At 39.5% G+C, this 72089-nt stretch overlaps 5 protein-coding genes across 6 annotated transcripts; 1 reads left to right on the forward strand and 4 right to left on the reverse strand.

Annotated features, from left to right (window-relative positions):
- Window positions 1-33580: 33580 nt before the first annotated feature.
- On the reverse strand, window positions 33581-39054 carry snap47 (synaptosome associated protein 47). Of its 2 annotated transcripts, XM_083890296.1 has the most exons (6): window positions 38917-39054; window positions 38273-38794; window positions 37024-37532; window positions 36612-36736; window positions 34792-34814; window positions 33888-33989 (listed from the first exon to the last, which is right to left on the reverse strand). In XM_083890296.1, the coding sequence occupies exons 2-5, from the start codon at window positions 38767-38769 to the stop codon at window positions 34806-34808; spliced, it is 1140 nt and encodes a 379-aa protein (XP_083746422.1). In that variant the 5' UTR covers window positions 38770-38794; window positions 38917-39054; the 3' UTR covers window positions 33888-33989; window positions 34792-34805. The 2 variants fall into 2 exon arrangements, with proteins under 2 accessions (XP_083746421.1, XP_083746422.1); XM_083890295.1 differs by lacking the exon at window positions 34792-34814 and having other exon boundaries at window positions 33581-33989.
- Window positions 39055-39389: 335 nt separating this feature from the next.
- On the forward strand, window positions 39390-41393 carry jmjd4 (jumonji domain containing 4). Its single transcript, XM_083889498.1, has 6 exons — window positions 39390-39832; window positions 39925-40090; window positions 40171-40296; window positions 40380-40647; window positions 40778-40924; window positions 41021-41393. The coding sequence occupies exons 1-6, from the start codon at window positions 39580-39582 to the stop codon at window positions 41351-41353; spliced, it is 1293 nt and encodes a 430-aa protein (XP_083745624.1). The 5' UTR covers window positions 39390-39579; the 3' UTR covers window positions 41354-41393.
- A 274-nt stretch (window positions 41394-41667) lies between these two features.
- On the reverse strand, window positions 41668-44797 carry iba57 (iron-sulfur cluster assembly factor IBA57). Its single transcript, XM_083890544.1, has 3 exons — window positions 44335-44797; window positions 43134-43483; window positions 41668-42169 (listed from the first exon to the last, which is right to left on the reverse strand). Exons 1-3 carry the CDS (start codon window positions 44754-44756, stop codon window positions 41781-41783), a joined length of 1161 nt encoding a protein of 386 aa, XP_083746670.1. The 5' UTR covers window positions 44757-44797; the 3' UTR covers window positions 41668-41780.
- A 5067-nt stretch (window positions 44798-49864) lies between these two features.
- On the reverse strand, window positions 49865-51121 carry gjc2 (gap junction protein gamma 2; the record flags this gene model as incomplete). The annotated part of the gene is made up of 1 exon (XM_083889250.1): window positions 49865-51121. One exon carries the CDS (start codon window positions 51119-51121, stop codon window positions 49865-49867), a length of 1257 nt encoding a protein of 418 aa, XP_083745376.1.
- A 12242-nt stretch (window positions 51122-63363) lies between these two features.
- On the reverse strand, window positions 63364-64899 carry LOC310927793 (5-beta-cholestane-3-alpha,7-alpha-diol 12-alpha-hydroxylase-like; the record flags this gene model as incomplete). Its single annotated transcript, XM_083890186.1, has 1 exon — window positions 63364-64899. The coding sequence occupies one exon, from the start codon at window positions 64897-64899 to the stop codon at window positions 63364-63366; it is 1536 nt and encodes a 511-aa protein (XP_083746312.1).
- Window positions 64900-72089: the final 7190 nt, after the last annotated feature.

Below are 72089 nucleotides of genomic sequence, written 5' to 3' on the forward strand. Positions count from 1 at the left end.
ATTTCAAACATCACTGCCTGATGTTTTACTACAGTGATTCACATTTAGTGATGGAAGGATTATTTTTTCTGTCAGTCATTCCACAACTTTGGTCACGACTAATTATCAACAACGACTAAATTGGGTTTTAGAATAAGTAAATCCAAACGACTGTACTCTTTTGCAAAGGTGGGTTGTATTTTATTTCTCACTCACCCCTTTCACTCCTAATGTATACACACTCAGTTCCCTGAGATGTCAGTTGAGCTCTCAGCTGTTCAACAGCTGGTCTTATCCAGTTACCCAGCAACCTTCATTGTTAGCTCATCATCTTTGTTGCTTGCTGAGTTTTTTTTTGGGTTTTTTTTTAACATACATATCACTGATGCTACCGTAACTCACGCCCTCCACTCCTCACATATTCACAATTCTTCACCCTGCATCCATTTCAGCAAGTCATCAACCACCATGTCGTCTCAGCAGGGGATTTACCGTTAGCTGCTGCTGAGGGCACATGAATTCAGTTACAATATCGGTCTGGCTGAGTCCAAGCACCAAAATGTCCATCAAACTTTATCACCACAAATCATCTGTTCAATCTGTAATACATAATCACCTTTCATTCATTTGTCTCTTCTGATTTGAAGTGCAATTCTCTTGCATTTCCCATTCAAACAAAGTCAAAGTAGGCACTGCACACACAGTTTCTCCTTGTAAGTATTGTCATTAATTTGTGTATTTAGAAGCATAGCCATAATGTTACGCGCTACTTTACCAGGAGTGTGTTCACACAATATGAATTAGGGGTTTGTGCATTTTAATTGCTGTAAAATGTCATAAACTATAGAAATATTACACTGATCGACATCAACAGGAAAACAATTCCAGAAACACTAACCCAGTAATAAAAAGTTATTTTAAAGAAACTATAGGCACATGAGGAAGAAACTGACTCTTAATTCTGATCATTTTGATCCTGTTGACAAAATGAACTTGAAAGGATGGATAGGACATTTATTGAAGTATAAGTACGTTACAGTACGTTAGTGAAGAGTGGCTTCATCACACTTTTCTCAGTCAGAACATTTGCATGATGTAAAACCGCAGCTTGGAAACATAGTGACTGACTGAAGTGAGGACACAGTGCCAGTGATCACGCAGCATTGCTGTTGTTCCCTCTCCAGCCCCTCAGAGAGGGCCCCTGTGTCAACACACAGTGCAAATCGGGCATGCTTGGATGGATACAAGTCAGGTATATTTATTTAAGGACATCATTAGAAAGCCCAGCGCAAAGTAAAGGTAATACATCCTAAGGCCTATAGTCTTTGAGAGCATACACACAATGTGGATAACCCATGCCAGATCAGTTGATAGCTGAACTCCAAAGCAGCTGATGTGATGTCCAGAAATTCCTGGAGATTGTGGAGTAGAGTTATCCCCTCGCTCAGCACTAATTCCCAAATTCATGGAATTAGCTCCAATCATTGTCAGTGAAAACTTGTGTAGCCATTCCGCCAGGGAGTCCAGGGCCTTGTGAGTAAGCCCACTAGAGACCATATCAGAGACGTGATTATAAGGTCATCCAAATATTTCCCTGGGTTAAGAGAGTGAAGCAGACAAGGATCCGAGGCTGTTATTGCAAATGACAGAAGAACAATGGGGTTGAAAGCCCCTCCCAGGGGACAGCGGCTGGTATTGCACAGGGATCAAACTCATAGGATCCCCACTACACCCAAGTATTCTAAGCATAGTCACCTCTATGGACATTTAAATGAAGGCAGGTATTGTCAACTGTCGTGAGCTATATGTGAAAAGAGGGAAACATATGATTTCAAGGTCCCCCAATTTCTCTCTCCAGCAGTTTGTCTTAATCGAAGCCTGAGGACGCCCTGACTGCTTCACAGTGACAGATGCAGTCATCTGGCAGTGAAACCAGGGACTAGCCTCCTGTCCAAAAAAAAGAGGGATTTAGGTAAACTACTAAAAAAAACACACACCTGTCACAATTGAGAATGAATCAAGTCTACCTCGATTTTTCCCCTCTCTCTCCAACCAGCATTTGACCTGTACTGGCCACAAGAAGACGCGGGCGGTTTGGACTTACTGCAACCTGAACTGCCACATAAAATGACTCACCTGACGCTGACTGGGCGTGACCAGTCCTCAGCTCACATTTTCCCCCACCAATTTTTATGAGCGCAAAGCCAAGGTCGAAACCGAAGCACAAACCCACCCAGTGTTTTCTTTAGCCTATATGTTGCTGATGCAGAATGGATAGAGGAGTGAAAAATGAGAATCCCTGACTCATTTTATTTGCCTTATTCCAACTAATGGCAGACATGATGTTTATCATGTTACTATGGCGGTGGGTCTGACAGTATCCCAAGCTCTGTGACGTGTTGTTTTCCACCGTGCTACCATATTGGGGGGTCATTGAAAAGCCTAAATATTACTAAGAAGTATCTCTGTTTTGTTTTGACTGTGCAGGTACCATAAAAACATGGAGTCCCACTGGGGAACTCCCTTCTCTGTGTGTCAAGCACTCTTATTCTATGTGGGCCAAACGCTGTGCAGGGGAAACCATCACTCACTGTCTGTAACTCTGTTGGGTCTGCAATGATGCTATCTGTTGGTGTTAGCCTGAAGGGTGCCACACATGGAGGCTGTGAGAGCAGGGGAGCTATGTAAGGCTGAGTCAGTTACAGGGAGAAAAGTAACAGATGAGCGAAAACGAAAACATTCGAGACAGACTTGAATGAGGAGTGTGTGAGGCCTGTCCCTCAACTTGTTTGCATGTTTGTTTTTAATTAATAGTTTGTTTATTTATCTGTGTACTGTCTGGCTTACAAGCTCCAAGAGAAGGGAAACATTTACAACATTTCCATGACAGGAAAAGGTGCAACACAGGCAATAATCTTACACAAGTCTTACATTTGAGAGTTTAAGGCTCTTCATACACTCAAAGGTCAGAAAACGTCAAGCTTTAAAAATTCAGCAAGGATTAACTCTGACAATTCCAGCCGCATGAATTCATGTCAGATTTGAGCTCTTATACATTACCACTGTGTATCTCAAAGACAAACACCCAAGTGCGGGAAAAAACAAATATTGGTACTGAAAATGACAGTAAATGTAGCATGACAAATATTTGAATTGCCACAGTGAGTTTGAAAAGAGTTAAGACAACGACATCATTCAATGTAGCAAAACTCAACAAATACCTTTATCTGTGTTTATATATCTTAAATATATCTTATCAAGAGGGACTTCTGCTTTCTAAACACAGTCGAATCTCTCTTTCCTCTCAGGTCCGAAGAGACATGCAAAGCAGCCCTCTGGTCTCAGGATGTCTGTCCCCTGTTTGAAGTTTATCTAACTACCATATGTATTTGTTTTCCCAAGCAGAGTAAATGATGATTCTCTCTGTCCACTTATCATCCTCCCTCCCCCCCGACCAGTGCACATGTTATTTATTATGAAATGACACCTTGCTGTCCGGAGAGCCTACTGTAGTGGGCATGATTTATGGACAAAGACTATGAGACACAGGAAGGACATTAAAAATCCTATCAACATCATGTCACAGTTGGTGGACCATGAGGAGGAAATTGGATAGCCAGCGAAATGTTTTATGTTCATGTCTGTTTTACTAATGGGGAGTTCATTTCAAAACAGTATGATCCAACCTTTCATCCAAAACGTAACATGATCATATTTTATGACAATTATGAGAATATTGAATTTATATAGAACAAATGGTTTAACATTTTACTGGATGAAAGAATGAATGCCACTCTTATGTGTATGCGACACTACAGCCAGGAGTCAGTTAGTTTAGCATCACATACATGCTCAAAATAGAGAAAAACAACAAGCCTAGCCTAGCAAAACCTGTGTATATTCACACCTCACAAGCTGGGTCATATTTTCCATGTCCATGTGTCAGCAGAGGCCTGCTGTGATCTGTGTGACATAAATGTCATCATCTGCCCACAGAGTATTCAGACCCTCTGCAGATGAACATGACCACCTCCACATGTTATGGCCACATGGATCAAACCATGAATATTGCACATGCTCCTTGTTGCACAACATTTTCCAGTTCAGAAGGTGGTGCGCTTTTGTTTTGGTCAAGAGATAATGGAGAAGACATAACCATGGACATTTGCTTGGTTGTGTGAGGAGCTCCACTATTACCCATAACTGATACTGGAAAGGAAACGCATAGCAGCTCACTATGGACACAGAACACAAAAATGATGACCCGAACATTAGCTAAATGATTGACATGGTTTAGTACATGGCTTGGTGAGTTCTCAATGGTCAATTCCAACATTCTAAGGCAACAGTTTAACAGCATTCTATCACTCTAACAGACCAGTGCAAGGGATGCTGTTCTGATCATACAGCAGACCATGTATCAATCCTCCATAAGAGGCCCTGTGAATCTGTCAACATAAACTCACCGGTGGACACTGCGTGAAATCCATCTGGATCAGAAACCTAACAGGGCATGGAATATTACTTTCAATATATTAGGAGAGAGTAAAACCTTGAAATTCATGGATAATGGCTCACATTTCCCTTTTCAAGTAAAAGAAAAGGAGGACAAGTAGCCAGAGTTTAAGAGGCACAGAGCACAGTGAGTTCTGGGAAATAGTTTGCAATGCATGTACCTTTTACTCAGTTTAACCCAATGGGCTATTTAATAAAGTGGAAGTTATACAATTATAAAAATCATTTTTGAAATCAATAGTTTGTGTGCAAGTTCTATCTGTTTCATTAAGTGGCCATCAACACTTTTAATGTTAATTTCTCAAGAGAAAGGTTTCACTCGTGGAAACAATGAGCCATTAAGAAAGGGAAAAACAATCATATCTTACATATCTCACTTGTTAAATTATTATAAAGAAAATAGTGTAAGATCTCAATGCTTAACTATTTACATGTATACTTGTCTAACCTTAAAAGTAAGGCAACAAAAAAATGTCAACTTGTGAGTCAAAAGACAAGGGCATTGAAAGGACGCTGATCTGGTTGATGGCATTTAAAATCATGGATGGCAAATACAGCGTAAATATCCTGATAGCTGCAGTCGCAGCTTGAGCTCAAATGAAAAAAAAAATCTGACATGCAATGTTTATGAAACTAAATCCTTAAGAGCCCAGACATTTCAGCTTGGTGATAAATTTCCTTTTTGGATTGTTTCAATCTTTAAATGCACTCAGATACACATTCTAGCTGCTTTGAAGACTGGAGGTGGACATATGGCTCTCCCTTTCCTCCCCTCAATTTACTGATACATACCAGGTGTTATACTTTTCATGTTGCTTTCTCAAGATAAAGCTTTTATTCCTGAAAAAAACAAAAAAAACAACAACACACACGTTGCTGTGCTACAGTCAAAGAGTTCGCCTTTTTCCAAAATATATTGTGCTATCTCATAGCAGAAATGAATTCTAATTTATTTGTCTAAGAAGCAAAGGGGCCTGTTGCATCCCATATGGCCCTCAGATGTTTCTGGTATTACCACTACGCTAAGACAATTTATTATAGCAAAGTTCGAGGACACAGAGAGACAGAAAGAGGCATGAATTTTCCTCTGAGACACGCAGCAAAGGCCAACAGTGCAGTGGACCAAATGAACAAAATATGGCCACAAGAAAGAATGTGTTTGATAGATAATGAAAAGATAAGAGGGAAGGAATGACAGCGCTTTCATTGCCTGTCTAGTTGTTCTGATGGGTGTCTCCTTTAAAAGTCTGTGGGTGGTCAATATCACACACTTCACAGAAAAATGCATGGAAAATGTGGAGTGTGGAGTTCTGGTGGTGGCTGTTTTGAATTTATCACAGTGATACAGTCCATAACTGTCACAGTAGACCATTTTTGTTTTGGAGAGAAATTTCTCATCTAATTTTAAGTTTGTGTAGATCACAGACTGTTTGACAAGGATCTGCATGGCTCCTTCTAGTGAGGTAACGCTCAAGTCTACGGCGAGACAAAGTTGCCAGGAGGACAGGCTCTTGTCACATTCATTTGGGGAGGTAACACTAAACACCAGCCCAGAATGATTCATGAATCAGCAATAACAATGGACCATCCTTATCAGACACAGATGAATCTTAAAGGTGGACAACCTCACCCATTACAAGTCCCATTATTATTTTTTTACTGAACCCAAATGATCCAGTACCAGATATTCAAATCTATCCGAGCGGCTCACTAACTTTCTGTCAGCCCATATTGAAGTGTAAATCCTTTGAAAAATGTCAATTAAAGCTGCAGCACTGTAGTAACATTAATAGCCCTGCCGTTTCAGAGGGAGCTGTATGAACAAATCTGGTGGATGTCAACATTCCTGTGAAGTCGGTGTCACTCTTTTACATAATCACATTTAAAGATTTAATCAGATTAAGCATGTACAATACAGGCTTACCCCATGTGTGGTCTCCTGCCCCTAACCCCACCACTCAAATCCTATTATTACCCATTTTAATTACAGGATAATACCTGTGGGATATTGTATCATTATTGTTGTTAATATTATTAATATACGACAGTTTGACACTTGGATCACATGCTTTGCTTTTGAGATGCCAAGTAAACAGAGACTGCTAATGATAACACAGTAGTTGTGTTTTTAAATGGGAAATAGTCACTAAATCCTACAGATTGTTCACAAGCTCCTGGAAGTCAAGTGTCAGTGTGGACATTACACTGTATAATTGATAACAACTGTTCCTTCTATTTTTAGTCATGGGAATAACAAATTAGTTTCTAAATATAGAGGATTAGTTTGCATGCATTACAATGATTTGCAAAACAGGCTGCTGTAAATGTGTCCCTCTTAAGTCTTAATAGGCTTGACTCCTGTTATTTTATCTACTGTGGTCAGAGTGCTACATCAAACTGTTTCTAATTAGAGGGAAGTGAGTTCAGGGAGAGGCAGGGAGGTCTGAGGAAACCCAGCCACTGAAGGTGTGAAAGATGAGGACAGATGTTGTGTTGTCTCTGATGGTGAGGTCACTTTGATGGCTTTGACCTCATTTGCGCGAGTCAGCAGGACTCTCACAGCCAACAAGTCATAAATATATGCCTGAAATCAGGAGGCAGACATTACCAACATAGTGCTGCATGACCTAACGATCTGGCAAGCTATAGATGGTGCAGTGTGTTGTTTTGGTGTGCCCGTACTACCATCCATTCACAGTGCAAAATAAATTGCTTGGTGTTGCTTAATTACACAATATGATGTGATAGTGATCAAATAGGGAAGAGAATATTTTTGGGGAAAATATAAAATATTGAATGGAAAATAATGGAGTGAGAATATTTTGTATAGTTTTTTGTTTGATTGTATGTTTTTGTTTGTTTGCTATTCCAGGTGTCATGCCATTAAGATGACCTTGACCTAATACTTGCATGATAGCAAATCAATTATACATTGGCTAATTGAGCACTTTATACTCATTATAAAAAAATAGTGTTGGTTCAACCATGACCCCGAAGTTTGTGTGTGATGAATCACCAAAAGTCACGAAGCAGGAAACAGATACACTGCCCACCACTGGCAGGAATGCACACACCACACATCCATTAGCTAGCACTGTGGGGTTTTGGTGAGGTTTGCTTAGTGTGAGCTTTGTTCTCTTCAAAGCTCCGTACAAAGCTTTGCTTCGCACCACAAGTCTGAAATCTTAAAGGATTGCTCTCAAGCTCTTCCCTGTTGTTTTGCAAAAATGACTGTATCAATGATCACGTCCCCAAACAGGTCAGGCAATTCCAGTTGCGAAGCCACATGGAGGATTTATTAGAACCAGATGGGCTGTGCTCCCTTACAAGCTCGACCGAGTCGAAAAACACTGGGCTGGCTTCTCCCAGGCCTGCTCTGGGGAAAGAGAGCGGCTGGTCCACCCATTTCCTTTCCTTGCCCTTCCCAGGCATGTCAGAGAGGAGCCAAGCCAAAAAAATCAGACCTGCAGTGGCTTTTGGACAGGCTGGGACTCGAACAGTGTGGTAATTACGGATGGCAAGAGGGAAGGTGTGTGGTAGAGAGGAGGGGGGCTGTCGGGCGGAATCATCCATTGCCAAAGGCTTTAAAAGAGCCACTAAGGAACTAGAAGAAAAATAAACAAACAGATTGCTAAAAAGCCATGGCATTTTTTTTCTCTTTGACATTCTCTTAACACCGACTGTCACAGAAGTAAGTTAGGTTTTGTTGATTTTTGATGATAAATGGTGACTCGTTAGGCCACTGAGAGGCAGTCATTAAGATGCTTAACAGTCAACATTGGTGTGACCTGAAGTGAAGCCATAGTTCAATACTGCTTATATCGCCTGAGCCATCTCCCAGTCACCCTTACAAGGCCCATTGCCAGAAGCAATTTACACTTGTCCTTACAACTAATGTACTTCTGTCCAACCACCTGTTTTTCATCGGTCAGAAACATTGCTAGTATCCCTGTCCATCTCTTAGCTGAAGCAGCCGCACCGTTGCCATTGCTTGAACCTGGCTGGCAGGAGTGCTTTAAAGGAGCCCTATTTTTGTTTTTGTGTAAGATTTTGTGAAGCCACAGAGCATGTGTACTATGGGCAACGATGTAATGGGTCAATGTAAGCATAGCTATATGATGTTATCAACAAGTTGAACTTAAATGACTGCAGCAGGATTTGACATTCTGGAAAGTTGAAAGAAAAAAAAAAAATCTGTTATTGACCTGAAAGAGTTGAAACTGAATTGCGTGAGAAACCATGACTCATTTGGACTTTCCCTCAATGTCTCTTCAGACTAGACTTCAGACTTTCATCAGACTTGCAGTTAAACTCAATTTACATTTGTGTTAATTAACATGAGACATAACTAGAGGTTAGACTTTTTTTTATGTTCAAAATAGTTATTTTACTGTACTCACCAACAGACTCGAATATTCTGAATTATATTGTCCTGTGGCAGATATTAACTTTTTAATTGTATTTTCTGCCAATATACACATTTACTCTTAGAATTGTTCCAGTCATGAGTGAGTTTTTGTGTCAATTAATATCAGAATCAAACTCTTCACTGTACAAGTACAACCACATTTAGACAGCAGCTGTCAGAGTCAGTGCAATCAGAAGTGTAAAGCTATGCAATATATTTGTCTTTGTTGGTTTGTATATATATATATACATAAACCAACTATAATATGGACTCAATTATACACACATAGTGAAATGCTTAGCCAGATTTAAGGGAGCAGGACTTGGTTGTTTAGTTAGCTTAAATAGCAGGACACAGCTATGGGACATCAAGGTTCAGTTTTCCCATTCTGCCACTGGTTCTTTTTGAAATGTCCACATGAATCTCAAACAATATTAGGTGTTGCAGAAGATGAATCTCCAGTGTGATTCATTCTCTCCCATTTTTGGGTGCAACGTATTGCCAAACCTTATTTTCTCATTAAGTTCTTGCGTATGATCCTTCACAGGGACCTGAAACGATTCAAAGATATTTCCAAACAGGTGGAGAAACTTATGAGCATGGGTGGATTTCCTGAGGAGAAAAATAAAATAGAGCAGAAAGTGGAAAAGCAGAACGACCGTATTAAAGCGAATCTGGCTTTTTCTCCTGTTTGTAGTAAAGCAGTGGATTAATATAACATTACACAATTTTGTTTTGGGTGGCCTTGCATATCCCCCCCAAGAAAATATAAACAGCTGCTGTTCAGGGAATGCCCTAACATACTTCATTGCTTGAAGAGAGGTTTTTCCTTACAGCTGCCATATTTTGCCATGACAAGTGCATGTCTCAGAAGGATCATGTTAGAGAAACGTTGGCCAGAGGTGCAGCTGATTTACTCCATGAGGTACTCAAAACGAGAGGGGCTTTTGTTGCTAGACACAGATTGAAAAAACAGGTAAGCATCAAGGCTTAAATCCAAGAAAAACATGTTTCTGAGCTACTGTTTCTTTCCGTCAAGGACAGAGGCATGTCTACAAGTGTGTTGGTTTGCGACAGAGAATATGAGAAAGTAAGGACAAGACCGATAATAAAAGGACTTATGACATTGAAAGAGGAGCTTGTTCCAACACCATTTCCAACATTTGTAGTGAGGCTCACGTTCTATAAAGCTCAGATTCACATGCTAAAGGCACGTTGGTGTTTTACAGTGTAAAGGCCTGGACAGCACAAAGTAAAAATGAGTTAATATGGTATTAGCTTGTGTATAAATCAACAATAATACCACACTGACAAAATCCAACAAGTTAATCATTTTAAGTGTCTAGAATTGAAAAAAAATGAACAAATCACATTTGGGAAAATGCTATTTTTTTGCTGATTATTACACAAATGGCTAAATAGTACTCTCATTGTGTATGCTAAAAATGGAGGATCATACATTTTGAACAGAACAGAAAGTATTACATAGCACAATGGGGTAGGTATACAGATGTTTGTGAGCATAGCATAAAACGTTTCCAGGTCACAGAGGGCATGCTGTGCCTGTTCATTTTAAGTTTGATATACCAAGCCTGAAAATTATTGCTTCATCATATAACTGTATTTTATAGCCAGGGATAAATTCAGTGGAGCCTATTGTCACCCATTGGAACCTGATGGGTTTGGCCAGGTTTCAGTTAAATATCTTTCTTTTGGTCTGGGTTTGGGTTAAGTCATACTGGCTGGGCCTGGCCGAGAACATGTAAAGCACTATATATACATTTCTCTTTCACGTCTGTGTGTATTCACTGTCAATAACACTGTACATGTCTGTAAACAAAAAAGCAGTAACCATGGTAACTGAGTGGACCTCCCTTTACCCGTTATGGAGCCGCCACGTTCCAGAAAAAAAAAAAAAAAAAAAAAACTGAAATTAAGTGATGAGGAAATCCTTGTCATGAAAATCCTCTCAGTTTGTCTCTTTGGTATGTGATGACTCAAATGCGCTACCTGGATTACAGTGGATTACTTTCTTAAAAGAGGCAGATCATTTTCACTGCAAAACAGATGTGCACTTTCACCTGCAGTTTTCATACATGCAACGTTATACATAATAAATGCCTCCTCATTCAACTCCCCCATGTTTTTAGATTTTGCCCTCCCATGTTTGCACAAATGTAAAAGCAGGAAAAGCACAGGTCGTCTGTCTGCAGCAGGTGGACTGTGGTTTTGACCATGTGCAGTCGGTCTCATTGTACAATTCCATGTTTTCAGGCGCACAATATGAAGGATTAACTTCTGAAATGAGCTCAAACATGTTAGTACACAGTGAGCTTCAGAATGAGATGTGGTGCATGTGAACTTTTAGCATAGTCAAAAAACAGCTGTTTACAAGCTCTGTTAGCTTTTTGGAGCATTTATTGTATTAAGTTCTTGAAATGAGCTTCAATGATGTGAAGACCTAGGTTATAAGAAAGTGGCTCAGTCCGTAGATTGTGCATAAACAGATTTGTTACTGAAATGAGTAGCAGTTTTTAATTTCTGATTATGGCAATATATTATTGACAAGGTCGGCCTGAGTTTAATAGCATTTCCTAATGGCAATATGATGGTACAAAATGAACATGAAACCATTTTTTTGGGATGTGCCATTCTGCTCCTGCCAAAATTTCCAAAAGACACACACAACATTGCAATCCCTTGTTGAATACTAAAGCGACTCACTCTCTCCTGAAGCTTGGCACAAGCGTTCCTGCTGAAGCAACAGCGAGCCTCTTGATGTGGTCTGTCGTTTCCTCTTAGCTGGCTTTGCTATAGCACGGGGGTTCGAGGAGTGTGGGAAAAACCAATGTGAAAGGGAAGAGAGGAAGTGTGTATTTATCTCTGTTGGTGGGGCATGATTACCACTTTGATCTGTCTGCAAACCAGCTCCTGGACTGCCTCACGGGCAGCAAAGGCCACAAGGTCACTGTGTCAGCCACAACAGGTCTTGCACAATGTTTGGGCTGCACCTGTCTGGACAATAATATATTATTATTATGGCAAAAGTCTTTGTGCATTTAACTAAATGCAACAGGTGGAATTAAAGTTAACTAAAAGAAGCTCGCTTTAAGGTTTGTTGGCCTTTGTAACACTGCAAATGACTGACAGGTTGACCCAGAAAACATCTACACATGACATCATCTTGTTTAGTGTCATGACAACTTCTCATTATATCCAGATCAAGTATTAAATGTTGATCACTCAACAGCAAAGGATTTAAACTGTCTTGATGACAGAACACAAGTGTGTTCAGCACAAATTAATTGTGAAGTAAGTTGTATCAAGATTATTTACAGTAAAGGATATGATATCATGGGGTTTGGTCTCTTCCATAGCTATCCATCTTCAATCCAACTCCCAATCTTAGTCACTAAGCAAACAAATCTTTTGTTTGATCTTCTTGTACAGGCAGGAGTGGCTGATTAAATGATACATTTTCCATTGTCTGGAAAATGATATATTTAATTAAAACACAAGCCACATGTCAACACCTCCCCCAGTGTACAGAATGAAATAATACAGTTAAGATGTGTCTTCAATCTGTTGGCAACCCACACTTAATTTTGCATTCAGGGTGATTTTCCCAAAAGGGGCCTCGAGCCAGGAGGTTTTAATTGGTAAGTGTCTGCTCATGCATGTACTCTATATCTATACTCAGGATTTCCAGCTGTGGGTACACCCAGACTTTCTACTCTCCTTCTGTGTGCATATGGAGGAAGTTGGTCAGCAAGAGTGCAAGTGGCACATGGCAGCGAATAGTGGCCTGAGAGCAGATTAGCTGCTCCTGTGTCTATCTGTTGCTGACAGTTCACACAGGCCTTTTTTTCCACTGCCCCTGGGCGTATCAACACACAGTTTCCCTTCTCAGAGGGCTCTATCTCCTGGCTTCAGGGCTAAAATTGTGAAGGTATACTGTATGCATGCCTTGAAATGTAGGCAACTATAAGAGTAAAAAAGGCAGATTTCCTGATGAAAAAAACCTGAATGATTTGGTTATAATTCTTTTAATCTAACTTTGTGTATACTGATTATACAGTATATGGCCAAGTAGGGCTTAGCACAACGCAAGTATGTCTGCTGATTTTAGATCAACACAGGTGGTTTCTTTTTCTTTTTGAGGGGGGATTTATATATCAAATTCACTTGAAACTAGTCCATACAGGGCTATAAATAAGTTGTGGTCAGGTGCATTATTAGCTCTCTGGAGGCAATGGAACACAATCGTGAAACGGACTGACAAAATGCTGCAATTAAATCAGCGGTTCACTCTTCCACTGTTATTTTAATGTCCTCCTAGGATAGCAATATCTGGCCTCAAGGGCAGGTGGGTAATGCACGTACACCTTGCTTAGGGGCAAGTGCAGCAGCAATGACATGATGCAATTGGTCACCTATTTGACCCGTTATTGTATTTAAACAAACCAACAAAGAAGATTAATTTCTTACTACGTGAGAAAGGATGTCTTTTGCATGTTGTCCAAAGTTCCCCCATGAAAAATCTATGAAAAAACATGTAGAACCGATGTGAATCATGTGCCTGGTGCTACAGCCTTTTTGTACAGTTAAACAGGAAGGAGGATTCTATTAATGCCCGCTAAATAAACACACACTGTGTGGTGAATAAATCTTAGTTAAATAAACAGAAAGGTGCATCCATTAAATGTTCAGTCAGAATGGACTATTTTCACACGCACAGTGTTGTCTAATTCTATGCAAGTAGAAGCAGAAGAAAAAGCTTCGCTTCTGCGGTAAACAAATGCTGCATGTGTCTGCTCATCCCCTCGCTGTCCGCTATCCTTCTTTCCTACTCTTCCTCATCTGTGACTTTTGTGTCCGCTCATTATTCTTTTGGGAATGAAAATACATAATGTTCTTCAAACAGATCATCAGTTCAATACAGCACAAAATGTGGATCAGACACATGATACAACCATACCAGGAAGTCATAATCGGATCGACTGTTTATATGAACACCGATCTGAATCATGAACATGCCATATTTTTATTCCGGTCACACTTTTATTCTGATTATTTGTGTCCATGTAAACATAGTTACTGAGAGCAAACTGTGTGTGCATGCACCTGTGCTGCCACCATTGACTGGATTCATTCTATGGGAAACACTATTGCACACCGACCTGCATGCCTGTGGGTATGTCCATACAAACTCTGAGGTTCTTATGCCTGCAGTCCACACTACCCGGTGTTTTAGAGCTCCAACAATGGAGAAGTGTAAAAACACTGCTGACACCGTTTTTGTTTCAAAACCCTGGGACTGCCTTTAAGCGTGGACAGGCAAAAAAAAAGAGACCTTAGGAAACTAAAACGCTGTTACCCACATTCACTTCCTGACTGGGTCTTATCAGCCCTGACTTGACTATCAGCTGAGAACAAAAAGCTCCATTAAAACTCAAACTTTCAGTTTCAATTTCCTCTCATTTTCAGTCTATTAAAATAGTAATGTTTCTACTTCTCAATGTTCCTTATTAGTAATACTCTCTGAAACTAAGCAAACAACTGCAGAGGAGAAAACTTACTGTATACAGCGACACACACACACAGACACACACGACCAGTACACCTGAATAGTTTTTAGGTGTGTTAGTATGGACACAGACTGTCTGAAAAACCTATTTTTAAAAGAAAATGTCTAAACCACATGTATCTGATCTTTTAAAGTAAGCAGGGCTTTGTCTTGGGGACTCTTCGTCACTGTTCCCATTTGGGGGTTTGTTAATCCATTTTTATATGGACACTTGGTTTCCTGGATGGAAGAAACTATCATCTTATTTCCCCCCTGAGCCTACAGTCATTATTGAACTTGCTAAAAAATTCCCTCTGTCATATGAGATTCTGTGTCCAACCAGACAATTAAAATAAAATTAATTGACTCATCTCAACAGTTGCGCACTGTTTTCTTTATGTTATTCAAGGTAAAAAAAACTAAAACAAAACAGCAACATGTCAACCTCTTCTTCACAGTTGCCCCTGGTACCGAGGGCAGCGTCACGCGCAGCGACTTAAGTCATAAAACCATATCTATCTTTAACAAACACAAACATGCTGCATACCCACAGAAAGGTCAGAAACTCAGCTAAACACTTATATAATCCATTCTTTTGTTCACGAAACACAATTTTAAAACACAGATGGATCAAACCAGCAGGAGCGGAAAAAAAACGTTACAGCGCACACATTGAAAAGCGGCACCGGAGCTTGATTGTCACACTTGACAGCGTGATTATGTAAACAAAAAAACACGTGTCAACTGGACAACGGAGAATCCACATATTCTAGCTGTAGCATTTTTATCACTCTACGACCAAGATTCACGGATCCTGCCCAAAAATAAGAGCAAAACAACAACTGACTTTAAAAAAATACAAGCAGAAATGTTGTCTTACCTTTGCTGTTTATCAAAACAAGTTATTTCCACCGGTACAAAATCACTTCTAATAAATAACTACACTTTCCAGCATGCTTTGGGGACTATTCCCGGTCTGGTTGGTCATTACAGAGCGACATTAGATCGTTCTGATTAGAGAAGGGCAAATGTCTGCACAAATGCCTTATATGCATGTATGTTCTTTTGACTCGCTAATGAAGTGATTCACACGCAGACCGGGGTCTGGTTCTACCAGTTTAGAGGTTTAAAACGAGCTGTCAATCACCCAAATTGGCCAAGGTAAGCCAGAGCTATGGTGCTGCGTAACTGAAGACGCTGCAGTCACAGAATTGTTATTACGCACCGCACAGGGAGCATCTATTAACAACGAGTTATCATACTTTTTTTTAAGTTCTTTTTAGACCAATAGTGTCATGTAAATAAAATTAAATGGGTTTTAATAATTTGGTACCTAAGAAATCTCAAATGGCACAGATGGTGCCAAACTGTGCCATAAGAGAGAACGCCTAGACATCTCTTTACTAAAACCTCTGTCATTTTACTCCGCTTCACTTCAGCAGCATCAGACTTTGCACAGCTCATGTCCACATATTGTTACATGACCTCCATGTGTTTTTAGGTTATTACTGCATATTTTAAAGGTGATATTTACTTTAAAATGCAAAGTTTTTTTAGGCGAGAGAAAAAAATCATTTATGCTGTGTTCCATGTGCATTTACTCAGACACACTTACACCTCTGGTGGAATCTCACAAGTGTTATATTTATTTTGTACCAAGATAATCCACATAGAGCTTGTAACTGCAGAGATTTACTCTATTTAGTTGTCATTTTCGAGCAGGGACTCCAAAAAGAGGGTCAGTGAAGAAGAGGCTACGCATCCGCTTTCTGTATTAAGCATCTCCCAACGTGCCCACCATGTGTCTTCACCTCTGACTGACTTCTCAGTTTTACTCCAGCCACCCATCAGCTTCATTATCTTTATTTTTTTAATTTAACCTTTATTTAACCAGAAAAAAGACCCATTGAGATCAAGTTTTCTTTCACAAGGGTGACCTGGCCAAGCAAGGCAGCAGCAAACATCATAGCTAAATAAGAAACAAGAGGGCAACATTTGCATAACAAACATTGAAATATAAGAGTGCAACTAGATACACATATAAAGTGCAATAGTTGTGATCGCAGTAACAATTTAAGAACATAGGCACTGTTCAATCGATTTCTGTAGTCTGTCTTATAAGATGGAGCGGAAAGCTCCCAGTGATGAACCTCAGAGCACAATGATAGACTGGAGTCAAAGACTGTAGGCAGCTGTTAGAGGCACACATGTACACAACATAGTGGTAAGATTGTAGGTGATATCAGGAGTTTTCTAGCTCTGAGGGAGAAACAAGACTTGTTTCTATAAAAGAAACCAAGTTTCAGCCTTAACCAAATTTCTAACATGCACTTTGAAAGATAGCTCCCCATCAATAAAAATTCCCAGATACTTATAACTGGTAACCAGCTCTAGAGCTCTGCCATGGGAAGTTCTAATTGAGGAGATTTTTTCCATAGGAACAGATGAGTTTGAAAAAAAACATTTTTTTTTTCAGCATTTAAAACCAGTTTAAATTTCTCCAGATTAGTCTGCACTGTATCAAAGGCGGATTTCAAAAAATGTGAATGCTTGTGCAATCAAATGTGAAGAGCAGTATTAATGATGTTCCGTTCCTCTCTGTCACATCAGAGGCTTTCACTTGTGGCTCTGGTGATACTGCTGGTCATTAGGACAGCTCAAAGTGTGGGATCCCATCTGGAGTGTCTCACACAGAGCACTGTTAGGGCCAGAGAGGCTGCCGAGGCTCCAGCAAACTTTCAACAGTTTTCTCAACCAGGTCCCTGTGTTGTGGAATACGGAATTTAGAGAGACAGAAAGTCTGCGGGCTCTAATTCTCCATACGTATGGCTCAGAGAGTGAACAGGAAAAAGTAGTCATATTATTTGGAAAAGCCTTGAAGGGGAAAATTAATCAATATTCATAGTGGATGTAGGGGACACAAGCAGGCGTAGAGAATTCATTACAATGGAATGAGGTTCATGTCTCTACAGAGAAAGTGTTCCCAAAGCATGATAAAATGTAATGCATCTTTCCAGCTTTTAATCATTTAGACATATCAACTTGCAAAGCATAATTAAAAAAAAATAAAAAATAAAAATCCAGTTGTTACTGATTAGCATAAATAAACGAGAAGTAAATGTTAGCATAAGGAGCCTTGACAGTGATGGAGGGCTGCAAAATTTCCATTTGCAGTCACGCACAGTAATGTCATCGCTTACATGGAATTCAACCCTCCTCTAGATTAACAGGCCCAGAAAGCTGTGCAGCGCAGGTTCAATCACCTGACGTCACGTGCTCGGTGGGAGTAGGGTCTTTTATATAGAGTGGCGAGGGTGTGGTGCGCGGAGCTTGGAGACTATTAAACTGTCACCACTCTATTTCTGTGGCGGGACTACAGTGGGTTTCGCTCACCCCCCCATGGAACTGGTAATGATGAGATTTGAGGTCAGTCAGCCACTTTGCTGTGTGCGCAATCAAAACTCAAGGCTGCATTAGCAGCTACTGTGGAGCTGCAGTGAGTGTGTACATGTGAAAGGGCACATGTTGTTGATTGATGGTAAATCTACAGCTCCTTTAATAAAGCAAAATTATAGTCCTTCACAAGAAACAATTAAACAGATTAAAGATAATTGGCAGGTATGAGTGCACCATAACACAGGCATCTGCTACACAGTGTGCGTATTGGTTACTATAGCAGCAGATGTTTTTCTGTTAATCACTGTCAACTTACAGTTTACAGCTCACTCAAATCAAGGGTTTAGCAGCAAAGTGTAGTTTTTGCCCTTATAACCATCTTATTTTTAAACCAGGGTGTTTTTAACAAACCTTTAATTTTGTCATACGGCAGGAAATATCGGCGCAATTATGAACATAAACATATTTCCTGGCATGCTTTTATGAGAGAAGCCTTCCAGGTGGATAAGAATAGATGGCGATTTCATGTACAAAATGATATAGCTGTAACTGCTGGGAATGCATGATTCACCAAGAAAAACAGTCTGGGTACAAGATGAAATTTTTTTAATTATTCCCCACTTATAGCAACTCAATTTGGTTGCTCAGATTATGAAACCAGTCTGACCCTAAACTCATGGCCTTTACCATGGTTTCCTGTTTAGCATTTTTGCAGACTTCCTTCTGCATAGCGACAGAACAGGGAGATACAGTAGCACCACCTTGTGTTGTGGCCAAGACAAAGGTTAAAAGGTTGGGAGTCAGTTAGGAATCTACATGATGCAAATGACAGACTGTAAACGCATCACAAAATCACACTGATAATATATTTATGATAAGACAGCTTTGGCACACGAGAATGGAGCTTTGTGATGAATGTGGGCTGTATGAGGGCTTCCCCTTGGCCTTTATGTTTTATGCACAGAGAAAAGCAGAATGGCTTGTTTTGGCTTTTCCTAGTCTAGCCAAACTCAGCCAGACACTGAGTTGTTCTGGCATAATGAGAACCTGCTGCAGATGTCTGAAGTATTACCTCACAGCAAAGAATACGGCTTCCCCAGCTAACAGCCCCAGCTGCCTGGATCTGGATTTTGTTCCACTACTGATCAATGGGGAGCTCCCTACACTTACAGCCGCCATTGGTGCTGTATATTGTCTGAGTCAAATGGGAGGAGTGCTGGGGGGATACGATTTGCTCCTCCATTAAGCTTTGTGCTGAGTCGATGCAAGGTTTTCCTGTATGACCGTAGCTGCCAGGGTCTCAGGCTGAGGGTCATCCAGAAGAAACTGTTTCCTCAACACAGATATGAACTTTATTCAGTGGGAGGACTGGGCTCTCCTCCTGCTTGATGGATGTTTCTCTACTATCCTGGTGTTGAAAATGTGCTCATTCAGACACTAGGGAAAGCCAGTAAAGAATATCCTGTGCTGTATCAGGGGGAAAAAATTATTTTTCCACTGTCATTCAGTAAGTACTCAGAATTCATTAATAAAGAAATTAATAGAGCACTTACAGTATATCACATAAGGCCTTGCGCTGTCATTGCGCAGGCACTATAATGTCTATGTACACTTCCCTAGTGGCAAAGAATAAGCAGAGACTAGGAATAAAATCATGTGAGGGTCAGCCTGGGGACCAAGGCTGTCTCCAAGGTCTCCTAACTGCCTGAATCTAAACTTAAGGTCATTCCTCTGCTGCTCGACCAATTACCCACGCACACAGCTCTGCAGAGTCTCAGCCAGACGCTTTGGCTGAATGGTTCCAGGACATCCTCCTGTGGGTTTACATTGGAAATATGGCCTGCCATCGACTGACATTTTTTCATCAACCACCAATACACAGAGGGATAGATTTTGAGCATGCCAGTTGCAATACGTGGTTGATGGACATACATTTGCACTGAGGAGAAAACTATTTATTTCTTATTCTTCTTTATAATTACTACAGGGGCATTCAATGACACATCCTTGCTCGCCTGTCTAAAACACACTATAATAATTTCCATATCTCAACGGAAATGTGCAATTACTGCCTGATATTTTCTCAGGGATGTGTGTACTTTCGATGTCCGAGACATGGTGTCATTGACATCAGGCACATACTTGTAGACACAGTTTGGTGGGGTGAGTCATGTCATGACTTGTCTGTATGTGTGTTCCATAACCCCTGGTCCCTGCAGAGAATCTCATTACAAGGAAAATTGTGAGTATTGTTTTTGTTGGTGATGGGAGGGGGAATCTTGATATGTCAAACACAGATGCAAACTATGTTGGAGAGTTTAATAATGAAGACAAAACTAAAATAATTTCTGTTCATCATGGTGTCAAGTCCGCTTAGTCATATATGGCCTTTTTCATCTGTATTGTCATCAACATTGTCTTGTTGACGAGTGAAAAAATCAAAGAGACAATCATACAATAGCATATTGGTTTTGAACCAGTATTTAAACATCTTAAAGTCTCCATAATCATTTTTACTAGCAACAGGTCACATGACAAGCTGTCATGTAAGTTTCAATCTGTTTTCGCATTTTATTTGTTTCTTTTATTCGTTGATAACAACCATAGAGATAGATATAATCATTTAAAACATTTGACAATTACATTGTAACGACTACTACTACTATAACGCCTGCTGCATGAGTGTGCAACCCCAAATCCACTGTGGCACTAAAAAGTTAACTTCAGCATATTTGCATTTTAAAGATGAACACACACTCCTCATACTAAAAAAGCCCCCAGACGGAGTCAGTCCATCTTGATTTATGGAGAGGAAATGGTTTCATTCTCCTTGCGGGTGGGCCTGTGAAACCCACGTCCCCCCTCACTCTGACGTGGCGGCCTTGTGTAAGTTGCAGCAATAACCCAAATCAGACAAGGTCACCATCTCCAATAGTCAGTTGCTGGTCTTAAATTACGGCTTGGTCACTGTGGAGAAATATTCCCAGATGTAGCTTAATTTTGAGAGGGTAAAATATACTTGATCACTCCCAACACTCAGAGGAAGAAGGGCTGTCCTTTGCTGCGCTCCTTAAGAGCACATAACGGAGTGAATCCCTCGATCATTGAGAAGGAAAGACAAGCTGGAGCTGATTCGAACCGGAAAATCTAACACAATAAGTGCAGAGTATTCACTTGTTATGATAGAGTAATGTGTGAACTGACATACGAGGGCAATAATAAAAGTAGACATGGTGTCAGAGTTGAGCGCTCATTTATCGCTTCTTTGGTTCTCAATACTTTCGTGATGGACTGTAAAAATGCAGGATGTGTGCCGTGAATGCACATAAATGTGGTGGTTATTGCCTCCCCAAACGTACCAGCAAGCAGGTGTGCTCACTTTGCAAAAAAACAGGACCAAATCCGTATATGACTTTGCAAGAAGAAGCGAATAAATAACTTTATTTCACACCTGGAAGAAATATTAATCATATGGCTCAGTGGACATATAAAACTAAAACAGTCATCTAAAGAGATTAGTTTTATCATAAAACAGTCCAAAAGAGTTAAGATAACCAATTTTTTTGAAGATGTCAGGTCCAGTTTCTAGTTTAGATAAGTGGACACACCTATGTTGGCCTGCTCATTGGGGAGACATGATGTAATTGTGATTAGGTGGTTGGTGTTGTATCACTTCATCGTGATGCTCTCTGTCACGTGATGCTCTCTATCGTCATTGACTGACGTGGATTGTAGACCCCGATGGCCCGAGCTGTTTCATAGCTTCATAACACAAAAATAATTTACACACTCTCTCTCTCTCTCTCTCTCTCAGACGTCTGACATACCGTATCTATAACTAGGGAATACATTCTACCTCTAATACAGAGTGAAATCTTAGTCCTTAATAAATCAAGTTATGTGACCCATCAAAACTCTGGCCTTTCACTCACTGGAGTTTCGTGGACAAGGCTACAGAGCAGTGCATCATATACCATTTGATATAACATAACTTCTGAAATAAACATGTTCAACTGCTACGTTTTGTACGTCCAGTTCAGAAAATTTAGAAACTTAACTCGTGGCAGATCAATGAAACATTTTGAAATGAATTTTGATATGAATGTTATATTTCAACAGAAATATTAAGCCATTAAATACACCACTATTTAAAATGTACTTGGACACAGGAACTGATTTAACACCTTCTTTGACATAGTTGATTATATTCCAAAAAAATAATCTATATTGTGTGTTCTGACTGTACACTCAGGAGTCAGGGAACCTCATAAATGACATGTCAGCCAGCTGTTCTAATAAACGAGAAACACTCATCATATACTGTATGTTGATGCAAGCAATATCTAATGATTTACCCTTTACTTTGGAGACTACAGCTCACCACTAATGACAGAACACGACAGGAATATATAGATGTCCTCATGAGGAGTGATGTTTACACTATACAGTACACACACACACATATATATATATATACATATATGTACATATACACATATATATACATACATACACACACATTTAACCGCAGTCCGTATAAAGGGAAACTGTGTCAAACAAACTGTTTGTATAGTTCAGTTCTTTGAGTGTTGAGTGAACAATTTATCATTTTGAAATGGAAATCGCAATATAAGACAAAGCGATTAGCAAATCTTAAAGGCTGCAAAGTATTATGCTGCATATCTGGTCCTTGATTTTTACTTTACTGTTAACGGTTTCAATAATGGTAATTCATGCATCCTTTAGTATACAAGTATAGGTTTTTTAAAAATAGTACCTCATGGGTCCTCCACATGATCAGTGACATAGGGTGGAAGACGGGGAGAACACACATGGGGAGAACATGCAAACTCCATGCAGAAAGGGCCTAAGCACAACACCAACCATGTGGCCCATTACAAGACAATGTTAAAGGTGCATTATGTAATAAATCTAAAGCAACTGGCCGTAAAATCCTCCTAATATGTCACAGAGACTCAGCAATAATGTTCATATAACATACTGAACTCACCAACAACAACAGTACAGCCAAAATATTCGCATTAAAAAAAATATTTTACAGACTGCAAATCATGTTTATGTTTTGAAATCATGTTTTGGCATGTGTCTACCGCTGTCTACCAATTATTGCAGTCAGTAGAGTCTCAGCTGCCGAGCAACCACAGGTTGCCAGTTACGTCTGAGCTACTATGGCGGAGAAAACGAATCCTATAAGACCTAGGTATTTTGAATTTGAGTGTAGTAAGCCACATTCTTACATACGGCGCCTTTAAATGTAAATAAACCACATTCATGTTCTTACTTTTCAGACAATTCTTTGAAACCCCTAGCGATGGCTGTGTGTGAAAATCCCAGATGTTTAGCATTTTCTGAAACAGAGATCAGCCGCTCTGGCACCAACAGCCGTGACACATTCAAACTCATTAAAATCATCTTTCTTCCCCATCGTGATGCTCAGTTTGGACTTCGGCTTTGTCTACACGTTTAAATGCCTTTTAAACAGAGTTACTGCCATATAATTGGCTAACCATATGGCAGATGTACCTAATATATTGGCTGGTGAGTATATGAACCATGGGAAAATGAAACGTTTCAATCAAATGGCAGCAGGAATTAGGGATATCCTTCATTCATCTCTTTCTGGATAAACAGGAAGTGCCAAGGACAGTAAGTGGGCACACAAGAGCTGGTTGAGCAGCCAAATATTCAAGTGTACAGGTTTGCAAAAGAGAACAGCTTCAGCAGTGACCACATACAGCTACACTAATCCTCAAGGGAAAACTTGATTCAGTCAGTCACCACTTGCCCTGATAAAATAAGCTACACTTTGTTGCACAGGAAATCAAGTGGGGTTAGAACACTACCCAGTGTTTTAATTATACGGCTGTTACATAGTTTGGTCTTAAAGTCTTTTGGACTTTACAGGATATGGATGTGGCCACTTTCCTGGAGGCAGCAGCAAACCTGAACTAGAGCCATCACATGGACTCAATACTGTTTACTCAAACAAGCAGAACATATTTTATCATAATGAACCAGAAGTTAAAGTTGTTTCTAGCTTAAAGATTACTCACAGCTGAGGAATGCAGCAAGGTACATGACATCCTCGGCAACAGTGGAGAGCTGGTTGAGGAGGCAGGTATTCAGTATTGTGGAGGTAGTGTGCATTGAGCAGGGTAATTCAATTCATCTAAGTGTATAGTGTAAACAACACGACAACTTCACTCCATGCTATTACACAATACAGGTTGTGTCAAAAAGGATGATATGCTCTGAAAAAAACAATGACATAATGTGCTGTTCGATTGACCGTTATTTCACCATCACAATGTTTTACATTTCAAACAAGTGTCTGGAATCAATACTTTGTTCTCAACCCAAGTGTCTTACAGTTAGCATGTGGATACATTTATTGTGAACTGTTTTGATGAAGGACAAACTACACTGCACTGTGAAGTCAAAGCCTAAAACCACCGTATAACTGCATTGTTCCAGACAATCTCAAACGTCAGATCCAGTCTTCGATGATTGCTTTTGGGACAAAGTTGGGCTCCTGCTCATAAGAAAAGAACGCAAATATTCAATGTTTCTGACTCTCAAAACATTGGTCTACCACAGGTGCAAGTTTTCCATACCAATTAACAAGTGCTCCACCCACAAATTTTCCATCAAAATAAACTGGGTACACATAAAAAACGCACATTAAAATGGGAGTGATTGTCTTTGATATTCAATGCTTTAATTGAAACCAGGCAGCAGAATTACAGAGCTGTTTTGACGGCTCCAGGTTTCCATCAGTAAAAGGGGATTCCTGAGTGATATCCTGAGGAACACTAGATTTCCTTTTAGAGGAAAACCAAACAGGGTAACACGTCATTGTTTTGCATTGACTTCATGGTTAATCGGCATTACAGCTTTTTTTTGGTACCTGTAATGGACACTGGGTCAAAGGTTCATATTCCTCCTGTCTGCTACTCACACATTCTGCGTACAAGTTCAGTAAGTACCTCACATATGGCAAGGCTAGGTAAACATCTGGTAATCTTTGTCTCAGCTTCTCAATAGCTCACCAGGCAATGGTCTAGCTCTGTGTACTCAATCTTCTCCAGTTACATAGTTTCTGGCTGCTCCCCTGAGGTTACGTGGACAAACCATTTGGGATTGCGGAAGGAGTTTCCACAAAATAGGTGTTGTCCAAAAATTCTTTGCAGTTATGGAAATAAACCCACAAAAAAGAGAAAGTGATATAGAGAAGTAGAAGAATTGAAAAGAAGCCTATGGGAAAACCAGGATTTCTTTTCTGTTCCAAAATGCAATAGATTGAAATAATTTAAGTGGCAAAATCTTTCAATGGTCATTGATGTTAGTAAATACAAATATTATTTTAAAGGATCATTTGTTTTTAGTTGCATTAAATAAGACAAGGCGTGGATGGATGGATTACTGGAGTCGGAGAATTACAGCGGTTTCACTTTATTTCTAAATTAAGACCATTCTTAGGCCAAAGGTGGTTACAATTATTCTTTCCGTTTGTGGTTGTATTGACTTCACAGTCTATGGTATTTGGCTGGCGACTTCCTTTTGGAAGAACTTAAAAGTACACGTCACAATAATTTGAACATGAATTTGATGGTCGACGCCCTCATCACAAACCCAATCTGTTGTCGTGGCCTGGTTTTACCCACTTCATCAAACAGCCTTCTGCCTTGTGTTGAAGCAAACTCATAACCAATTATGTCCATTCATTCATTTACATTCATAAACTGGTGCATCTGGACAATTATTTCACATGGCCCACCGTCAAGGCTGCTCTTACCATACTGGCAGAGAGCCATACAAGGCTGCTGGCCCAGGCTCCTTTTTCCCCAAGTTCCTCCCAGACGCTGCGTGCGCCGTCATCCTGCTGAAATGTAAACCCCAGATTCAGCTGTGTTTGTTATGGTTGTGCCGGCCCTTGGTGAACATACAATGCTGTCACAACGTAGCTATAACAGCAGGGCAATATTTCAACAATCTGTTTGGTCAGCTGCAATTGCATCACTAGGTGGTCAAACACATAAGATTGCTGGAATGATAATTAGGATTATTTTGCAGGCACTCTTACCAAGGGTCCTGCTCTTATGTCCGAACACACATCAAAATTCAGAACAGAGGTTTAAGTCAAAGTATGTTTTCACAGTGTCTGAACTTGACCCCAGTGGACTATGTTCACAGGAGCATCAACATTACTGTTTGTGCTGGGGATGCTCTCATCACAGCTATGCCGCCATGTCTCTTTTAATCAACTGGCTTTAATATAAACAATAGTTTAGACTGAGCACTAGTGTTGCCCTTGAGATCACTAGCCTGCTGCAGCGCTAATGGCTATTTACTTTCTAGAGAAAATGAGTAACCAAGAAAGTCTATATTTATCCTGAAATGACCCCATTGTCGACCCAACCAGGTGGGGGGAGGGGGGGGGGTGTATCCTCAACTTTAATCAAACTGCTGCCCTGCAGGCTGCACGCAAGCACAGTAACCTTTGCATGATTAATTTTTTTCCTGTCCTCTTGTCAGCTCATATGACCCACAGTCACAATAACATAGTAGACTTCAACAGGATTTAATGTTAATATATAAATCCATAGCATGCCTGTGACTGGTTGGGGGTCTATGCAGTGTGGCATCAGTCAGGTGGGTAATTTATTGTGGGAGCTAAGTGTTTCCATTTGCAGTAAGAGCCACTAAAAACAGACTCGCTGAAAGTTTCTGGGGGGCCCACTTGTAAAAGTAGTGATGCGGTGTACGCTGGCTCACGGCCTGACAACCTGTTTGGGGAACTGTATAGATGGTGTTTTAATGAATACATAATCCAGTCATCACAGAAAGGACTCCTCACACTTGCCAAAAATGCAGCTTCTCATTTACTTTGCCCAGAAAAGTGGTATGCATTTGCTGCTAGATACTGTTACTTTTTTATTCATTTAAATTTGAAAAGATCAAAGGGAAGAGCTGCCATTAAATTTTAATTGCAATATGATCTGACTGTAATGTTAAAAAAAAAAAAAAAAAAAAAAATGTAAAGTGAGAACCAATATAAAATGTAGATGTTTTTCAGTATAAGAGAGTCAAATTTTTTTCTAACTAATGAATTTTATGAATTGTAAATAAACCATTTTGGGAGTATATTGTGTAAATATATATGATCATTTATCTCAGTTGTGTATTCACACATATTGTTATGTTATGCTTTGCTGTTCATAATGTAGAAGCATAAAATGAATTCAAGAGTAAAATTAATTTGAGTAAAATAAAATGACCTTAACGTATGTATGTGGCACACATAAATAAACACAAAGCGTGTGTACTTATTCATCGTATTATTTCACATAATTATAGATATAATAATAAAGACTCATGCACTCAAAGTACACATATTGTGACGCTATGAATTGGTATAGTTAATGAATTAAATCTCACCAGTAGCAACTTACTACTGCCCTCTACTGAATGCAACAAGCTCACATTAACAATGATTACATTCAACTTATTTTTCATAGTATATTTTACTTTGGGTTCTGTAAGGTGCTGACAGTAAACCATGCGTTTTGGCTAGTGGGTGAGGGAGCATTGTATATGATGACATGACAGTATAACATATTAAGGTAAACAACCTATGTAATATGAGTGGAATAATGTTTTTAATTTCTTTAATTTCTTAACCTCGTTTTTTGTAATACTAAGTACTGTATCGATTACATTAACAAGTAATACATTAGTTATTTGAAAGAAAGGCAAGCACTTTCACAGATTTCAGGTAGGTTGTAATGAGGGATTATACCTGGAGTTCATTTGAGAATACTACTACTGAATAAAACCAGAGCCAAGTTTGGTTTGGCTGCCTGTCCGTTAACTCTCTTGCGCAGAAATGAAAAAAGGTTTGTAAAACAAATGCCAGAAAATCAAAGAGTGCTTCATAAACCAAGGAAAACATAATAATTGCAATAGCACATGATATCATCAAACAGCTTGGCATCTGGTAAAGTACCAAGAACATTTATGGTTTGATAAAAGCAAAAAGATATCTGAAACAAGACCATATCTGTGCAAATGTGCATTTGCATTCACAGCAAAATGAAATAAAAACCACACATTTACAAGGAAACATCTGCAACATCCATCTTTCACTACGACAAGACAAAATGTCACCACGTTGATAGCCAGAGAGAAGATGATGCTGCTGACGCTGCGTGTCAGTACAATTTCTGTTGGAGAATACACATACACCCCCCCTGGTTGGACTCAGGAACGTTCCTTCCAGGAACGTTTTCTCCCAGTTCTAACATTAACCAACAGGCCTTGTTTCCTGAAACCAGAGACTCCCTCAGCAAAAGGAAACCCAGCAACACCTGCACGAGTAAGAGGCCGGCCAGGACATGAGTCAAACATCAGGCCATTAGACTTACACAATGTACTAGTGGAGTAGAAGTGTAAGTTACTATATTCAATTGATAACAAATTGAATGTAAGCATTTAAAATGTCATTGCTGCTGTAGTTGCATGTAAAATGACATATATGAAGCATATAAATATGCTTCAAATATACACAGACAAACTCCAGCTTGTTTGTTACTGCATCACATGGCTCCATATTTTATAACACTGTCCAAACTACATGTGCCATCACAGCCCACAATCATGGGCTGCTTTTTTTCTCAGGAAGAGTTGACAGATTGGCCATCAATGGAGACACGCTCCTTGAATGAGAGTGCTCACCACAGAACTATCAAGTAAACAGACTTGAAAGTCAAGGCCAGCAAAATCCCTTGTGTCTCCATACTATCCGTTAGGAAGGCAAAGCCGGATCTCATGCATCTGTGGTCAGACGAGACCGCCACCACTTCCTCATATTGCAAGGCAGCTTTAAAACCACGCCAGTGTGTGTACTCGATTTCCCTAACCTTTTATAAGGGCTGGAATTCACATAACCATGTGGTGTGCTTCTGGAGTATGGGACTTCCACAATCTGACTATTTATCACTCAAATCAACAAAAATATACAGTCCAAAATGAAAAAAAAAGTTCAGCTGTGTTGGAAGAGATTTTCATAATGTCATAGACATCCTCTCTGTGTTATCATGTGTTTGTGCTTCTAGTCTCCATCTCTCATGGTGGGCTGTGTTAAACAGAAGTGATAAGTTCATGCTAACTGGGACCAGACTGTTGAGTGAAGCTGTCGGTCTTCTTTCAAACATCTTAGTGTAAAACATCTTCCTGATTCCTAATTGAGTGCTCAAACACTTGCCAAATCAAATGTGATCCACTGTTGACAATGAGGAACCGGGCTGTAGGCAGTCTCACAGGGGTAGTCAGCTGATGCCAACACTCTTGATGCCAACAGGATGTTATAATAGTGCAAAGTGTACAAAGAGTCACTTCCCCATTCCCCACAATAGACTGCAGAGTAGCTGAAACAGTAATGAATAACCATTTCTAATTTGCAAATGTCTTAAAGGAATTTGCAATTAGTCACTCATAGGTCTCTATGAGTGACTAATTAGAGCTTGAGGAATATGAACGTCTTGAAATAATGATCTGTGTGTTTGTGTAAGCACACCTTAATCTACTGATAAGGTTGCCCACTCACTCTCTCACTCATCTTCCACTACCTTATCCTCCACATTAGGGTTGCGGGGAGCACTATTGCCAATCCCAGCTGAGATAGGGTGAAAGGCAGTGTACATCCTGGACAGGTCAAGAGGCATAATATTGTACATGAAAATGTCGTATTTCCCATAGAAATTGAAATAAATGTGGAAGTGCTTGAAAAATTGAGGCTTCAAAATAGCAGCCATCATAATCCAGTTGGTGAAATCACTTTAAGTTGCCACTTGGTTCAAAAGTACATACTGTTATTGCAAGCATTAACTGCAAAGAATCAGACTTTTACTTAACCATAACATCACATCACGTGAAAGGGCCTGACTTTTAAACAGTAACAAGTGTCAAAACACAGGAGTCAGAATGCTCACAAATTGAAGAACGGGTGTGGACGTGGGTTAGAGCCCAAAGAAGAAATATGTTTGATGTTGTTACATAACAAAAAATGAAAAAAAAAAACTTTCAAATACAAACAAATGTCTGTTACATTTAAACCACTATGAAATGAGTCCGCACAATGCCGAGTAAGCCCATCAGCTCCACATAACTGTATTTCTCAGTATTATACCTCATGTCACCCAGCAACATTCAGTAACAAGTGAGTCGTTTTAGGCAAAGACAGATGAAAGCAAGAGCAACATTATTGTAGTAAAGTGTGAAAAATAAAGTATGATTGAAAACACAACAAAGAATTCTATTGTTCAAAGAACACAGTCTTTTCAGCAGTTTGACAGGATAAACACTTCCTGCGCTGCTGGTGTATACACACAAACACTCCATCTGACAGGTCCGATATTGCTTAGCAGAGCAGAATTAGCAGATTAAGAACTGAGCATATTGTTTCAATGTTTCTGTTCACGAGGACCAAACGGGGACAGAATAACAACAACAACAAAATAAAATCACAAAATGTTACACACTTGAGCTTTAAACTGTGGGATAGTTGAACTGTGGGAAACTGTGCAGCCTTGCTGGAGGTTTGTGTTCTCTGCTTGCTTTGTCAACTGATGGTACTATAATGTTAACATGCATGTTTGAGCTCATTTTAAAATCTTTAGGAAATACTGTCAATACTCACTGTTAGAAGAGTCAGGAAGCTTTAAGACTGCAGTGGTGCAATCCAGCTTTGTCCTGTGCTTAGCTGAGCGATGAAGACAACCTGTCTTGATCCATTTGTGAAGCAAGGAAGCAGGCCTATCCTTCAACGATATGTCCACCTGCACTGCAGCAGTAGAGCAAAACACTCCAGAGGCTTCTTAAAACAAACAAACAATCAAACAAACAAACATATGGGGTAAGGTAACTGTCACAAATATGGGCGCATACTCGGTTGTGATTTATTCATACGAAATGACAACCGAGATTCAAAAACTTCCGACTTAAAAAAATAAATAAATAATAATAATAATAATAATAATAATAATAAATAATACGAATCCACTCTCACGCTTTGATCAATGTCTGACCCATCGCTCTTTACTACCGCGGTCTCATTTAATTCATGCGACCTAAGGACTCTAAATCAGTGCAGGACCTTATATGAAATATAGTATTTCATTTTCAAAAACAATCCCGTCAACAACAGGTCTTAAAGATTTCACGCACATAACTTTATTCAATGCAGAAACGGAGACAGAATGGACCGAGCGAGGGGAAAAAAACGTGCCCTGGTTGAACAAGTGGTAAAAAAAAAAATAACGCGCTAGCTAGCGATAGCACATAGAGTCCTCACATGGCTATGGTGTTTGTGCTAATTTAGCTTTTTACTGACTGAAAAAACAACAACACCAAATGTGCTTTCATTCTCATTCGGCAATGTGCGGCACAGTGTTATAAGACCCCTGGCTCTCAATTTAACTTAGACAGACTAACTAACTTAACAGATTTAACTGAACTTAATACGCTTGTCATTGTTACTATTTTCTCCGTTCTTCCCCGTTGATTCTTACTGTCTGTTCAGGGTTGCCAGGTCTGTGAGACATCCACCCCCCTGACTTTTTATTGATTGAGAGAGGTGACTTGAAAGGTGACTTTACTTTGACAATATCTAAATGGAACTATCCAAAATAGCAACAAACCCATCCAATCTAATCCAATGAAGCTATATTTGTTTCATCTTTACTCAGCCTGACCGATAATTGATGGACACTCGTCTTGCCAAGAACTTAGAGTGGACCTGGAACGATGAAGCAAATGGAAATGTCAGCATCTTACCATCAATTAACCTTTTCCCCATCTTAAATGTGCAATAGGTGCTTCACGTTTACCCCGGTCCGATTTCAACAAATATTCAGTATTCAGTATACAACCAATATGTAAACAAAATTAGTTATTCTAATATACAAGTGTGATTGTCTTAAAGGAAATATGCATAATGAAACTACAGATCTTCTGCAAATCAACTGTACTTGCTTTTATTGCAAAGTATATATTATTAGAGTTTTAATGCTAATGATTTCCTATCTGATAAGTAATAATTCCTTGTGTGTGCTATAAGAAAGATGCAGAAGTACTTTACCTCAGAGTCAAACTCAGTCATTTAGTTGTGTCCAGTGTTTAGATGAATTTGGTATCACTAGCAGAAAGAAGCATCTCTAAACAGTACAAATACCATTTTTTTTTTAAACATGGTACATAATAAAGGGTAAATAAATTATTCTACAATATAACACAAATTAATTTACAGTGATAACACACCACAGTGAAATTACAGTGTTACAATATAGCAGTGCTTTAGAGAAAATACAGATAGTGTCAGTCTTGAGCAACTCACAGCAAACACAGTGGATATTAGCATGTTTACAATTATGCATACTATTTAAAAAAGAACACACAGAGAGGAAAGCTTTCTGCTTTCTGTAAAAGGCCCATGTGTCTATAGTAAGAAGATAACATTCCCGATCAATGCGGTACAAAGCAGTAATATTGAGACATGCAACACTACAACATTGCAAATATATGTCTGAGGAATAAGTGGCCCCATCACATGTGGGAGGGTCGAATTATCAGCACAGAAATACTCTTAACAATTAAAGATGGTAATACAGTATATCACTGATTCCTTTGTGCAAATATTATGTTGGTCCATTATTACCTTCACAAATGTTCGGTGCCAATTAGCAGGATTACTCAAAAACAACAAAACCTTTTTGTGGAGGAGCAGGACATGACACAAGGATGAACCTACGATTTTAGAGATGGCCAAATAGAGTGTGGACACAGACACCTTTTTTGTATCGTTTGACATTGCAATATAGGGCATTCAAAGTGTTCATGTGCCTTTGGAGCACTTTCTTTGCCAATAATTTGGTTAATGTTTTACTGTTCACTGTCTGTTTTGTCAGTCTTGTATATCACATCTATTAAAAAGCATGCAGTTTCCTTTGAATTAGTTGCAGCAAGATCAGTTACATTTATTTCTTCTTGTTGTGGCTTTTCTAATGCCTGTTTAATTGACGTTGCAAGTAATGTTCCCGCCTGGGTAGATGGTGTCCTCTCTGGCACATAGAGTAGTGATCTTCTGACATGCATGTGGATTCATGCTATTGCCCCAGATCAAATGCAGGTGAGGTAAATGGACTGTAAAAGGCCATTACTATTTTCATGACTGGCTGAGTTATTTTTTCCTCAATGGCAATCAGGAGCGTATTAGCATTACAGAACTAACACCTACTGGAAATATGTGGCCCACAGAAAACAATGATTCAAGAGATGATTAAATACAAGATGTTGTTTTGATATTGAATTCCCTTAAATTAAGAAACTTGGAAAACAATGTGCTTTCAAGATGTCAGTTGTTAAGCTGACAGCATCCAAACAAAATGTCATAATAACAATGGTAGACACTGCTGCCAAGTGCTGCAGGCCACACATTCAAAGTGCAGATCACAGACACACCTTTCATTAGGATGCCTGATTTTTGCAGTCACACGTTTGAATTCAATTCAACAACATACTAAACAACAAAACAGGGTTTAAACGAAAGGATTAACTTATCACATCAAGAAAGAATCCCATTAATCACTTCATTTTTTTTCATTTTATTTTTAAACAAAGAAAAAGCATTAAGAAATGCTAATGTCCTTATTATTTTTATTTTTTAAATTCATAATCCTAGTAAAAATTGTTAAAACGGATGAGCAAATTTCAAGGATTTTAGTGTTAATCTTCAGGTGGCCATAGCATGTAATTGTGCCATCAAATGCAACATCAAAAATTAAACAAAAGTACCTTTGAGCATATGTAAATCCTGACAGTGTTATCGTGAACCCCAGTGTTCTCAAAATCCAACAGTGCATTACCCAGGAGGGACCAAATGCATCAGCTGGGCCGTCGGCGCTACAGCAGTCTTTTCATACGGCAGGTGTGCTTCCCTATCTGCATGGTGGCTCTGTCAGTAGAGCTGGTCAAGACGTCCAGCACTTCATCCTGCCGTTCCAACTCCGTCTCTGCCTCCAGGGCAAGGTTCTTCAGCTGCATCAGCATCTGTACAGATGCACACACAACCAAATAAGTGCACACATTTGAAGAACATGCATGACACTTACGCCCCCAGTGAACAAGAACAACTAAGGAGCAAGATGCAAATTAATATGAGAGTGGATATTAATACCCACACAAAGCTGCTGAGCAGTTACAGGGGGGACATGTGGGCCATATGTGGAGGGTTGGGATTTAGAGAGCGAGTGTGTTAATGAATTAAATTGAGAAAGAGAATTAGCTGAGTGATGTTCTCATTGTGGTTGAACAGAATAGGTCAGAGTAGATCAGAAGACAATGTTTCAAATCAAAACTAATCATAAGGCAATAACAGCTTACAGTGGATACAGAATAATAATATTTCCTATTATGCAGTAGAGGAAACTTGAGAATATACTCAGAATGTCTTGGCTCGTCTGATATCAATGTTCCCTGTTGGGATCATTGATATCACACTATATTGTTTATTTCTGTTTTCAGGTGGATTATTGCTGCAACTACATCTCAATGGTCAAACAATTGCATATGTTATGGTTGATGGAAAAACTTAAATGTACTGTTATGTGCCAAGCAAAACCTAATAAACACTCACTCCAAACCCCACCACCATGGTTTCTAAACTAATATTATGTATGCTACATATGCTCTGTCTCTCACACAGACACGCTTGCACTCACACTGACATTATGTCAGTTTTCACTGGATGTTATGTGTGGACATTGCAAGTGAGCACACAAATGGCTCCAGACAGCAGTTTAAAAAACAGATAGTATGTCAATACACACTAGGAACAGCTGCATTTACTCACTCAGGTCTGTGACTCTACACTTTCTACAGGGAAAGGATAACCGAATTTGAGTGTTTGTGTGTCATAGAAAAACTCAGAAAATGAATATTTTTAGCAGCAGCATATACAATGGCAAATGGAATTATGTCATGTAGAAACCCACAAGATTAAACATTTAGGCTACAGCTAATAGAAAAATATATGAGCTAAAATTCCTTCTGTCATGGGCAAGAGTGAGGTAGTTTCAGGACTATGATAATAGACATGCATTACATGAAAAAAAAAAAGAAGAAAAAAACCTGTATTGTTCTTATATTTGAACCAGTTTCCATTTAAGAGTTGGAATTTCCATCCTCAAACATCAACGATTGTATAAAATCATTGGACAATGGAGAATATTTACAAAAGCACTTAGGGTAAGACAATAAATTGAGTGACCCAAGTGCAAGTTTTCCCCACTGTCAATACTAATGTATTACATACAGAGAGTGGTGTGTATAGAAATGTGTTATTAACTAAAAATGACAGCCTTTGACGTCTGAGCCAGTATCAGCCGAAGACAATACATGTCAAAGTATTTGTATGACTGGCCTAATGCTGTTAGTGCTTAGATACAATTGTTTGGAAAATGATTGTACAGGCAAAAACAACAGTAAGCTACTGATAATGAACTAAATGTTGAACATAAAGTGTTAACTATGAGATAAACTATCAAAATAAAGATAAGTCAAATGTCTTGTATTTCTCAGGTGCAGTGTATGTCAATCAATTGGTACCTGTTGGTTTCAGCATGTAATAGCTTTTCTTCTTTGTTGTGGAATTATGTGCTTTTGTTATAACAAACGCTGTAATTTTCCATTGCTGTTAATCTTGTCATATTCCTTTATTATGCAGTTATTTTATCGTGTTGGCTTTAATGTGAACACAAATGTCTCACACGGCACATAAATGCTGACTTCCTTACTGATAAATCAGCACTGGTGTCTGCTCTTATGTTACCAACAACAAAGCAGAGACACACCAAAGTGTGACATATTTCATTTTCTTGAAATAGTGTCGGTGTTAAATATTTTGACCACTAGAGAACACAGATTAATAAATGTTTCAACTGCTCATCACATATCTTGGGTCACATTTCTTGAAAACAAATACCAGACATTTTGATCACCATTATACAAGATGATTAACTATTATGACACTTTTAATGTATTGGTAATGTAAGCCAGTCACTAGCAGGACACTGGGATATAATGCTGATTTAGAATATGGTCAATCTTTCAATAATCTAAAAACAATGTGATGCGTAAGTACAAGATATAGGGTTTAACACTAAATATATCTTCTTCTGAGCAACCTGTTATAGTGTGTGCTCTGTGCATGTTTCTCTCACACACACACATAAAACAATGTCTGAATCATAGGTCTGAGTTTGCGTCACTGTATAGGTCTTGCCACCACAGACCATGTCTGTAACGGTTCTCACTGTTGCAAGGTTCTGAATGGAAAGATGTTGCACAGTCTGAGCAAGTTGACCAAGTTTCTTTTCCTCTCTTAAAACCAGGATGGACTTTGGTTTGTGGTCTCACCAAATAACATTTTAAACACACAGGATAAAAAATAAAAATCATTATGATGAACTGTGGCTTGGAATGGAACTATCAAAATACATGTTACTATAACAGCTGCCAAGACAATCTGTTGCCTGTACACACAGTCATGACATTTGTATTACCTACCTTGAATATACAAATATATATAAAAAAAAAATCTAAATGCAACAGTAGTGCAAGTCATTCAGTCACAGAGGCAATGGAAGTTTTACTTGTCCAACTGGAACTCACCTGTTTAAGTTCCTGAGCCTCAGTCTGACTGACAGATGGTTGGAGGACATGCACGTGCAGCTGGGACAGCTCTCCTGCTGGGACCTCCAGTGGGACCGCTGTCTCTTGGCACCTCTGTGACAAACCTGACTCCATGGGTGGAGATGGTGAAAAAGTGCAGAGTGCATATGTTGTTTATCAGGAAACCAGACAGTAAACTCAAAACAGAACAACTGAGGCAATCAGGGTGAAGTGACTCATCAAAATACATGTCTAATACACCAATAGCCATGTCCAAAAGTTATGTGGATGAAGTGTTTTTAAAGGTGGCCACACACTTGAAAAAATACATACGTGGAAAAGTAGAGCTTTACTGCCACTCAGTGTTCAAATGTATTATAGACATGGAAACAAAAGCAGTTCTCCTCATTACCTTCATCCCAGTTAGTCCCCTCTCTGTCACATGGAGATGAAGCTGGGGTTCCCTTGAAAGCAGTGTATTCACTTGTAAATTCCATCTTCTTTTTATACTGCATCCCCAACAGTGACAATGCTTCTGGCATCTTGGCAGACAGGAATCTGTAGCATATATCTGGCTTCCCAATAAAACGCTGTCTGACAGTTATTTCATAAGGACTCTTGACCCTGATTTCGTCTATTTCATTTCGCTCAAAGCGATGAAGGAGCTGGCAATTTCTGTCCCGCACCTCCAGTGAGGACACCAGCACTGACAAGCATCCTGGTTTCAAGTCAGAGTCTTCCCCTTTGGACATGACAGCAGGAATACTTGCTATCACCTTATTTCTAATAGACTCCCTGCCAGCTGAAGCTGAAGCAGACACTGCAGCTCTTGCAGCATCCTCAGCCTTGGCTTCGTGATGGGTCCTCCATGGGAGCTTACCAAAAGGCCACCAGGGGGGAGACTCCAGATGTGACAAAAGTCTGCAACAGAGTAGATAAACATCAGGAGAATGTGTGAGTGGTTGGTTGTTGTAACCGTAAAATTGTAATATTTAATCTTTATTTAACCAGGTTTTTCATTTGAGAATCAATTCTTATTTGCAATGATGGCCTGGCCAATAGGAAACATAAGAGGCAGATACATGAAAGTATCAACAAAAAAGAAGAACAAACAGTTTTAGACCATATAAGCCTAAAGAAAATAATGTGTACAAAAAACACAGAGACATATATTAAAAAGAGAATGGCTAAAAGCAAGCACAACATTCTCTGACTATTGTTTGTGATGATTTTTTAAAAGCAGAGCGTGGCATGAATGAGCTCAGCTTTAGGGTCTGTCGCAGATGATTCTGATGATGAAAAAAGAGCGACACAAGGAGGTACAGGGTCAGGAGATTAATGATGTTGCTGAATATGTGTTGAATATTGAGTAGTGACTGTAGAAATGAAGGGGTTTTCCCAATGAAAGAACTGAAACCAGTGAGTCTGTCTTCGAGAATGGCATGAGGGCCAGTTCACAGGAGAATGCAATGCAGGCAGCAGTGGTGAGTGTTTAATGCAGCCCCAGACATTAAGTGGATGGCAGCATGGTAAATAACATCCAGTTTGTGAAGGACTGTTTTTAACATAAGTTGTGTTGTTTTAACATGCAAAATGGTCAAGACTGCAAAATAAAGAAGAAATTGCTAAATTATTCTGTTAGTATATATGCAGATAAGTACTTATCAGCCACGCCCAGGTCAGAGTCAATCGTCTCAAGTCCCTGCATCATATTATCAAACTGCTCTCCTTGGTGGCTGAGGACTCTGCCAGTGTCCTCCAGTCTTCTCTGTGCTCCTGCCATCAGGCTGATCAGCTCTCTGCCTTTAGAAGGCTGAGACTCAGCATCGTGGGTCTCTGAGCTGGGGGACAGGAGGCGTTCCCTCCAGAAATGTTCCAACACGTTATACACCACCACTCTGTTGGGCTTCAGGGAACCAAACCAGTGTTTCACGTTGCCCTCTTCAAGAACGGTGAGGGTGCTGAAGATGAAGCTGGACGACTCCATCTTGATCTCCATGATACGGGAGAGGCGGAAGCTAATAAGATTCTCTTTACTCTGGTTAGAGACGAAGCGCACGGTGGTCCTGGTGAGGGAGAGGGTGCCATTTTCCCATCGCTTCTCACTGTTTATGTAATAGGAGCCGGGCCAGCTGTGGATAGGAAGGTCCCGGCTCATGATGGAAGGAGGCACACAGATTCACCTGGAAGAGGAACAAAAGGCGTGTGACAACGGCAACATGCACACACTCTTACAGTTAGAATCTACTATTACACCATAAGGACAACGTTGTGAGAGATAGCTCTGTAGTCGGAGGGAACATACTTTCGTCACAGTATATAAAAAGAGTCGGACAGCTTCGGGTTTCTATCCAACTGGCCGCTTGACAAGGGCAACGTTATAATGTAATAACAGTTAACATAATTTGATCATTCTTGGTAAACTATATTCGTCCAAAACCAAAGCAATCGACATCATCTCTTCGGGTTCAGCATTACGTTACCCACGGTCTTCTCAGTGAAAACAGTGCTGTTTACAACGGAAGTTACGTCACAATAGTGCGGTAGTGTTTACTGTCCGACTTGAAAATGCTGCTGTCAGTTAAAAGAGGCTACAACGGCAGGGTTGATTAAAATATAAAAACATGTATTTTTAGCATTTGTAGCTAATCAATAAAGGTAAGGTAGCATGCACAGTTTAAGAGTTGACAAAGATAAATACAAGCAATTTTGATAAATAGTAAATAATAGTTATAGTGTTTTATTTGTGTCGTTGAGGAACTGTAACCCGCAGTGTCTTATTATGTAGCGATGTGGTGTCAAGATATGAAAATACATTTTCGCACAATGTATTTGTTCTAACCTAAACACTGTTTTAAGTTTAACGGCGAATGTGATAGACGTAGCCAACCTTTCCTCGCCGTTTCATGCTGTCCAGGCACTGACAGCTAAGCTTGCTAACAGGCTAGCCGAGCTCTTGTTTCGAATCATGGACAGGGATGCATACCGCAACTGCTGCAGCCTCGTCAAAATACCAAGACAGTCGTATGAACAGTTTTGGTCATCACATTTTGTGGATTACATCGACAGGGAGCTGAGTTATTCAAAATTTTTTAAGAAATACTTGCTTCCCAATCACCCATGCATGTTTTCGAGAAGGTTTACAGAGGACTGGAAGTGTAGAAAACAGTGGGTGACTGAAGAAGGAAAGCCTAATTTCCAGAAATTGCTACAAGAGTTTGGTAATTAAACTCATTACCAACACGTCAATCATTAAATACCATGCTGCAGTGACTACTGCTATGCACCCTAATGCATGTCTTCTCCATTACAGATGAGACTCCTGTTCCTGTTGCAAACTGCAATGCTAAGGAGTACAATGCAAACCCTAAACAAGTGATGCCTTTCAAAGAATTTATACACTACTGGAAGGAATACATCCAGAATGGGCACTCATCACCTAAAGGATGTCTCTATCTTAAAGACTGGCACATGTCAAGGTGCCAGTATTAATTTGCCTTTTTGTGAATGTTGTTTGTTGTTCATTCATATGTAACTGACACATGTTATTATTCCACAGGGACTTCCCAGAACACAATGTTTACACCACCCCAGTCTTTTTTTCTTCAGACTGGCTTAATGAATATTGGGATACACTTGAAGTAGATGACTATCGCTTTGTCTACATGGGGCCTAAAGGTTCATGGTATGAAAATTCAACAAAATAATGACAATAAGTATGATATAGCATTGTTTTTCACACAATCAAACTTATCTTTTCATCACCAGGACCCCATTCCACGCTGATGTGTTCCGCTCCTACAGTTGGTCGGCAAACATCTGTGGCAGGAAGAAATGGCTCTTATATCCCCCCGGCCAGGAGGAGTTTCTGCAAGACACTAATGGCAACCTCCCATATGATGTAACATCATCAGACCTTCAAGACACAGCCCTTTTTCCTCACTTTGAAGAAGCCTGTCAACCTCTTGAGATCATTCAAGAGGCAGGTGAAATCATTTTTGTGCCAAGTGGGTGGCACCATCAAGTTTATAATCTGGTAAGAACAGTAGTGATAGAAGTGTCTGTACTATAGAGGCAGAGCAAAATGATGAATCATTATCATATTATGTTGTACATTAAGTGTTTACTAGCACCAGCTGTTTACCATTATGGATTTTGTCTTGCAGGAGGACACTATCTCTATTAATCACAACTGGTTAAATGGCTGCAACATTGACATCATGTGGCAGTTCCTTCAGAATGAGCTATCTTCTGTTCAGAAAGAGATTGACGAGTGGAGAAACACTATGGACTCGTGGCATCAGCACTGCCAGGTATTTGATATATAAGATTGTTCTATATTTTTTCAGGTTGCCCAAGAATGCATATAATATATAGATGATTTGACAGATAATTGTGCTCCTTTTCAGGTCATCATGAAGGCCTGCTCTGGTATCAATTATTGTGAATTTGCTTCGTTCCTAAAAATAATTTCTGACAACCGAATGGCTTTCCTGAATGTTTGCTCGGGGGATTCCTCCGATTACCCACGTCATCTCTCGGAGGCACTCACCACACTTGGACCTTACCATGCTGCCTTTGATCTACAGAGAGTGGCTCATGTACTTGAATGCCTCCTCTGCAACGAAGACTTTAAGCGGCTCGATCATTCAACACTGGCACTGCAGCCAGAAACAATGTTACAGCAAATTCGGGACACCATTCAATCCACAAGAGGGCAGCATCTCCTTTATCAGGAGTAAGATGTTAAGTGGCTTGTCCCTTTATGTAGCTTGAATGTGAAGTGCCAATGTGTTTGGGATGATATGAATTGCAATCTTAGAAATGTTGCTTGTAAACTTTTTTTTTTTTTTTTTAAGATTAAGAAATCTAATTATATTTAAAAAAAAAAAAAAAAAAAAAAAACACGAGTTGATAGTTGTTTTTTTATCCTGTTGCATTTGATTTGCATTCAACTACCACCAATAATATATGGCAGTTAGCACATCATGTTCTAAGTGCCACACTAGAGGTTTATAGCTTAATATTTTATAAATAGAGGAAAATTACTCTCAAATTATGTTTTATTGCAATAAAAACATACATGTATACATTTTTGCCACAGTGTTTAAGCAATCACAAAAACTACTCAGGGATCTATCAAATATGACGCATGTCACTTTCTTTAGTTCATTTACCGGTCTCTTTAGGCCACCAGTCAGGCACAGAGACCTCAAGTGTTACAGTGGTGTCCTTAGAAGATTTGACTGTCAACACATCTTTGGAATGAGCCATGCGGATTAGGCTAAGACCCAGGTCTCCAACCCCTGCTCGGTACTTCCCAGCTGGCTTGCCTGCCTGCGTTTGTAGCGCAGCTCCATCCTCGAGGTCGTGGACTGGAGATGAGAAGTATACTGGCATCAGGCGTTTCCGAATCACCCCGGTATGATGAGTTCTGGCTGTGAGCTCTTGGCCAATGTAACAGCCTTTGCTAAAACTGATGCCCTGCATGTAGACAATATTTGATTCTAGTGGCAGTGCCACCCCAGGAGGAAGGTCCTTGACTCCTTCGGGAAGTCCTAGACAACAATGACAGCAGACCAAACAAAACTTGTCACAAATTATCAATAGCAAAAGTTCAGACAAGGGCTGTCAAAAGATATGTTGTCTTCTAAATTACAAAAGTTCAATAGTTAATCGCAATTCAGTATTCTATTATTTTGCAATTGACAAAAACGTTTTTGTCCATATTAAAAGCCTGATGTAAAGCAACTCTTACACGATGATTGGCCATCAAATTAATGTTACCTTTGGGTTTATAAATGCCTGATGTAACACAATGTCTACTTCGGCAATGTTAATGTAACAGCATTTGCACTTTGCAGTCCCAATTTAGTCACATTCATCATCTCTCAGCAGAGCTGCACCTGCATTTATTTAACTTCCCGACTAAACAACCAATTAAGTAAACACATGGGCAGCCCCAACACATAACTGAGCCTCCTCAATGTTTCACAGTAGGAACAGTGTTCTTTTCTTTGTATTCTTCATTTTTGCTTCAGCGAACATAGCTGATGTGACTTGCCTAAAAGCTCCATATATGTATATATATATATATACATATGAATATATGATGTATATGATACCAAACAACACAGTGACCACTTTCCACCCTTTAAGTAGGCAGACTAACTGATTACAAGCTTGAAGAGACCTGTGATGCTTATTATAGGACACACCTTAGTTTATGTCCCTCCTACAGTCAATTATTTTCGATCTTTTTAGGGGGTGCCACCAGTTATTTTTTTATTATTCTGTTGAACCACAATTCAAAAGCAATGTCTGATTTTCATTAATGAACACTTTTTGTCAGTGTCAAGTTAGCGACTTCCCTCTCTCTCTCTCTCAGAGCAGCTGACACTCCATTGTGCACAAGACGCTACATGTGATTAATAAAATACAAAATAATGAATGAAATAAAAAAGTTCTGCTCTTTATCTTTTATACCTTGAATTTAATTAAAGAGTAATGAACCAGTCTTACCTATTGCATAGCGATGTCTGTGATAGTCCTCTGTGCCACCTTTCTGACAAGATGCAATGATAACGCTGGGGTCCATGTGGCTGTCCATCACCAATCTCCAGCCCATTTCCTTAATTCTGGGATCAGCTTCCCATACCTGAGCTTTTTCAGGGGAGGAAAGCTCAGGTTTACTCACCTCTTGGCCAGGGTTTTTTTGCGTGGGGAGTACTGCCCAAACAGAAAGTTCTGGACGGGGGTTAATGCTGACCTTTCTGCGAAGTTTGTATACCTTCATGTGTCTTAAAATCGAGTCCTCAACAGCAGCATCACATTCAAGGAAAACGCCAGGTTCAGCATCAGCTTCTTTAAGACTGAGAGGAAAAACAAAAACTTAAATGACTCATCAATTCCAATAAAACATAATACCATGCATGGGGTTAACCCCCAATTATTTTCACTGACTAATTCATCCTATGTGCCATTCATATATGGTATCGCCAAAGTGTTTACATTAAATTTTGAAAAACCTGAAGTGTCACAAAACTGCATGGCATAAGATATATGAAAGAAAAAATTAACTTGTACGTTCTTTTGCATATACATCTAGCATTTTTGTCAGGATGGCTTACAATATTTTATGGTCTCTAAGCCACTAAAAAATTATTTCATAGTTCTCTGATTCCAGCTTCTTAAATGTGAATATTGTCTGGTTAATGTTTAATCTTGCATATCTTTGAGGATGGATGTTATTGCAAATGTAAACATTTGAGGATGTAATTTTGAGGGGTGGGAAACAGTTACCACCGTGTTATGCAATTTCTGGAAGAAATGACAAATTGACTGAGAACATTATCAACAAAATCAGGGCACATTAAAGAGAGGACGCACTTTGGAAGGTGATGATATAGAATCAGGAAGAAAACTTAATTGAATTTCAAGAGCTAATACAACCACCGTTTGTTTCAAACACGCGTTTCATTCGCAACATGATCTGACAAATTCAGTCTATTTTCTCTGATCCACTAATTTCAGACTGTATTAATCTAATTTCAAAAGGGACTTAAACTAATCTTGAATACAGTAGTGAAGTCTTTGTAGCCACGAAACCTCGCCACCGTTGCTGTGGGAACAGCTGCATTTTAAAGATAAGCTGAGTATCCACGCCCTCGTGTTTACTCATAACATACATGCAGTGAGAAAAACACGTGAACGTTTACTTTACCTGTATAGCATGATGTCATACAGTGTCCTCCCCTGAACGTTTAACACATGTGAGTACATGGCTCTAAGCGCAGGCTCCTCCAGCAACAACATCCTCATGTCATTGGTGACAATTCCCTGAAGAAATGAGCAAGTGTCTTGGCCCTGGATTTTCAGCACGCTCCTGTGAGGGAGATGATGGCACACAAACTCTCCCGGGATATTTCTAGAGTCATGGCTGTACTTCTTGACGCGGTTCTCAGCTGTGGCTGGAACGTCAGAGAGAAATGTCACGCACAAATGACGACCGGTGCATTTCCCGGCGTAAACACCGAGATAGTCAGTGAACGCGAAAGCTCTTCTCGCGAGACACATAATCGACATTTTTGCACACTGTCCCGAGAGCTGAACTTGAAATGAAGCGGTCACTGCGCGTTTAAACATCAAAGGACGGCTACATTGCTAACATCTAGTTGTTGACATCAAACCCAACGCTTCCACTTTCTTCTTCTACACTTTCCGGCAGCCTGGTCTCTGGGAACGTTTGGTGCAATGCTGCCTCACACCGGCGATGAAGCGGTACTTACACATTACGTCACTGCAGGTCTGTACCAGAAGAAAAAAGGTTGTCAGGGGTCAACAAGCTTTTTTCTTCTGAGAGCTACTTTGACAAAATGAGAATGCATACCCATGCTTTTAAACATTTATTCTCATAACTGATTTCAAAACAAAACAAACTGAATGAGCTTGTTTTGTCTGGACATTGACAAAATGTCCGCAACTCACATTTTGCAACAAACATAAACAAAAATAGTATTTAATTCACCCTCATGTTGCTGTCAAATCAAAACACCGACATTTTGGCTTATTCACTTTTCATTATGCTGCAGTGTATACACTTGGATTCACTCTCGTGGAGTCGTTTAAATGTTTATCTGACAGTCAGATTGGACAAAAATATAAGCAGGTTTATGTTCGATTATTGAAACTGTCGAGCTACTTAGAAAGGGACTAGGAGCCACTCGTTGGAGACCCCTGCACATATGACATAAGAACATATAGCACTTCCTCACCTCCATCGCCCTTAATTTGTCTTTATTGAAAAGCTGTCTCTTACATGACAATACATCAAAGTGTGCACAACACACTAAAGTTCTCCACAGTGTTAACAGCAGCTTGCATGTGCTTGCCACTCATCCACAGTGTCCCAGTCTGATTCTTGTCAGGTTGTCATGTTGACCCTGTTTTCTATTTTGAGCAATGGAACGATGCTTTACAGATTCCGCTCTTCACACAGGATCAGATGTCTGTTATACTGCAACACTCGAATCTACCAATCTACCTCTAGTCCTGGCCATTCTATCTGCCACTGTATTTCCCTGAATGGACGTCAGAAGCATTTGTATGTATGTGGTGGTGACATACTGGTGGGGTGGTCTAGGCATCCTCCCCCAGTAAATGTATAATCTAGTAGATTCTGGTGTATTCAAACAGGTTGTTAGACACCTACTTTCATCTAAAAAGTAAGCAACTGATTGATTCTATAACTAATTTAGAGACAAATTCAATAAAAAATCCTCATTCAACTCGCCCATATATACCAGCCTATTTTTTAAACCCACTGTCATGGCCACGATAATTAAATTAATTTGACACAATTTATTGTAACAGTGCATTTTACCTATGCCTTAAAAAATAGTAATGGCTTTTATGACGTTTATACAATTGAGTACAATGCACTCAAAATAAGTACTGATTTGAGTTCACGTTTTTGGATTTGCAGTTTGATTTGCACATGTGGCCCCCCAATCGATTACATGCAGCCCCCCACTTAAAATCATGTGGTAGAATATAATATATGTTTCCTAGCAATGTTTTTTTATAACAGTAATAATAAGTATTTGGCCATTGTTATCCCATTATTAAATGTATCATATACAACATTCAATTACATATAAATACACTTGTTAGGGCCCGAGCCACGAATGGCAGTGGCCGAAACTGCTCCTGGTACGAATTTTAATTACAGTTGTCCACACTATTATTTATGTAATTTAAATTAAATGTCTGTTTTTGATATTAATACATTAATTTTGCATCATAAATAGTATTAGTATGTATGTCTCAAGCACCTACAGTATATCAAGAGAAATGGAGATGGGTTGAACATTGTTTTTATTAATAACTGAAATAAATGAGCTTTAAAAAGTCAAGAAATTAGCATGAAATAACAACTAAAAAACAACAAATAAACGACAAATGACACATTAGTCCTACTTTGAAACCAATGTTCCTCTCATCAGCTGAATTTTAAAAATTAAAGTTGTCCAACCATATAGACCAAGCTCTCCCATTATGCTTTCTTTGGATGTGAATATTATATTCTTGCTAGTAATGAAACATACCAGCAGATGGCGCTCTGTGCACTATAATTGGTGTAGCAGTAAAATCCATTTTCTTTGTTTAGTTGGATTTACCATTAATCTAACGTGACATAGGGCTAATAAAAAAGCAATGTAACAATTTTTTTTTTCACATCCACATCAAATATAATTGCCGCGATGCCCATGCCGGCTGAACCCAAACATGTGCTGGTACCCACAAGGATCCCACATGACAGTTGCAGTTTGAAATCCATCACTAACACCTCTCTAACTATACCTGGTCTAGCTCTCCCTCCCGATCCCTCTCATAATGCCATCAAAGCAGATAGTAAATTAGAGAATGATGACTTTTTCTGTCCTCCACTGTGCCCATAATATCTACCTGCTATGCAATAGCAACAGATAATCCATCAGGCAGCCATTGCCTATGACAAATGTGTACACGTGGAACATAAAATCAAAAAAACTCACTCTCCTCCTCTCTGGAATCTCCTGAACCATCTTTATAAAGTAGGTATTTCTCTGCACAGTTTCCGATTCTACATTCCAGTATTGGCCCTTTGTATCAACCTCTGGTGACAGCCACTGTGGTACAGGTGACCAGCAAACAGGGGGCACTATTTGTTTCACATTAAATGTAAGCTTCTGTGAGTACATTTTACAGAATCTAAAAGCTCTTCCTGTTAATCCTTCTTATATCTTATAACTATAAGATCAGCCTTCTCCTGATTACCTTTCCCTTGTTTATTCCCCTCCATTAAAATAGGACAGACAAACATGTATTCATTCTTGACATTGGGTGAATTGTATTCCACACTGTTTGATAACCTTCCCTAGCCTCAGTCTGGAATTTCTAATATTCAATAACATTACTCTCCACTGGATGTCATCCTAAGCTTCTTATATGCTCTATTGTGAGCTCACACGCACGGCATCGTGACAGGCCGGATTCCACCATGGCACTGAATGTATTCGTAATTGAATTTTACATTTGTGGTCTGCAAACACGTTGGTGTTTAGCCCTGTGGTGCCACACAACCAATAACACAGATTGTAGCATATTTCTTCACTGCGGTGGCCAAACACAGAGAGATGTGGCTATGGGTCAGAGATGCCAAGCCTTGCTGAACCTAAAAGAGCCATCAATGTCTCAAGAGGAGGGGAAGCAATGAAGAGTGTTCAGTTAACCTCTGTATATTTTTTGGACACGTGGGGGGGGGGGAATCTTAGAACCTGGAGAAAAGCCAAGCACTCACAGTGAGAACATGCAAACTCCACACAGGGAGGCCAAGACCGGAACATGAAGCACAGCACAAAGGTGTGTTATTGTTTGGGCACTGTTGTTAAGATGCAGCGGCATGAAGATGCTGGTGTGGATTCAGTTAGGCCAAGATTTGTTTTTCATACATTCAGGTTTTAATAAACCGGTGACTAAAGGAAGAATTTTACGACAACTTTTTTGCTGTTTGTCAAACGGTCCTGAGGTTGGCTCTGTGGAACAGCGACTCCAGTGTAGGCTGGAATCCTTTGTTTATGGCATTCACCTGGCACTACTTATCTATAAATTAAAAGAGGAGGAAAAAAACCAACTGATGCTTGGCTCCAAAAGTCCATCTTTTACTACATGCACACACATAAACCTTACACGCCAATAAAAGCATGTTTGATTTTACTCTTGTTTATTTAAATTGCTGCAGCTGATTCAGGAAAACTTGTACTTTCTCATTTTTATGGCATTTTCCCATATATAAGACACAACAAAAGTGCGTAGATTGTTAGGTTGTAAAAACTTTGCAACCTCGGTTTATGATATGACTTACTGTAAGTGTTGTGTGTAAGCGTACTACGCTTAGAATGTTACTTTGGACAGATTTACATTGCTTAACTGATACATTTCTACAGGTCTCACAGCAGGTATGATTAAACTAAATTGGAATGGTATTGGACAAAGTATGCCTTAAATGATTTTCTTGTTGTTACATAAAATGTTTTTGCTGTAACAACATTGTCCTCTCTTAATAATAGAAGTTTCCCCAAAGCAGACTCGTGTTATTCAAATGACAAGACAGCTACTATAATATAAGGAAATCAGAGATTTCAAATACATTTATTTCTTCATGAAAAAAAATAACAGAACAGTCTTTAAAGTCTAAGGCACTTCGAAGTGTGACAATAGTGGAGGCAGGATTAAATGTTACTCTAAACTCAATTTTAAACGACAGAGGAACTAAAATGCACATCATCAAAACAACATGACTGAACATAACTGGAACCTAACTGAATAGCAAAGGATTTGATTTCTACTGTAATCTAAATGTTCTGTATGTCCCCAGTTGTCCCCGGCATGCAACTGCATCTGTTTTGGATTGCATGACATGAGTATTTACTTTGGACAATGATCTGATTTTCTTTTTACTTACCTCTTTTCCTTTAGATGTAACATTGCTCGGCTTTGGAAAACATGGGACCGATAAAGGATTTGCACACAACAATGGAAGATCATCGCACTGAGCAGCTCTTTACCAAAAATACCTCACATTGACGCAGCCCCGTTTCCAATACACTAATCAAAGTATTCCACCTTTTACCAAAATATCTTTCCTTTTATCTAATTCCAGCAACAGGCAAAACTACACTTTACCAAAAACACCACCCCATATATTAGTTGTGCATCTTTCAAACAACAATCATCATGCCTCGCAGATGACACATTGTGCATTAATAGTGTTTTGAACTACAAGTGCAAATTAGGATTTAGGGTACAATCACACACTTAGTTAAATTTCTTCAAATTAATCCAGTTCAGTAGCATTCAAGGGTAGATCAGATAAATAGATTAAAACACTCAGTTTAGACTTTGATATTTTAACTGGAAATACATATGTTCACTAAGTAAGCATATGCTAATTAACTATGTCTGGACATTAGCACAAAAGATCACACAACAGAAACAAAAAAGATTGGTGATTCTGGGTCTGATAATTACTTCATGTGCGTTTTCTTTTTGTAGCTTCAAGTCTACTGTGAGCTAGGGTGATTGGAAGTCTCAGTGTTATTGTTCAAAGTCACATATTATACTCACTCACATATCCTCCAGATGTTACAGTGCAGTCCTAGAGTCTTTAAGAGAACATTTATACCATTAATGCATTACATTAGATTTATCCTCTAGATCCAGACAGAGGTCTTCCCATTTTTTACAATGGGTGCAACCTTCTCTGTTGCTGATTTTGGTCTGGCTGCCTGTTTCTCCTGGACTGTATTAACTCGGTTTTGCTCTGCCATAGTGCCTCCAGATATTGGACTACTGGTTCTGGAGGTCTGCTGGATGTTTTTGGTTTGATATGTGTGAAAGGCCATATCAAGCTGCTCCTGGGCAACCCGTAGGTGTCGATGCAGGCTCGCCAGTTCAGAGGGGATGTTGTTCTCATCTGGGCTGGTGCACTGCTGCTCCTGGGCCACATTAGCCATGTTCTGCTCATGTGTGATGAGGCTGTTGGAGATCCTGCCAGGTTTGTCTGTCTTCATGACAAGGTTGTACCCTGGAGGAGAGCCTGGGATGTTGCGCGAAAACGGGTAGCCATAGGATGTTCCGCGGCCCCGATTCCTCTTCATGCGAAGTGTATCCCGAAATGTCCCAAGTCCCAAATGAAGCATCTCACACACATTGAGCACTAGACAGAGACAGCTCACCACATACATGATGAGAAGAAAGATTGTTTTCTCTGTGGGTCTAGAGATGAAACAGTCCACGCTGTGTGGACAGGGAATCCTGTTGCAAACATAGGAAGGATTGACTCGAAAACCATAGAGGAGATACTGTCCTGCAAGGAAAGCAATTTCAAAAATAGCTCGTGACATGAGCTGAAGAACATAGATTCTCATCAGTCCCTCTTGCATAATTCTTCTCCGGCCATCATATTTTGGTGGGTTTTTCTTCGTGCTGCTTACTTGTTCAGGCTTTGCCTCCTGCACTTCCAGTGTATCATAGATCATGGGCTCAGCATCATCATCTTCCTCCTGTTCTAAGACATCCTCAAGATGGTGGCTTTCTCTCCACCTCGAATGAGGAGGCAGCTTTTTGCGGAGCCTTTGGTGCTTCCTGCGCTCCTCCTCTGAAGTTCGGGCTATCTTGTGAATTGCATAACCCATGTACATGATGGAAGGAGTGGAGATCATGATGATCTGAAAGACCCAGAAGCGGACGTGCGAGAGGGGAGCAAAGGCATCATAGCATACGTTGTCACAACCTGGCTGTTTGGTGTTACAGGTGAACTTGGTCTGCTCGTCCGAATAGATGGACTCACCTCCAACTGCTGTGAGCACAATGCGGAAAATGATGAGCACAGTCAGCCACACTTTCCCCACGAAGGTGGAGTGGTTGTGAATCTCTTCCAGGAGACGAGTGAGAAAGCTCCAGCTCATGTTTGTCTTTTAAGCTTTTCAACTAGAACCTGTAAGGCAATGAGAATGAATTAATGATGAGCTATGGATGAGCTTCAGAATTAAATCAAATGTTTTACTGAAGTGAACGACAACGCTAGATAGAATTTCTGCGCTGTGGCAGTTTTTTTGTGTCGTCGTGTTGAGTATTTTCCTGGTTGACAAATCAAAAAATATTAAAATTATCCAGCAGATTTTGCATCCATGATACTTCGTGAAGAATAAATAATTAATCAACAAGGTTATGTAGAGTTACTCATCGGTTTGTCAGTTAATCTGCTGAGCATTTCATCTCGAATCACGTACAAACCTACAATTTAAAAAATGACAACACAATTCTTAATTATTAGGCTCAATTGGTATAAATGATTGACAGATTGATATTATTTTATTAGCAACAAATATGTCTATCAATCTCAAGATAAATTGTTTTTTTTTATGTTGAGGAAACATTCATTTACATTTTGATCCAGATCCAAATGCAAGACAAAGGCTTGAATTGATTCATGTCAGTAAGTACAGTGATGTCATTCATTCAGTCAATCCCAACACACCACACAACAGCCAATATTGTATTCTAGCTGATTTAAATAGTTTGTGAAAGGGCTTAAATGGGAAATATAGGAAAGAGACGGACCAAACTGTTATCGTAGCATATTCATTTATGTTCTACTTTGAATGCCATTTCAGGAACATACTGCTTATGCCACGCAAACACAGATGGCATGAAAACCTGACAGACTCAATCTGTCCTCTCTGTCAGAGTCACTGCGGGATGAATGCAGTGTCGAAATAGCATCATGCTTCTGTCCCTTCGTCCATGGGACTGAGCCACAAAGTTCATGTTGATCTCATGCCTGTGACACTGTGTTCCCTGGTGTTGGATGTGCCATCTCCTCATCTGAATGAACAGGAGTGGCTTGTTGTTTTGCCAAGAGGCCTCGCCTCCTGACCCAGAGCGGCCGATGCTGGGGAGGGGTACAACCACATGGAGATCGATGACACCTATGTCGGGCTACTCATGTCTGTCTTTGGATGATGTGACAAGAGGCTCCTTCATTCAGGATTTACATTTAAATTCCAAATAATTTGTTTGCATGCTGTAGCAGCAGCCACATTCTTCCTAAATCTATTATAGGCGACCTGGAGGTATCTTCCTGTCGTTTTTCTTTTTTTTTTTTGTAGTATTTTGAGTTTTTACTGCTGCTGTAAATTTAACCAGCTCTTCTTTAAAATGACAGTTCTAATGTAAATGATATTTTTCCCTGTTTTTTAAATAAAGAGTATATTTCATTGGGGATAAATTATAATTCCTTCAGATTAATAGTTTGCGTATAGTTGCTGGTCCACCTGTTAAAAACACGCAGCAATGTCAAATGTTTTTTCATTTATGACGTTGAGCAAGAACATAGCTGTTGGGATGTCAATCAGTGCTACTCACTCCCAAATTAATGTATTTGAATCCAATATTTTAAAATGCAGTGAAAGTGACCATACTTTTTAAAAAATAATTGAATATATTTATGTATTACAAAGGCGGTAACAGATAATATTTACCATGAATAGTGTAGTATAATCTTAACATTTTACAAAACAGAGCATAAAAATCCAACAACAGCCTCACTTTGTTCATACTGATTTTTCTTTTGGAAAATATTATTATTATAAGACAAAACAGATCAGATACATTACAAGACTCTCACACAACCCACCTGGTAAAAGTATACATGCATTTCCCATCCTGAAAGTCTCCTCTGCTCTCTCTAGATAAACCTTCAGTCTGATCCATGGATTTCCTCTTCCATCTTAATGTCCTGGCCTTCACAAAACTTATTGATGGCAAAACAAAATATCAAAAAATAGAGGGGAAAAAAATGTCAAAATGTATTACAGCACCTTTCTTTTTATCCTTACTAAGAAGAAGTGAGGTCTCGTCGCTGCAAATGCCTCACATTCTGGCTTGTGTCTGGTTTCTATTACACCAGTCTTCTGCCCAAGAAGGAAGTAAAAAAAAACAAAAAACATTGAGGCAGGGAAAAAAAGAATCTTCCTCTGGCAAGTGACCCTCATCCAAGGGTTCAGACATGAGGATATCACACTGCAGACTGAAAGAAACACCAAACTGCAAACATGTTAATGACCACAGTGAACACCAGCACTCAAATGTAACAATGTCACACAGCTGGTAAGGGTCTCTCTCTCTCTCTCTCTCTCTCTCTCTCTCTCTCTCTCTCTCTCTCTCTCTCTCTCTCCCTCAGTTTTTCTCTGTTACTTGTCTTGACCGCTCTTGTCTCCATCTATCTATGTATCTCAGCTTCTTGCAGGTCAATGTCTTCATGCACTCTGTCCATTTAAGCAGCAACAATAATGGTTCATTGTCAGAAAAATTGTGACATATACTGTAGCTATGGCGCATTCCCACACACCTCAACCACAGTAGACGAGCAGCATTTATATCATCAACTACAGAAAGCAGACAGCCATAATCTGGATATGGATTACCAACAAACAAGTTTTACTGCTCACAACCAGACACATGTGGCCAGTAAAGTATAGTATAGTATAACTGTGAAGGAGGTAATTACATAACACTTGCACAGTGGGGGTGACAGTTACAAAAAAATAACTTTGGGGGTGATAAAGACAGGGAGTTTGAGGACAGAAGTGTTATGGAGACATAAGCCACCTTGCCTCTGTGCAGATCCGCTAGAATGTAACCAGCAGGTATGCTCAGTTATATTAAGTGTCATAATATTTGGATCTTCAATCCAGGCAGATGGCCAGATAACAGAGCAGTGGACAGGTCACACTGGACTGGACCCTACCGCTCCAACTTGTTGTTTACATTTCAAGCGTTCACCTCAGCCTCAGTAGCACATGTTGTTTCTAAAGACGGATTTTTCTCACATGATGCAAGTGTATGTTGTGACAAAAATCGTTCTTTTGTGGACTCTCTCTCTCTCTCTCTGCCTTTCTCTTGCTCTTTCTCTTACACATTCAGTTTCAGTTTGTTTTACTCCAATAATGACAAAGGACAGTCGCAGAGGTGGCTCATGTTGGATTATTATCGGAAATGTCTCCATTACTTTATGTGCCAGTCCCTCCTGTCAAGTTTAGGAAGGGATCTAAAGTAAGGACAGATAAATGAGTGAGTGTCTGGTTTGCATTAATGAAATGAGCCTGGTCAGTGTCACAATGAGCATATTATTATAATGCTTTCACATGGCCCTCAATAACCCTTAATTATGCCCCTGGTGCAGACATAAAGTGAAGACATACAACAGCATTAGTAAGTCCACCATCAATCAGATCCTTGATTCAACTCAGTGACTTGAATCCCTGTGCCATAATTTCTTCAATAAAATCACACTGTAAGAATATTTTTGGATTGGCAAACAGCAAATAAAACTGCAAAATTTAGACGGTCTTCGCATTTCGACTGCCTTCTGTTTACATGGTCCAAAGAAAAGCTTGCCTGCTGAACCCACCATCCAGAGGCCTTGCCTTGAAAGCTTCCCTCTCTCCTCTTCTGACTGAGGAGATGTGGCACAGCGAGCAGCCCTAGTGCAGCACTGTGGAGAAGAAGAGAGGGGACGCTACTGGAGCATTTGGGGTTTGGACATGTGCTTTCCCCAAGGGACAGATAGGCACGTGTTTTTAAGTTGCAATACACTCCACTGCCTCCAAACTGCTTCAGTCATCTAAGAGACACAGATGAAGATGACTGATAAATGAGTATTAGTGTGATTGTAATGCAAAGTCAGTCATACTCATAAAAAAAGAAACGACAAGTTTTCCTTTGAATATTCCTATCATATGCATAAGTAAAGAAAATCCTTAAGTCCTCCTCATCTTCACTACTTCTTGCATTTTGTTTGCATTATTTAACCAAATATGCACATTAAACATTTTAATTCATAGCAAATTATTATAATCCTGTAATTTCTACAGAAATGTAAAATGAATCAATTTGTTATTGAGATGGTATATTTGCCCGCAGTTATTTAGCAAAAGCAAAAGAGCACAAACTCCCAGAGTCAAACCAATGTCTGTCTAGACTTGAATTATGTCCTCGTCCTTGTCCTCGAACAAATCAGGCTGTTCTAGCTTTGGGAAACTGTAGTTCATGTTGATAAATATTGATTGGACCGCCCAGAGACTTATACAGTATTCCCCTGTAAGACACTGTTTGACATTGCTCTTGTCACAAGGCAAGACTGGCATCCATCCCATGACATGTTATATTTATATATAACATATATTTATATTTATAATATTTATTATTTATTTAGTGTTGTTAAAAAAATAAATTAAAATAACTATTATCATTTCAGCTACGTACTATCTGTGAGGTACAAACATAATCGATGAAAATAAAACCATGTTGCACAAGTGAACAAACTTCAATTGTAGGAATCTTTAATTGGGATGGTGTTTTTTTGACCCAGACATTTTCAGAGGTCACCGGGAACTGTAAGGGTTTTCAGTGCAGCCGAGTGATGCAATAGCGAGGAGTGAAGATTTCGACAACTCTCCTTGGCCGCCACCGATGTCATCCCATTTGAGTTTTATACACACGGATTTGCTTTGTAAAGTTGATGCGAGTCGACTGGGGCCTGTGGAGATCTGTATTTATGTAACAGATCGAGCTCCACCATGTGACTTGGATCCCCCATTCATTTGGACGGGCGAAAAAACATGTTATCGCTAACCCTAACCAAAACCAGCCCATTCCTAACCTCAACTTACCCACCCAAATTTAAATCTTACAGTTAACTAGATCCTCAGAAATTAGATTCTGCCTCACAAGGACCAGGTTTTGGTCTCTGTGAGGACTGCTGGTCCTGACAAGATTAGTGTTTATGCCAGGAAGGGTCCTAAAGGGGGGAAGCAACTCACACACAACCCCTTAGAGAAGAGAGAAAGACAAGCCAACATGCAACTTTGTGCTTGGACTCCTCCTCTCACCCGTCTCTCCCACCACAATCATTAAAATGCTCTCACCAGCCTGTCGGGGAGTGCCCTACAGGCAGCCTGAGAGTGGTGGCAGTCCTGTCTCATTTGTTCATTTTTCCAGCAGTTTCTCAGCTGAGCATACCCTACCCCCGGGCTGAGTGCGTCCCATGCCAGTTTTACAAAGGATCGACTCGACTGAAGTGACTGAGATGAAAAGCCTTGAGGTTGATGCCAACAAGTTTCCTCAGCTGGGGCTCTGCGGCAGCCACATATGAGCAATGCAACTTGACTGTGCTGTAGACTGTTTTTAAGCTGCCTAAACATATATATATATATATATATATTTTATTTTTTATTTTAATTATTATTCATCTAGTAAACTTGCTGAATATTTTATCACATTAGATAAATGATAAAAATGTATCTTAAAAGCACACTGTGTAGTATTTATGGGTTTATATGACCCAAAATCCACTACATATTATGTGCTCCTGCATTGTCTCGTCGCTGTATAATAGTTATTGTTTCATTTTCTTAGTGTTTCAAAAAGTCATGTAAAATAACATGGTCTCGGGCCGATGTTGCATTGCCACTGTTAGCAGCGAGACGCCATGTTTCTACGGGAGCCTGTATAGACAAACCCGAGAGAACAAATCAATCGTCGCTTCACTTGTAGCGGAAGTCCCGCCTGCACTGACGGAGCTAATACGATATGCAAAAGACACACTTATATAAATAAATACTAGAACCTCATCTGCTGACACGGAGAAAGACGATGAGGACGACATTTGACCGGCTGAGGACACCGTATCGCTCAGGGAAGGGAGGGGGTGAGCAGGGGAGCAGTTCGTTGTTGTAAATTTCAGCCTCTCCTCTAGATGTCACTATGAACTACTTACTTCACCTTTAATATCAAAACCTACTTAGTGATGTGAGTCCTTTGTAAAATTACCTGAAGCACTGATTGCTCATTATTTAACCCTTCTTTTAGCTATATGTTCTTGTTCAGTTTTCTTTCTCTTTTTTATGTACACGTACACAGAGAAATGTAAATGCTGGGTTGAAAGTCCTTACATGTGCACTCATTCTCATGCACACACTACACACTGCTCTGAAGATTTGCTACTTAATATCAGAGCTAGAATCATTACAGGTGGAATAAGTCCATCAAAAATCCGTTTTTTTTTATTTCAAATGTTAATGTTGTTGAAATGGAAAAATGAAAAAGAAGCATAGCTTTGCCTCACACTGATTGTTCTTTTATAATTAAATTGCAGCCTTTATCAAACCTAATTCCGTAAAGTGCAACTGAACTGTGAAAAGAAACGAGAGTGTTCTCATTCTGAATGGAAATACAGATGTTAAAATAGTCCCTAAGTTGAAAGGTATATATACAAATAAATAATAATAATCTGCTGGAGAAAACACACACATGATGGTCACTTTACAGGCACTGTCTCCAAATAAGAGTTCACTCATTTAAATAAAATAAAAAGCGTTCCGTTCACCACTTTTTATTGTGTTATAGCCCATCATTATTTTGACTTTTTTTTTAATACCAACACACAAGAGCTTTGCTTACAGACCTGCAGCGCTTTAATCCCTGACATTATTTTGTTTTATGTCTAATCTGAGGCAAGCCCAAAGGACCTGCAGACCAAGTCAAAAGGCATTTGGAAGGAGCTGCAGTGAGCATATCTCCACTTGTGCTGATGTCCGTCCCCAACTCACTGAAGTCCAGAAACTGGTAGCAATGCTGTGGGACCCCACTGATAACAGCAATACCATATTACTTTAGCACATATGCAACGGAAGTTCACAACAAAACAGTATACGTGAACATACTGATTATTGTATCATGAAAACAGCTTCGAGTGATTAAATACTGAAATAAAGATAGTGGTAACAGAATTCACAAATGGTCAGATTATGTAAGAAATGCAACGACCTTCAAGGGAAAAAAAACATAGAATACATGTGCTGGACAGATAAATGCTTGTTTGTTTTTTGAAAACCTAAAATGAGAGCTGCTATCTTTTATTTTCTCAGTGGAGATGTTTCACCACTAGATGGCAACCATGTGTTTGAAAAACAAAACAAAAAACCAACTCCATTCTGAACTTCAATAAACTCTCCTTTGTACAGGCACTAACTGAGGTGAATGGTCGGTAGACTGTTGTCACTGACCAAAAAGAACAGTCCTGTTATTGGGAAAAGGAACTAGTTAACATTTCCAGGAGAGCATGAAGTGTCAGCACAAAACGTCACAGCTGTAAGGTTATCTATGCAGAAAACAATATATTTAATGTACCTCATTGTACAAACTGAGGGGTGTAGAGACAAACCTGCAAAAAAATATATAGTGTCTTCAATTACATAGGCTTTGCTCATTTGTCACAGAGTGAGCTGGCGGCACACAATCATTTTCTAGACATCCAAACAACGACAAACACAACTAAAAATCCAGAGAAACACAGCAATCCCCACGCAGGCTTGTAGCAACCCCACTTAATGGCAGTGAACATGAGCTGATCAGCATGACAGCATGTGACAAGCATGTGACAACATACACTTCCAATTTGGCACTCTATTTAATCTGCAACACGTGTCATTCCATTTGCCTTCTTATTCAAACTGTTGTTGTATGTATTCCAGCCCCAGGGTGTTGTCTCCAATGGAAGGGTTTATGATATTTGCTCATCCCTCCTCATATTACTTTCAAACCCCAGATCCTCATTCCTTAGAGGATTTTAAATGTAGAATCAAATAACAGCAACTGCTTTTATAAACTCATAATGATCACTTGTAGAGAGAGAGAGATTTTAATCACAATGTGACATCCAAGTTAAAATAGAGGTTAGATAAAAAGAAGATATGATGATTGTGTCACCCTTTATACCTATGTACCTTGCAAACCAGTCAACACCCACCATTGCTTCATAGAGACAAAAAAAACCTGGACTTGACACAAGTTCAGTTTTGAAGAGTTTCGGTACACATGCAGTCAGCCAAATGACGCAAAGGTACAACAATCACTAGGCCAGAGGGTGTACCTGGTAAATAATAATAAAATGGTTTATTCTCCTTATCTTTTAACGGAACTTGTATGTTTGTTTACCTCTGAAAAGTCAATAAATGGAGTTGGGGTAAAACAAAAGTTTAATCCTGTGTTTAAAAAGGTTCTTCTCCAGTGTCAATGTGTTAATGGTCATTTTTTCCCTAATTGCTTAATATCATGTATGTCATCACTTCAAATGATTGATTTAAAGAGAGACAGAAGAAAAAGATGCAAAATGATCCAACTCTCTGATTCTGATTCTAAAGTGGTAACCACTGCCCCATTATCACTGAGAGACATGGAATTATTGTTGTTTCCTACATGTCAGTGATGCTGGTACAACATTTTTACTTTTTTTTTTTTTTTTTTAAAGTGGCCTCACTTGTTTTTTAAAAATACCCACTCAGTTTAGTGTGAAAGAGCCTTTATTCTACATTTCTTGTTGGATCATCCTGGCAGGGTTTTTTTTTCACCTATTATTTGCAGTGTAATGCATATCTTTTTTACTCAGTTTATATATGTTTTTTAAAAGCTATTTACAGCATTTTATTGTTCTTTACATTCATATTTTCACATACTTTTTAATTACAAGGTTTTTCCATGTTATTTCATTCATTTTGAAAAAAAAAATATTTTGAAGTCATACATTTTTTGTTGGTGTCAGATTATTTATAACATAATGGTGATGAACACTGGTTGGAAGGAAGGGCCCCCTGGGAATGTTTGCCTATGGCCCCTACAGACTCTAGAATTGCCTCTGGTGTTTGGATGTGAGTGTGTACATACATAAGAGGGAAGAGGACTGTTAAACAATCTTCTTTATTTTGTTTTGTTTTTGTTGGTTACTTCAATCTAGAGTGGACTTTTTTGTGGGTTTTTAAAATCTTCAATTGGATTTTTTTTTCAGATGTGAGAGAAATACTTGTTTCATGTCCAATGGGATCTATAAATATGTAAACATGGCATGACAATACCTTCTCCTGAAGTGTACACACCATGTAGGTTCTGATATAATACTATGTAATACATCTTCATTTATTCAGTAAATAAAGTGAAACTGTACAGTAAAAGAAAGCCTTGCTTGTTTCCATGCTATTACTATGTTTAAAAAAAAATAAAAAAAATCCTTTGTAATAGATTGTGCCCTTTTCCAAGAAATGGATAATGGATAATGCCTAGTTTTCTCTAAAACAGCTCAGTCGAATGATAGTGTGTGCAAACAAAATAAACGCCCAGTAATTTACACAGATAGTGCACACCAATGACACTGTAAAACACTAAAGGCGCTTTACTTTACTGTTGATTTTACAGTAGAATAAACATTCACAAATTAACAGATTGTCCCTTCGAGGAATTTCAAACAGGCACAAAGTCATCAAGTCATCAAGTACTGCTGATAAGGCCCATGAAAGTCAACACATTTAATTTAATTTACACAGGTTTCAGGGGCAAACAGACTAAACAAATGGGAAATAAATGTAACTCTTTCAAGTGAAACAGGCAGTCACACTGGCAGACAATGATGTGCAGCCTCTCTTTTGATGGACTGAATGACAGCAGTTTCTGAGATGCACCGGACAAGGACATGAACAGAGAGAATCCACAGCCAGACAAACACAGGACAGCAATAACTTACTCATGTTCAAATGAATTCAACTACAAGTTTTACGTTGTAAAGTAAAAGTGTTGATGTGAGAAAATCGCAGCATCGTGGAGAAACCAGTCTGTCTGTATTCCTTTTATGCAGATGAGAGTTAAATCTTTGTGTAGACTCCTAACGTCAAAGTAAAATTCCATTCAGTCTGATAATACACTAAAGCAGTCACAGATGGGTGATGGAAGATGGGGCAAAAATATACATAACCTTACAAAATAAAGTCTATTGTGTGTCAATAAATGTATTTATCACGCACAGTTTTCAGTTGCACTCACAGATCTTTGTTCTTTGAACTCACAGATGCACTTTCTCTCTCTCTCTCTCTCATTTCTGTGTGCATTCAACTCTACCTGCATGCTCCCTTTACTTGGCCTGGCTTTACAGCCTGCAACAAAACCAGCCAATCACAGAGAAATACAATTCTGACAGGCTGTTCCATATCAAATCATGTTGCTGATTATTATAATGTCTCTCTATGTTGGTGTTAGCCAGGATGCCTTTTCTCACTTGCAGTTAGTCCAGAACAATGTTGAGCATATAACAGTATGTGGTGGCATCTCTGCACTGGCTCCCAATCTATTTTAGAATCCATTTTTAAGTTCTGCTTTTTTTTTACTTATAAAGCCTTGAATGGTCTTATCTCATCTTACCTCAGTGATCTTTTACATCCTTATTCACCATCACCAGCACTGATGTCTGCAGAAAGATCTCTTCTTGAGGTACCTATAGTTGATATTAAAACATAAGGGAGAGAAAGTCTTTGCTGTGGTGGCTCTTAAATAGTGGAACAAACTATTTCCCCAAATCACACCTGCTCCCACACTGCCTGTTTTTAAATCTCGACTAAAAACCCCACTTCTTTCCCTGACTATTATGTTGTTAATTGACTTTTCTGGGTTTTATTCGTTTGACATTCTGTGTTGTTCATTTCATTTAATTTTGCTTTTAATTTACAGTTTCATATCCTGTCTGTTTTATATAAGTTTGATGATGTACAGCACTTTGGTCAACTCAGTTGTTTTTAAATGTTCTGTAGAAATGAATTCGGATTAGATTGGAGACCAACAGACTCGACTGTAGCACTGCACACCAATGCATCACTAAGCATTCTAAGCATGAAACCGAGGTGAAAGGTCATGAAAAAAGCTACTTTTTAAAATGCTTTCAACAGCTTTTCTGAAATCCAAACTTTAATAAAATTCCGCTGGGAGCACAGAATAACCTCGGATCAGTGTTGCAAACTTTGACACTTTATTTAAGGAGTATTCAGACCTCTCTCGCCGGACTAGACCGGACTAGTGACAAATCTAGCAACTTTTTCTGGTGTTATTGGAGACTTTTGGAGACTTTGATGTGAAAACACATATTGTTTTTGTTCTCAATGAGCACCATTGTGAAGCAGAGGGTTCACATGAATGTAAAGTTCTTTGTCTAAAATGCACTGCATTTATGGACAAAACTCCACCATTGTGTCTCTTTTGGGTGACTTTTGCCTTTTTTGTCCCAAGTCTGGATAAAGAGGACGTTTGAAAATGTAACTTTAAAGAAATTTAATTTGTTGTATTTTGGGTTTTATTGACACACTTTTTGTCTCTTTATGTGTGGTTATTCTTCTCTCTTACAGGGTTAGGGTTAGTTGATGGCGTCATTTAGCGACTTGTAGAGACTTTTAAGAAAGCCAATAGCTACTGTCCTTACTGAGGATTTGGTAACACTGCCTCAGATCAAATATGAATGCTCTCTAGGCCCATCAGAAGAATAGGTTATAGGTTATAGGTTAGTAAAATGGTCACCCACTGACACATTTTTTAAATGTATTTATTTTATTCATGTAATATTATTATTATTATTATTATTATTTTAAATCAGTAAAAATATCAGACCTTTTTTCAGCCACTGTGTAGTCTGCCAGCAGTTTACAGCTGTGACTCTCAATTTGTTTTATGTTTAGCCACCAAAATAAAACAATTATTTGGGCTACAGAGATGAATTCTTTAATCTTGTGGTGTATTTATTTTTCTTTTCACCTTTTTCTTTGCTGCCACATTTTAAACATAAATTGCCATGTTTCCTGAAATATTGTTTAATCCAACAACACAGACTGAAGCACAGAAAAACTGCCAGTCATTTTCATGATGAGAAGATTTTTATTGGTACAGGACAGCAGCACATAAGCATTTTTCTTTTACCTAAAACAAAGCACATGTGAAAGGGTGACAAAAAGAGTGCTTCTAAATATTTAACCCGTGTAAATGGTACCTGTTTACCAGAGATTTGATTATTTAATGAGTCGACCAAGGAGGGAGTTTCCTGGAGTCAGAGATGAGTTAAGTTGAACAAGGCTTTATTGGAAGCAGCTCAGATCTGAGGAGAACTGAGACAATGCTGAACATAAAACAAGTATGTTAACAGCTGGTTATCCTCTGTCTTACAGTCTACATAGTTTCAGGTAAAACTGCACACTAAGCTCTAATCAAACTAGCAAGCCCCGGTACTGAAATGTACAAAGTACTAAAGCCACACCTATTATGTGCTGATCATCAGCAAGTTGGTTTAATATCTGAGTCTGTACCGAAACGGAACATCTTTGTAAGGATGCATGGATCCAAAGCCCCATCTCCTGTAGTCAATTTCAGTTATCTTCTCATCAGGATTCTTCAGCTCAATCTCAAAGTAGACCAACATGAGGAAAACAAACTGTTTCATTTCATTGTAGGCTAAGAAACGTCCAGGACACATTGAGACCCCAGCACCCCAGGGCATGTTGTAATACTTCAACTTCTTCCCCTTCTTGTAGAAATCTGTTTTCTTGCTCCCGTCTGGATTGAGAAAGCGGTCATATTTGAATGAAGTTGGGTCAGGGTGGACCTCTGGGTCCGTTTGAACTGCAATGTAAGGGAACATTGCCACTCTGTCACCTTTGCGAATGAAATATTCACGACCATCTGCCATTTTGAGAGTCATATCCTGAAGCACACCTCTGGTGAGAAGGGGTGCAGTAGTGAGTCGGAGACTCTCATCCAGAGCACTGTCCAGGATGGGTGTTTTCAACAGCATTTCGTGGGTCACGTCAACTAAAGGACCACCACTTCGGACTTCCTGTCCCGATTCCTTCATAACCCTATCTACCTCTTCCTTTACTGCTGCCATGGCCTCTGGGTGTTTCATGAGAAAGTAAATCAGCCAGAAGGAGGATGGCCCTGTGTTGCCCTGAGAGGCAAAAAAAATCGCAAACATGTATTTGTCAATATTTAACTCATTCATACCCATATCAATTCTGTACTGCTGCATATCCCATGTCCAGCGGCTGAGATTGTCCTTGAGCCTCATCTTCTGCACTGACAGAGCTTTCCAGAAATGTTCCATCAGCCTCTTTGCCTGCAATCTTTGCCTGGGTGTGAGCACCCCGTAGGTGAGGTTAGGGAAGAGTTGGTCATATTTACGAAACTCAGAGAATAAGGCCTGTGACTCAGCTCTATCCTTGTCTTTCGATTTCTCTTCACTTCCTTCTGACTCAGCTGGTGTGTTCCCAAACAGAGACAAGTAGCCGGCCCTAAAAAGAATGTTGTAGCTGTACATAAACAGTCCATCTTCTATCCAGGTGCTTTTGTCTGCAGCTCCATCACTTCTGTGCAACATCAGAGTCTGAAAATTTGTCAACATAGTTTGTGTCAGTACCTTCAGGCCATCTCCCTTGAGATGCTGGTTGCTGGAGACTTGAAGAATGTGTTGCTCATTCATTTCAGCTTCATAACCAAACACTCTGCGTACAAGGTGCCTTACAAACTTGTAAAAGTCTAGTTTTTCTCTACTCTCTTTTACCAAATGTCCAAACGATAGAGGATCCTGAAGAAATGTAATATAAAACCCTCCCAGCTGTACTGTGTATATATCGCCATGCTTTTGCTTCATCCTCTCGAAGAATTTCAGTGTGTTGCTGCGAAACTCCAAGACATGACCCAGCCAAGGGATGAGCCCCTTATCCAAAGGGGGCTCTCCTGGCTGCTGCCTTCGAAACACACCAAGAAGGTAAAGTCCTCCGATCAGAGAGGCAAGAATGCCAATAAGGATAGAGAGCAGGAGTCCCATGACTGATTACTCTGAGGACCACACAGTTATGTGGAGTAAAGCTCCACATGCTGCATTATAAATACATGTTATGCTCCTCCCTTTGTATGAGTAGTCAGTCAACAAAAGAGATAAAACATTTGCATATGCAAATGTGAGTTTTTTTCAGTTGGAGAAAGACAGACATGTGTGGGAAGTTGACTTTAGCAGTGTCAGCAGGAAGCTGTCATGAAGTAGAAAGGTATCAAGGCTACTTTAGAAGAGGTTTTGACCATTGAAAAGAGAAGTCATCCAACTGTTACGGAGTTGCCAACCCGTCTGAACTGTAATGTTACTACATTAATAAGAATCTTGCTTGAAGGAACAAAAGTATTTATTTTATTAAACTCTGTGAGCTAATGATACAAAACATAGCTGTGCATTCTCTTTATGTAATGCGTCATAACGATATGGTAAGTAAACTAATGATACAAGTGCGGCCACCTACTGGTTGGGGGTAACATTTATCTTATTACATGAACGACGTGGTTAATGAATATCCCGGTGAGTTAGCTGTTAGCACACATGGTTAGCTAGCACTCTGGTTGTGATAATTTTGAAATATGATTATAGCTTGACACTGTGAATTATTTATGTTATGTCGGGATAAGCTCATAACCTGGTGATATTGTAAATGGTATGTTTATTTGGAAAAAAAGGTGTGAAAATGTCGAGAGGAAGGGCTAAGTAATGGTCTGCTAATTCAGCTAACCTGAGCAGACAGTCAATGTTATGTGCAGAGGCGATTCTAGAGTCTCTAGGGGCCCTCTGCAAAAATTCTCAGGGGGCCCTTCCAACCAGTGTTCATCCCCATTATGTTATAAATAATCTGACACCAACGAAAAATGTATGACTTCAAAATATATATTTTTTTCAAAAGGAATGAAATAACATGGAAAAACCTTGAAATTAAAAAGTAAGTGAACATATGAATGTAAATAACAATAAAATGCTGTAAATAGCTTTTAAAAAAACTATATAAACTTGAATAAAAAATACATTACACTGTAAAGAACCCACATTATAAAACAATATATAGAACAATAAAATACTGTAAATAACTGAAAAAACTGAGTAAAAAAGATATGCATTACACTGCAAATAATCCTCTTCATTTTCCAACTTGCAGAACGATAACTTCACACAGGTTAAAGTGAGGTGGGGCCCCTTTAGGGAGGTTTCCTACTGAGATGTCATTGCAAATCGCCCATTGTTTTTTAAGGGGGACAGGGAGGCGGCTGGTAACTGCACATTTCAGTAAAAACAGCCCTCAGGGTTAACGGATGAAGAATTTTGTGCCCCAAGCAGTTTCCTGCCTTGCCTGTTCACAAGCTGTGCCTCTGGTTCTGTGGTTATGCATTGTGTGGAAATGTTCTTTGTAATAGAATAGCCTTTTATTGTCATTGTATTGTGTACAACGAAATTTGAGTACCACTCCCTTTGGTGCAATTTGCATTCAAATATAAATAACATTAAAAGAAAAAAGAAAAAATGAAGAAATTTTTGTAAAATTATATACATAAACTATACTATACATTAATTATGTATACACACAATTTGCAGCAAACTTTTGTAAACAAAACGGCAAGTTAAACAAGGAGAAAGTGCTGACCTGAGCAGTGTAACATTGTAAACATGAGCAGCAGTTATTGCACTTTTCAGCAGTATTGCACTTAAGTGTGTTTGTATAGTTCTTGACTGTATTCGATCGTTTATTGTTTTTGCAAGTATACATCAGTTTATTGTCAATTTATTGCACTTGATCAATATGATCAGTATTTGCATACGTGTGTGTGTGTGCAGGTTACCCAATTTGTATTTTGTGTTTACTTCTGTGATGGCTCTGGGAAAGAAGCTATCCCTGAGTCTGTTTGTTCTGGCTCTGTGTGACCTGTACCGCCTGCCCAAGGGTAACAGATTTAACAGGTGGTTTGCAGGGTGGAAAGAGTCCTTGATGATGTTTCCAGCTCTGCTTCGGTAGCGAGAGCTGGCAATATCCTCCAGGCTAGGCAGATAGCTGCCTGTGATCTTCTGGGCTGTGTTAATGACCCTCTGCAGCGCTCTCCTGTCTGCTGCAGAGCACCCTGCAAACCACGCTGTGATGCAATATGTCAGGATGCTCTCTATGGTGGCGTTGTAGAAGGTCACCAGCAGCCTCTCCTCCAGGTTGTTTCTTCTGAGCACTCTCAGGAAGTGGAGACGCTGTTGTGCCTTCTTTACCACCGCCGTGGTGTTGACAGTCCAGGAGAGGTCGTCGGATATCTGCACGCCCAGAAATCTGATGGAGTGGACTCTTTCCACCAAGTCCCCATTTATGTACAGTGGGGCCAGGACCGCTCTGCCCTTCCTGAAGTCCAGTATTATCTCTTTTGTTTTTGTGGTGTTCAGTTTGAGGTTATTAACTGAACACCACGCTGTCAGTCTCTTGACCTCATCTCTGTAGTCAGACTCATCTCCATCTGATATGAGCCCGACCACGGTGGTATCATCCGCAAACTTTATGATGTTGTTTGAGAGATGGGTCGGGGAGCAGTCGTGTGTGTAAAGAGTGAAGAGGAGGGGAACACATCCTTGTGGGGAGCCGGTGCTGAGTGTGATGGTGCTGGAAAGGTGTGTACCAAGTCTGACAGACTGTGGACGATCTGACAGGAAGTCCTTAATCCAAAGGCAGGTGGGGTTGGAGAGACCCAGGTGTGAGAGCTTCTGGACCAGGATCTCCGGTAGGATGGGGTTGAAGGCTGAGCTGAAGTCCAGGAAGAGCATTCTGACATAGCTCCCCCGGTGCTCCACGTGACTCAGCGCGGTGTGGAGCGCTATGGTGGTAGCGTCCTCCGTGGATCGGTTTGCCCTGTAGGCAAACTGGTGTGGGTCCAGTGTGGGAGACAGACGGGCCCTGATGTGCTGGGAGACCAGTCTCTCAAAGCACTTCATGACTACACGGGCGTAAGTGCAACAGGTCTGTAGTCGTTGAGGCTGTCCACTGCTGTCTTCTTGGGAACGGGAATTAAGGTGGAGGTTTTGAGGCAGGGTGGGATGATGGCCTGCGCCAGGGACAGGTTGAATATTCTTGTGAAGACTCCAGTCAGTTGGTCGGCGCAAGCTCTGAGTACCTTACCGGGTACTCCATCGGGACCAGCCGCCTTCCTGGGGTTCACTGTCCTCAGCACACGTCTCACTTCATGCTCCTGAAGTGTCATTGTGCCAGTGCTGGGGAGGGGTGGGAGTGCTGTGGCTGCTGAGGGCCTGTCTGTCTCAAAGCGGGCAAAGAAGCTGTTTAGTTCCTCTGCCAGCGAGGCATCAGTCCTAGCAGTCACCTGGTTACTGCTTCTATAGTTGGTTATGTGATTAATTCCCTGCCACCTTCTTCTGGGATCATTCACAGCAAAGTGGTCCTCAATTTTCCTCTTATAGGCCGCCTTGGCCTCCCTGATTCCTCTTTTCAGGTCTGACCTGGCCATGCTGTACAGGGCTATTGTTAAGCTATTTTATTAAGCTTGGTTGCAAGTTAAAGTCTGTGTGAGTGAAATGTTATGATGTTATATGTGATATTTTGTGTAACACAAAGACATAATGTGGACTATTAATAAGGAAAATTAATTATTTTTCCTGCACCTTTTGTGCAGGCAGTTTTTTGTTGTTGTTGAGCTGTTCTACAGATGTGATTGAGTTGCACAAGCTGCCTCCATCTGGTTTCCCCCTCATCATTCCCTTCCATTCCCATCACTGCTCACTTCAGTCTTCAGCTCCACCATCTTCAGATTCCATCTATTCGACTCATTCTACAAAATTCTTCACCCGTTAACCAGGATGGACAGCCTTTTTCATAAAGGGTGGTAGGTAACTTGAGTGTGCTCAAAGGGAAACAAAACAAACTGAAACATTTACAAACTTGGGTTGAGTAACCCAAGTTTGTATAGTCAACAAACAATTTGTCATTTGTAGATTTATTTGTGGGTGGAACAAGGGCGTGGTGTGTTACTCATTCACCTCCGCTCAGTTTTATGGGGTGCCGAATGTAAAAATGTATTTTGAATTTTACCGCGAGCTACCACGGCCGTAGCAGACGAAGCAGAGAGAGTGGAGGCGGGACTTCTGCTTCAAGTAAAGCGACGCTTGATTTGTTCTCTCGCGTTTGTCCTTACAGGCTCCGGTAGAAACATGGCGTCTCGCTGCTAACAGTGGCTATGCAACAGCAGCCCGCGACCATGTTATTTTACATGACTTTTTGAAACACTACGAAAATGAAACAAAAACTATTATACAGCGACTAGACAATGCAGGAGCACATAATATGTATAAAAAAGTGGATTTTGGGTTATATAAACCCATAAATACTACACAGTGTCCCTTTAAATCGTGAATCTAACTGGCAAATCTAAATTTAAATGCTACATCTTTATCTCAATGCTACATCTTTATCTCAATGCTAAATCTAAATGTTCAATCTAAATCTAAATGCTAAATCTAAATTTAAATGTTAAATCTAAATGTTAAATGCTTAATGCTACATCTAAATCTAAATGTTAAATCTTGTGAAGCACCTGTGACGGACCGTCATGGATGTATTATATAAACTGGATAGAGCACCGCCCCCTCTGCCTTGAAGACAATTTTTACATGGTAGCCACTGAGGGTACAGCAACAAAAAAATCCCATGGAGCCCAAAAAGCAATTTTGCTGTTGACCAAAATAATACAAGAGACGCCTGTAAAACTTTCCACAACTTTTATCACTGTTTTCAGTCCCGGACATCGTCACACTGATGCCGGTGTGGACTGCGGTCACTTCACCCGGGAAGGATGTTTGTCTTATCGTCACTATCAGTTCATGAAGTTACTGTTAAATGTGATGAACACGCGAATTAGAATTGAAGATAAACGTGTTGAGTGAAGGAATCTGGAGTTATAAAACTACTTTTAACACATTGTTATTGTTCCGAATTATAATTATACAATTATATAAGGGAAATCAGGCAAAAACAATATGATTCCTGTAACAACACATAAACTAATAGCCATGGTCAAGTAAATAAACTATTTTTAGTGATTGTTTTAATCTTTAACTACGTCATTGTACTTTTCAGCTTAATGTATTCACTTTACTGTTGTTGTTTTTGCATGAATTTATAAATCCATGGTTTAAACCCGAAACTAACATGGAAGTCAAAAACCTTTTTGGCATATGTGCTGGGTGAGCAGCTTCATAGGAATGAACGGAAGCAAGGGGGCAGTGCTCTATCCAGATTTGATAATACATCCACAACAGTCTGTCACAGGTGTGGGCGGGTCTGTAGACGCTGACAGGCGTGGGCTTTTTGCATATTCTAAACATTTAGATTTAGATTTAACATTTAGATTTAGTATTTAGATTAAGCATTTACAGTGGTATGCAAAAGTTTGGGCACCCCTGTAATTTTCAAGATTTTCCTTTATAAATCATTGGTTGTTTGGATGAGAAATGTCAGTTAAACATATCATAAGAGACAAACACAGTGATATTTGAGAAGTGAAATAAAGTTTATATGATTTACAGAAAGTGTAAAATTCTTGGCAGACCAAGAAAAATCTCAGATAAGCAGAGGCCAAGGATGGTGAGAACAGTCGCAGTCAACCCACAGACCAGCTCCAAAGACCTAAAACATCATCTTGCTGCAGATGGTGTCACTGTGCATCATTCAACTATTCAGCGCACTTTACACAAGGAGATGCTGTATGGAAGAGTAATGCAGAAAAAGCCTTTTCTCTGCACCCACCACAAACAGAGTCGCTTGAGATATGCTAAAGCACATTTGGAATAAGGTGATGTGGACTGATGAAACTAAAATAGAGTTATTTGGGCAAAACAAGGGAAGTTTTGCATGGTGGAAAAACACAGCATTCCAAGAAAAAACCTTGCTACCTACATTAAAATGTGGTGGTGGTTCCATCATGCTGTGGGGCTGTGTGGCCAGTGCGGGGACTCGGAATCTTGTTAAAGTTGGGGTCTCATGGATTCCACTCAATATCAGCAGATTCTTAGGAACAATTTCCAGAAATCAGTGACAAAGGTAAAGTTGTGCCAGAGCTGGATCTTTCAACAAGATAACGACCCTAAACACTGCTCAAAATCTACCAAGGCTTCATGCAGAGGAACAAATACAACGTTCTGGAATGGCCATCTCAGTCCCCAGACCTGAATATTATTGAACATTTGTGGTGTGATTTAAAGCCGACTGTCCATGCTCAGAAACCATTAAACCTGACTGAACTGGAGATGTTTTGTAAAGAAGAATGGTCCAAAATACCTTCTGCCAGAATCCAGACTCTAATTGGAAGCTATAGGAAGCGTTTAGAGGCTGTTATTGCTGCAAAAGGAGGATGCACAAAATGTTTCTTTTGTGGTGCCTAAACTTATGCACATGCCTAATTGTGTTTAAATAATTCTTGCTGGTTTCTGTAAATCATATAAACTTTATTTCACTTCTCAACTATCACTGTGTTTGTCTCCTATATGATATATTTAACTGAAATGTCATGACCAATGATTTATGAAGGAAAATCGTGAAAATTTACAAACTTTTGCATACCACTGTAGATTTAGATGTAATATTTAGATTAAGATGTAACATTTAGATTTAGATGTAACATTTAGATTTAGATTAAGTATTTAACATTTTGATTTAGCATTTGGATAAAGATTTAGCATTTAGATGGAGATTTAGCATTTAGATTTAGCATTTAATGTGTACCTCAAATGTGAAGAAAATTAGCTAAATGTGAGGAAAGTGAGGTAAAAATAAAAATATATCAGCCAGAAAAGTGTGACTGAATTTTTACATTCGGCACCACATACAGTTTCACGTTCGATGGGATGTATAAAGAGAAGGTGTACAGGACTCGACGTAAGCACAGTTTTATAAATCTGCTAATTTTTTTGCGTACGTACTTTTCAAATTTTGTGAGTACGCCATCTTTCAGTATGAAAGCTGCGCACACTTATACATGATTCCCTTGGACTGGGTGGCATAAGTGTCACGTTTCATGAATCACACGTGAGACTTGGCATATGGTGATATTCACATGATGACTGTCTTTAGAACTATTGTGATTTAATACAACCGTTATGCTTTTGCTCCTGATCTCTCTCTTCCACATCTACTGCCACCCTAACCCCAATCCCCACAGCTATTTCAA

Source organism: Microchirus variegatus (assembly GCF_963457635.1).
Source record: "Microchirus variegatus genome assembly, chromosome: 5".
NCBI classification, from domain to species: Eukaryota; Metazoa; Chordata; class Actinopteri; order Pleuronectiformes; family Soleidae; genus Microchirus; species Microchirus variegatus.

Bases quoted from the DNA above. Each gene is read 5' to 3' on its own strand.
- snap47 (XM_083890295.1), bottom strand. From the start codon at position 38,769: ATGAGCCGGGACCTTCCTATCCACAGCTGGCCCGGCTCCTATTACATA. The intron at 37,533-38,272 runs GTACTTATCTGC...ACTCTGTTGCAG, and splicing joins GACCTGGGCGTGGCTGATAA to ACTTTTGTCACATCTGGAGT. The intron at 36,737-37,023 runs GTAATGAGGAGA...CCATGGAGTCAG, and splicing joins GGGGACTAACTGGGATGAAG to GTTTGTCACAGAGGTGCCAA.
- jmjd4 (XM_083889498.1), top strand. From the start codon at position 39,580: ATGGACAGGGATGCATACCGCAACTGCTGCAGCCTCGTCAAAATACCA. The intron at 40,091-40,170 runs GTGCCAGTATTA...ATTATTCCACAG, and splicing joins AAAGACTGGCACATGTCAAG to GGACTTCCCAGAACACAATG. The intron at 40,925-41,020 runs GTATTTGATATA...GCTCCTTTTCAG, and splicing joins CGTGGCATCAGCACTGCCAG to GTCATCATGAAGGCCTGCTC.
- iba57 (XM_083890544.1), bottom strand. From the start codon at position 44,756: ATGTTTAAACGCGCAGTGACCGCTTCATTTCAAGTTCAGCTCTCGGGA. The intron at 43,484-44,334 runs GTAAAGTAAACG...TTTTCCTCTCAG, and splicing joins TATGACATCATGCTATACAG to TCTTAAAGAAGCTGATGCTG. The intron at 42,170-43,133 runs GTAAGACTGGTT...ATTGTTGTCTAG, and splicing joins CAGACATCGCTATGCAATAG to GACTTCCCGAAGGAGTCAAG.